Source organism: Diceros bicornis, chromosome 17, assembly GCF_020826845.1.
Source record: "Diceros bicornis minor isolate mBicDic1 chromosome 17, mDicBic1.mat.cur, whole genome shotgun sequence".
Classification (NCBI taxonomy): Eukaryota; Metazoa; Chordata; class Mammalia; order Perissodactyla; family Rhinocerotidae; genus Diceros; species Diceros bicornis.
The window spans coordinates 17,666,481-17,735,462 of NC_080756.1; the positions used below are offsets into that span (position 1 = coordinate 17,666,481).

A 68,982-nucleotide genomic window follows, 5' to 3' on the forward strand; every position below is an offset into this window, starting at 1 on the left:
AGGAGACCTGGACTAGGGATGCCAGGTGGGCTCATGTGGACCACAGGCAGCAGGTGATGGGCATCATTTAGACCTACTGAATCCTCAAACCCTCATTCCTGCCTAGGAAGAAGAATTATCAACTTCTGATAACTCTGAAGTATATATAAGGAATGCGAGTGTGGAATGGGTTAACATTTACCCCTGAAAGTTCTACAGTGGGGTAGGAATAAAAGGCCAGTCATGACTTGCTCTGAGGCTCTGGGTAAGAAAAAAAAAGAAAAACAAAGAGAAGAATAGAAAAATAAAATTCCTTTCTGTCCATATGAGAAAAAGAAACATTTGAGATGCACAAACATTTATAATCTGTGAAAAAAAAAAAAGAATTTATTCCAGAAACAGAGCATAACCATCTGTGAAGAATGTTTTAGAAGAGATACATGCAATAAATGGGAGTTTAGATTAGAATCTAATCATTAGGTAATATTTAACATCCCTTTCACTGAGATCCTGTGGAAAATAAAAGCTCTGTACAATACACCAGATAAAGACTATTTTAAACTATATTTGTGATTCTGATTGTGAAGAGAAGGAGAGGAAGTGATTAAAAAAATCACTAATAGGCACAATAACCTATAGGGCAGGAACGGCTCAAACATCTGTGGGGGGATTTCATCAGTGAGATCTGTGGGTTGAGAAGGAAAACGTTCAGGGGAACATTCCTGCTGACGTGAGCCTCTGTACATTCTCTCAAAAACCCAGCACCATGGACAACACCCTGACTGCTTGGAAACCTAATAACATAGACACTTCTTACTTTCTCTCTCTGTCTGGCAAATGACCATTTTGTCTTCCTCCTAAAGTGTGATTCCAGGAGCAGCAGAACCAGGTCCTGGACACCAAGTGGACCCTGCTCCAGGAGCGGGGCACCAAGACCGTGAGGCAGAACCTGGAGCCTTTGTTCGAGCAATACATCAACAGCCTCAGGAGGCGGCTGGAATCTCTCCCCTTCTTTAGTGGCTGCCTGGACTCAGAGCCCAGACGCAAGCAGAGCACGATAGAGGACTTCAAGAACAGGTGACGTAGAGGAGGGAAATGGGCTCCGTGTTCTGAAGCCCACACTTCAAGTCCATTGAGTGACCAGACCCAGTTGTGAGCATGATTAATTAGGAAAAAATATCCAGTGGAAATGAAAATTATAAATTATTTGCTAAGAAAAATCTGAATGAACAAAATGAGCAATGGACTTCATTACCAAGTTCTCAATAGTCTCACCAGAAAATTCACTACCTCAGTGGACCATACTTATAATATTGTGCAAACTTAGTTGTGGTCATCCAAGACACAACTGACTATGGTCCAGTTTTGACGTTGGAGACAACACTCAAAGCAAACCAATGATCCGTTTTTCCAATGTCCCCTGGTCTTGTGTGCACTGTAGGGTGCTCCACCAGTCACACTCACAGCCGCATGCGGGTGTTAACACAAAAGACACAGAACTGTGATAACTAGCTCCAGAATTGAAAAGGTTGCCAGATAGTCAAACAGCTAGACAGGAAGATTCAGGGCTCCCTCTCCATCAATTCTATACTCTAGGACTCTTCCTCATTAGGAAGAAGAATCAGGCTTAGTCTCCTCTGAAGGTCCAGATTGCAAGTTCATTCTGCCTGTTCCCCCTCTAGTGCGCCAACCCGCAGGCCGCCATTGCTGATGCTGAGCAGTGAGGAGAGATGGCCCTCAAGGATGCTAAGAATAAGCTGGCTGATCTGGAGGACGCCCTGCAGAAGACCAAGCAGGACATGGCCTGGCTGCTGAGGGAGTACCAGGAGCTGATGAATGTCAAGCTGGTCCTGGAGGTTGAGATTGCCACCTACAGGAAGCTGCTGGAAGGCGAGGAGTGCAGGTGGGTAACTCACATAACCTCCTCAATCATCTGGGTCCATTTCCACGAGGTCTAAGCAGTGAGCACAAGTTTAAGGCATTCTAGTCGTGGCCATAATTGCTACTCTCAGGGGACCATTAAAAGGCAGTTTCTCCAGGGACTATGCTCAACACCGAGGCTTCCCACACTGGTCCAATAGGGGGTCTCTGGGATCTCATGGTCTCTGTGTTTCCTTCTTGCTAGGCTGAGTGGGGAAGGCGTTGGACAAGTCAACATCTGTAAGTATCTTTGCTTGCCTCCCTCTCTTGCCCTGGTACTCTTCTGACTGGACTCAGGCTGGCAGAATGAGCTCACTGAGTCTTGTGTGTCCTTGTCCCCTCCCCTCCACAGCCGTGGTGCAGTCCACCATCTCCAGCGGCTATGGCGGTGCCAGTGGTGTTGGCGGTGGCTTAGGCCTGGGTGGAGGCAGTGGCTACTCCTATGGCAGCGGTCACAGCATTGGAGGTGGCTTCAGTTCCAGCAGTGGCAGAGGCATTGGGGGTGGCTTGATTTCCACTGGGGGCGGCAGTTCCACCATCAAATACACCACCACCTCATCCTCCAGCAAGAAGAGCTACAAGCACTGAAGACTGCTCTTGTCCCCTCTTCGTCTCCGGCCCCCTCTCCAGCTGCATTGTCCTCTCCTCCAGTTGCTCCTTCTCTCCTGCTTCTGACTTCTCTTGGCCTCTGAGTTAGAGCTGAAGTTGCCTAGTCCTCATTTCCTTTGTCTACACCTGCTGCACCCGAGCTTCCATTACTCACCATCAGCATGTCAACAATCAGTGTTATGCAGACAAGTAGACGTTCTTTTGATGTTTCCATCTTATTATCAGTTACATCAGTCTGCCATAATTCTGGGAAGAAAATGACCTATGCTCGTCTTGAAAACTGAAATTCAATCAGGATCATGCTACAGAATGGGAAAAATGCCCTTTGATTTCTAGCTGTCCTGCCCATTATAGCTACACCTAAGAGTTCCCCATAGGACAGATGGGTTGTTATCTTCCCATGCAGTGTCCCTAAGTGGTATCGACACAACCCTCTCATCTAGAGTTATATCCCTGCAAGGTTTTTCTCTGCTCTCTTTGCTTTCTTTTGTTGTGTCGAATAAAGCAGATTTCTAATATAAGGATTCTGTGTTAGATTACATTGCTGGTCATGTATTGGTTCTGAAATTTCTCATCCCACACACTGATCCTCATCTTTGGGAACCATCTCCTAGTCCCACTGCCAGCTTACTCTGCTTCATACCCAACTCTGCCCATCAACATTATGTGATACTGAGTTATCCTGAGGGTGGATGACTACCAACAACTACTCACCCTCTGCCACTCAGGGCTCTTTCTCAAAATGGAGTCTTTTAAAAAGCATTAGGAAAGAGAAGTCAGGGTTCCGGAAGCTGGATCAATATAGTCTGATAACTGAAGGGTTTTGTTTCTGCAGCTCCATCATTTGGTAGCTTGGTCCCCACCCTGACCTCTGAGACTCCCTCAGAGACACCCCCACCACCCCCTCCCGCCACAGGGGAAGCACAGCACCAATCCAGCAGAACAGAGGCCAGCTGGTAGGAAGGTGAAATGCTTGATTCCTCTCTATGATAACAAGGACTTGTGCCACAAAGTTGTTGCTTTGATGCAACATCTGAGATATATCAGTCAAACCAATTGGTACAGAAAAGGATTATCCCCAGATCTTCATGTATGGATTTAAAGCCACATAGTGCTAAATGAGTTGGAATGGATTTCCTTTGCACCCAAAGATACTTGGGTTCCACCAAAGAACATCTCTTGATAAATGCTGGTTAAAATTCATAGAACTGTACACCTAAAAACAGTGGGTTTGACTGTCTGTAAATTATATCTCCACAACCTTGGAAGAAAATGACACTGTCAAAAAAGTCAATAAAATGAATTGATAAAACCTCCCTACAGTGTTGGTTAGAGACTTTGTTTTGAAGTGTTGTTGACAAAAAGAATGAGATTGAAAGATGGTCTGTCTTGACAGACGACAGCCAGATTAGCTTGGAGGAGATTCTCGCTGGGAACATTCTCCTTTTGTGATAGTATATCCAAACACCATTTTCAGTGTAAACTTTCATGCAAATTTTGCTAAGCAAAAATAGACATTGAAAGTTCATTCAAATCTTCCCAGATATCAGTGTCAGGACTGTAATTTTGACTTTTAGACAAAAATGGACCTTCTACCTCTTAGGCCATGTTTACACAAGCTTATTCTACTATTTGGCTAATCAGACATTCCATACCAGGTCTTATCTGTACGCAAAAGAATAAAAAGCAAAAAGAAATTCCACAAGAACAATAACCAACTCAGTTATAATAATATTTTGCTAATTTGAAGCCATAGCAGAGACCCTTTGCCCTGGGTCATAAATTAAGTTGCACACTCGCCTTATTCCATGGTGGTCCGCAGGTGGGCAAGGGTCTTGCTGCTGAGCAGGTCACTAGACAGCAGCTTTGGAGCTGGGGGAGACTTGTGAGGTTTAGTGAGCTCCCTACCTTCTATTATGCAGCTCTAGGGTTTGAGGTCAAGGGCATAGTGGAAGCAAAGCTTAGGACCTGCCATGCTGTACAAAACCCAAAAGCTGATAGGGAAACTTCCAAGGAACCAGGCTCAAACTCTGGTTCTCCCTCCCCACGTGAAAAGCTCCATGACAGCAGGTTACCTACAGGCTTCCCTCTCCATCCTGGAGTGGAGGCCAGATGAGTAACCAGTTCTGTAGAGGTCAACTACGTGCCGGCAGGCTTGATACTCAGGGCAGGCATTACTATCCCCATCACCTATGAATAAGGCCATCCAGACAAAATAGAAGACACTCAGCTAAATTTGAATTTCACATAAACAATAAAAAATTTATTATTAAGTATGTCCCAAATATTGCATGGAATATACTTATACTAAGAAATTATTTGGTTTTTATCTGAAATTCAAATTGAACTGCGCATCTTGTATTTTTATTTGTTAAATCTGGCAACCTTACCTATGAAGTAGATCTGACCTCCCAGTGAACTACAGACAAGGGCACTGGTGGTTGGCCTGCTAGTCCAGATCTCCATTGTAAAGGGGCAGACAATAGGCAAGGGCAAACTTAAGACCCTCTCCTCCCAACCACCCCCTCTCTTCATCCTCAGGTCTCAGCTCCAGGCTGCACCAACCCACCTGCCCCCACACAAATCAGCTCAAACAGCCTTGGGCTCCCCTGGGTTTCTCACAAATTTCTCAGGATTGATCCTGGGGGAGGGAGAGAACAGGACCAGCTGGTTGGCCGTCTTAGCTGGAATTTGAGCCATGGATTGTTTTTAAAGGATGCTGTGTTTATTTATTAAAAGACGTTGACATAGAAAAAAGGATGAAAACAATTAAGTCAAAATATTAATAGTGACTGAGTCTGAGGAGTGGAAAGGTGGCTAATTGTTATGTTCTTTTTTGTTCTTTTCTGCTACATGAAGATGAACATCCTCACCTCCCCTCATTGAAATACCACATTTAGTACATGCTGAATTTAGACATTTTCTCTTCTGTTCCAGTGATCTCAGTGTTTCTGAGACAGCAATTCCTCCTCATTGTTTGTTGTCAATGTTTTCTGGTTCTTCTTGTGCATTTTGCCTTCCTGTTGTTGTTGCTGCTATTAGGGACCCCTAGATAGCTTAGAATTTCTGTGTTGTGAATTAGAACCCCACCTTTTCTGTCATCTTTCCTAATTACTAAAAGGCAGTGTATGAGAATTGTTGATTTCTGCACCCAACCACCTCACTAAACTTTATGCCAGTTATAGTGATTAAGAGATAAGTAAGAGGCAGAGCCAGGATCCAAGGACCGATCTGCCTCCTTTCAGGATCTGTGCTCTTCCCCAGTGCTCGGGAGCTGTGGTCTTGGCCACGGACTCTGGCTCCATCAATTCCCCCTCTGGCCATGGCAAAAGGCGCAGGGGGAAGGAGGAGGGACTGGCCTGGCCTGCCCCCACCACTCCATCCATTCCCTGCTTTAATTGCCCTCTGGCGGAGATGCCACTGCCCTGGGGTGCTAAGAGCAGACACATGAGTGGGCTCCTCACCTAAATGGGACATCTGCTGGATGATGACATCAGCTAGTGACATACTCACATAATGAGGGCAAACACAAAACAGTGTTGCCTTTAACCTTGAGAATCCCAGCCCACACTGGGAGAAAGAGGAGTGACTGCTTTTGCCCAAGCTGGCACAGCCTACACTCTCTCCTCCCCCAGCTCTGGACCCGATCCAAGCTTTATTGTGTCTTTCATCTTCCTGAGAGCCCTCACTAGTCTCTGGACCTTGTTCTCCCTACTCTGACTTCCTGTTTATTCCTTGGTGATGAGGGAGTGATGAGTGGAACGCGACTGCCTTTAGCCTGTATTACCCTCACCTCAAAAAATGTCTTCCTACCCTCATTGTCTGCTCATATATGCCCTACGTCACTCAGCAGCCCAGCAAAGTCACTCAGCAATGCAATTTAAGATGACCCGTGGCATAGCTGGGTTGTGGACCCTGCAGATAATGTAAAGGAAGTTAGGTGCACTATTAAGTACATGTTGGATTCAACTGAATTATGTGCCTACCCTTGAAAAAAATCCCTCTCACCTGGCAGAGCCAGAACTACCATATAAACACAAACACACACACCCCACATAAATTAAGAGGCAAGGGCAGTGTGCACAAAGTATGAAGGTACCTAAGCAACGGCAGGTCCAACTCCAGAAAGGCTAAGCAGGTGTCGGTTCCTTCCAGTGGAAATTTTTAATGACGTAGGGAAACCATATTTTAGAACTAAATCCATAGAATACCATGATGCCTAAACAACTTCATTAGGATGGGGAGTATAGGTGCTTATCTCACAGAGACATTACATACTCAAGAAAAACAAACAAACAAAAAGAACACCATTTATTGCAGAATCACATCCTCTAAATCATTCCAGAAAGAATACAGAAATCTCACAGCTTCTCTGGAGAGAGGATTTCCCCGTTTACCATAAGACCATAGAAGCCTCTTGATATTGAATTGAATTCTTCTTGCTGGGTTGAAGTGTATTCCCTGGTCCCTATAACAACAAGAACAAGGGAACGGACTGGTTTCCTACCATCACGCCTTTCCCCTCACCTCCGATTTCCCTCCCCCGTCATCTTCATTAGTCTCTGGGCTCACTCCAAGTTGGCCAACTGTTGCTTAATAAACCAGTGCTCCGGGCTAATGAAAAGCACTTTGAAGCTTTCCTTTAAAGGGAATGAGTGTCTCTTATTGGCCTGATGGGAGTGTATCCAGAATATCCACCAGAAGGAATCAGGCAGAGGGCACTGGGGCATCTCCCTGTGGGGTCATATGCCATTTTAGCCCTTTTCCAGAAAGGGAGTGTCCTGGCCGCTCAGGTGTAACCTGCGTCACAGACATGGCACTGATCTGTTCAGCGGAAACTATTTCATCCCACCAGATTCCAGAAATATCCCTGGTTTTGCACCCTAGAGGCCCTCCTGTGAAGCTGCATATTAATCAATGGCACTTTGAGCACACGCAAAGAGAGCTGGCTAATTGAAATAGTCCTCCGTTGAGTGGCTGCCTCAAAGAGACAAATTCTTTTGTAATAATGAGTCATGGGCCCTACTCTTTCATCCCTCATGTCTGGGCTTTTGAATGTTTACCCCTCTTAAAGCAGAGCACAGAGAGGTACCCATTCTCCAGTTACCTTGAGTCAAACACTCCCATATTAATGGCTCTCGGTTTCCCAACTTCATTGTCATTATCACCATCCTCATCATCAGCGTGTGCTCAATCAGTGCCCTCAGGTCAGCTGGGCATCAGGCAGCCCAGCATGATGCCCAACATGAGGCAGAAACTCCCAGACCAAGGCTAGATGCCCCATGGTCCAGCCTCAGAGGATGGTGGAAAACAGCCCCACATCCAGAAGCTCCTGCCGGTGGAAACATCTAGGTAAATGATGCATCACTGAGATGACTCAGACAGGAACGCAGCTTCGCAGACAAGGAGGCTGTGCGTTCAGCAGATAAACACAATCTCATCTTGAGTATCTGTGGATGGATTCTCTCTGTGAGAAATATTAAACCTGGCCAGCTCCCCAGCCTCTCCTCCCATGCTCAGGAGGCTCGTCCACTTGTATGTGCCCGAAATGTGGCCCTTGGAGCCAACAGGGAGGGCAAGGCTCACCTGAAGCCCTCCAGGTCCATCCTGGGGTCAATCTGCCACTCACTGTTTGAATTTCAGATTTTTAAATTCTGTTATATGCCATTGTATATGACTTGTATTGTTTCATATGTGTCGGTTTTGTGTCCCTCACAGCCCAGCAGGTCCCTGGGGATGGGAATCATGCAGAACAATGACTTTATATCTGGTGCACCAGGATCACTGTGACATAGGCACAAACACTGTGCTAGGGGACAGGAGACTATGGGCCTAGCTCCTGCTTCACTCTCAACTTCTCGAGGGACTCTGTGCCTCACACTTCTCCTCCATAAATTAGGAAACCTCTGTAATGTGCACTTCGTGAACTCTTCTGGAGCTGAGGTGAGCAGCAAGGGCCTGGGGTCCAGACCCCAGGGTCACAGCCTGGCCTCCGAGGAGGAGCACCCCTGCCAGGTGTCTCAGAGCTCCCCGGGCACATCCTGTGCCTACTCGCATCCATACGGTGACACCCTATCATAATGGTCCATTACCTTGAAGCAGTGTTGGTGATGGGGCCTCCTGCACTGCCATATCCTGGTGCCTAGCACTTCATAGGTCCCAATGAATGTTGGCTGAAAGAATAAGTGAACAAATGCACCTTGTCTGAAGGCTCAGGTCAGCAGTGCCTCTCAGATGCAACTGGGAGTGAGAGAATGACTAGAAAGCAAGAAGGAGGAAAGAGTTTCCGTGAGGTCCAAGTTCCTGAGATCCTGAGGCAGTGCCAAGCCCAGCATGGCAGTGAGGCTACTGCTTCTGGCTGTTACCTCCCAGCTGGTGACACACATCCCACTCTCAACAGCAACCCCAAGCCCAGTACCGAGCCAATGAGATGGTGTATACAGCCTCCCAGTATCACACAGCCCACCCAGCCTGTGCCCAGAGGCTGTGGCTACATGCTGTGTCTGCCTCGCCAGGGTTTCTAGGCATTATGCTCCTCTGTGCACAGGGGTCCTCTGGGTCCCCACCTGCCAGGAAGAGCTGCGGAGACACCCCATTTCCCCCCACTTTTCTCTCCCAGCAGTGTCCCTGTTTGGCAGTTCCTCCTCAGCACCAACCAGAGAGACTCAGTGAAGCACCCCAATCCTGGGAACAAATGAGGCCATTAAAATGCTCCGAGGTGACTGGTCAGGGCACACCTGGAGTCCTTTCTTGTCTAAATCCCTTCAGATGCTGTCCCTGGGGGTGCACTGCGAGGGCCCTTGAGATGCTGGCATTGACCGCCCCCTCCCTCCAGGAGGGCCCGGCTGTGCTTCCCAGGCCCAGGGGCCTTTTCTTACTAGGCTGTATGAAGTGACAGAGGATTGAGGCAGATGCAGGCATCAGAAGGAGTCGGGAAGCCCGGCTCGGCGACCACGTGGCTGCCTGGTTTGAGTTCTTGCTCTTGGTATCGTCCTCTCCAGGGCTCCTTCACACTCTGCTCCTTTGCTCCACTTTTCTGCCCTGACGCACCCACTCGGCACCACATTCTCGTGTACAGACTGCGGTTTTGTGACTCTTCTTAAGACGTGCATGTCCCTGTGTCCGTGCCTAGCATGTGCACATCTGTCGGGTGTGTCTGCAGGACTTGATTGTGGGAGGGAGGGGCTGCTCCATCCGGCTTCTCTCAAGCACAAGTTTGAATGAAAAGAGCACCCTATTTTGTTGCTAAAATTGACTGAAGGGGACTTGAGGGCTGCCTGCCCACCTGCCCATCAACTCTGGGCCCGAGGGAGATGCCGGCCATGTCGGCAGCAGTGGGGGCAGATCAGGTGAGGTCCAGCCACGTGCAAGTAGATGTCCCAAGTCCTGAATCTTGGTGGTTTCTTGAAAACCTTTGGAGAGCAGTTATTGGCACTGAATGCAGGAGCAAAGTGGGCCGTAAGGTGGAGGATCTGACCCCCATGGAGGCGGGCTGGGTGGTGCCTATTAGAGATGCCAAATGTGGAGGACGTCAGCTGCCCGGCATGAACAGTTAAGGTTGAAAAGTGCTTCCGGCTGGGATGTCTCAGGTTCCACCACAACAGAATTATCCTCTCTACCCTTAGCCCCTAGGAGTTGTAAACTGGGAGACCCAGGTTGTGACTGCAACTCTAATGGCCTCAGCTCACCTTTCTCTTTCAGTGTAAGCTCCAGGGGGAAGGGGTTTTGTCGGCTTTGTCCCCTGCTATACCTCCTGTGCCTAGAGCAGTGACCACCTGGCACACAGTAGGGCTAATAAGTAGATACTAACTAAAGGCAGGACTCCTTGAGATAGTAGGAGAGGTCTGTCCGGGAGGGATCTAGTGTGGTGAGGGATTGAGGGTGGGTGGCTGGGGCCCGGATCCTCTGACACTGTGCCCAGGGCCCCTGGCTCTATGTACCGGGCCAGCCTGCTCTAAGGGATTACCTAACCCACTCTGTCCCCGTCCAGCCTGCTCCATCCAGCCTGCCCTCCTTTGGCCTTGGCCTGGTTGGAAGCCATAGCTCCTTGGTGGGCCCGCCACTCCCTCGGCCTTGGGAGGAATACCTCCATGCCTTCCTCTCCTCCTCCACTGACCTCCACAGCACTGGCTGCCACCCCGGCCCAGCCAAGGGCCTCAGTGTCCCTCCAAGCATGAGAGACACCACCCTGAGTAGGACAGGCAGAGAACAGGGAAATTGAAGAGTTTGGCACTCCCAGCCTTGGTCACCAGAGCACATTCCATAGCTCTTGAATCCACCACTCCCAAAACCTCAAGAAAATTCCTCCAGACAGACCCAATAACCCCAAGCTAGAGAGACTCGGGAGATTTGAGAACAGAAAGGAAGACATAGCTCTTCTTTAAATTATACAGCCTACGTCGGGTGAACTTCTGCCACAATTCCATGGAGGGTGTTAGGAGGCAAGTTGGGGGGAAGAAGAAACATCCCTAGAGGTAAAGTAACCTCTCTTAGTAAACACTCAGAGGTAAAGTAACACCCAGAGCACCAGAAAATCAAAGCAGATGGAAAAATACACTGATGTGCAAGCCAGGCACGTGCGTTCTCCGGCAACAGGTGTAAAGGGGTCAGTGCCTGGATGCAGTTTATCTGGGAAGGCTTCTTGGGGGAGAGTTCTACGCAGAATTATAAAGGAGGTTAAAATTAAAATGGAAGGGGCCGGCCCAGTGGCTTAGCAGTTAAGTGCGCGCGCTCTGCTGCTGGCGGGCCGGGTTCGGATCCCAGGCACGCACCGACGCGCTACTTCTCTGGCCATGCCGAGGCTGCGTCCCATGTACGGCGACTAGAAGGATGTGCATCTATGACATACAACTATCTACTGGGGCTTTGGGGAAAAAAAATTAATAAATTAAAAAATTAAAAAAAAAATTAAAACAGAAGACCTTCCTTGGCAGAAAGGGAAGAAGAGTTTAAGTGTTGAGGTTTTAAAGGAGGTGTTGACACAGGCTGTCAGGGAGCCCAGGGTGTCCTAGGCATGCCTGTAGACATCCTTCACCAAGGTAAAGGTCACAGTGAAGGTCAAAGTTCACAAAAGAGGAAGCGATGACAGAAAAGAGGTAAAAGACATCTATTTCCACTTATCTCACCAAAGTCAGCAAGGAAGACAGTCTAGCTTCAGAAACAAGAGTCCAGGTGGAAAATTAGAGAGAGGAGGGAGAGAAGGAAGGAAGTGGGTAGCCCCAGACAAGAGGTAGAGGGCTGAGAGAAACAAGAATGGGGATGGGATGAGATGGCAATGCCTGGGACTAGGGCACCCAGGAGAGGGAATGGAAAGGACGGACTGACCCAGGAGGGAGGAGACTGGAGTTTCCACATGCAGCCTGATGGGAGAAAGCTCCAGTGGCCCCCATTCCCACGGGCGTGCCCACTCAGGCGCTCCCCAGGCCCTGACCCTCCACCAGCAAGTCAGCATGGCTCAGGAAACAAGTGTCCCTTCTTCTGGGAGAAAGATTATCATGCAGCGAGTACAGAAAACAAAGACAATCATTCTTCCCACCCCAAATGCATGCCCCACCCCAGCTAGGCCATTGGCAACCAGGTGAGAGAGCTCCTGTGCTCCTCTTGGCCTGTGTCAACAAAAGCCGTGATTCATGGGTTCCCTGTGGAAACTGAGACTCTCAAACAATCTCTGGATGAGGAGAGGCCCACCCGCTGGCCTCAGCGCCAAGGAGGAAATAGCTTTGAGAACAGAGAACCACAGCTCCAAGTGCCAGTCCAGGCAGGCGAGTGTCTGCCAACCCACTGGTTACCCGTGTGACTGTGTGGAGATACCACAGAACTGGCTCTGCTTCTCACTAGCCAGTTATGTGGATCTGCTTAATGTCCCTTTCGGGGACTCCGTTTCCTCATCCACAAAATGGAGACGAGTACATTTCAGCTCCTCTCTCACTCCGCCATCCTTCAAAACCACTGCAAGGAGCAAGAAGTCAGCAAGATAAAAGAAGATCTAAGAATTTCTCTGTCTGGCTTCCCGCATGGTAGAGGCGGGAGATGAGATGCAGAAAAAGGAGACGAGGAGGCTTGTAGACTCCTTGTCAGTTGTAGACTGATGGGGGATATAGAGCACAGTCAACAAGACTAACAGGGAAAAGAAGAAAAAGTCCTCTACTCTGTGCAACCACTGGAGTTCTTTTGATGAAGGAGTAAACGGTGGGGATCCCTGGCCCTCAGCAGGAGGGGTGGCCAGTCTGGGAGACTTCTGGGCTACGGCAGCCTCCAACAGGGTGGTGAGGTAGTGCTTTATTGTATACCACCTTTCCATAAGTTACGTAACAGGCTTTAGTCCTGTCTTCCCAAGAGGACCATGAGCCCATTATTAAAGAAAAAGAACATGTATTGTGCTTCTTTCAAATCCTCACGGGACTTGTCACAGGGTGGACACACCACTGGCCCCTCATTCATACTCGCTTGATGGTATCAGGAGAGAGGACGCAACAAACATTTACTCGGCACTTGCGTGTCCTGGGCATTGCGAAAGTCGTTTTCCCACATGAATACTCATCAGCAACCCCACTTTAGAGACACCTAAATTGAGGCTCAGAGAAGTTTCAAGATTGGCCCCAGGTGTCACACGGCAGGGCTGGGATCCAGACGCAAATCTTCCCACTCGCACAGCTTCTCTCCACAGACAGAGGGCCTGTCATGAGAGTCACATGAGATTGGAGGAGACAGGACATACGTGCACACGCACCCACATGCACACACGCTCCTGCTCCAGAAAATCGTGTGTGACCTACAGCGTGGAGACGGAAGCTTAAGAGTCAAATAAAGGGGCAACAAAAAGTGGCTGGATTCCTAAGGGAGATGAGTGTAGAGCAGGATTTTCAAGATCTGGAGGGACAGCTTGCAGGGCAGAGCGGCTGGGCAATCACTGCTGAGAACGTGCTCAGGAGTAGGAAGCTCACCTAAGGAGCAGGAAGGACCAGGAAACAGTGAATCGTAGTCACTTGTGTTGACACAAGATGTTTGCACAGGAGGGAATCGGTCCCAGGCCTAAGAAAGCGGTGTAGAAATGAGGCAGTGTTTTTGGATTCCATTATAAGATGCATGATTAGGACATGACTGAAAGCAATTTACGTGCTTCTCATTCGTCTGATGATCAAGTTGCGACTAGAAATGTGTTTCCACGTTGCGGGGGTGGGGGGCACGGGAGGGGATACCAGGGAACCAACCAGCGGCTTTTACACCATTTCCAGAGGGGAGGTGAGTGTGACCTCAGGGTTGGCGAATGCCTGGTGGATGCCATCAGAGGCCTCCATTAGCAATGCCCGCCCCTCCCCGAGGCCCATAAAAGCCAAGGGGCCTGGGGCTCCCCAGACCTGTCTTCTCTATCCCCCTTCACACGCACCCACCTCAGGAGCTCTTCTCGCCAGCCTGTCTCAGCCGCCATGTCCAGGCAGTCCACCATCACTTTCCAGACTGGCGGTCGCAGGGGCTTCAGCACGGCCTCAGCCACCACCGCAGCCACCGGACACTCCCGCTTCAGCTCCGTCTCTGTGACCCGCTCCACAGGAGGCAGTGGAGGGCTGGGAAGGATCAGTGGTGCTGGGGCCGGTTTTGGAAGCCGCAGCCTCTACAACCTGGGGGGGACCAAGCGGGTCTCCATCAGTGGGTGTGGCAGCAACTTCCGAAGCGGCTTTGGTGGCAGGGCTAGCAGCGGGTTTGGAGTCAGCAGTGGTTTTGGCTACGGGGGTGGGCTCAGAGGGGGTTATGGGGGCTCTGGCTTCCCGGTCTGCCCCTCTGGGGGCATCCAGGAGGTCACCATCAACCAGACTCTCCTGACTCCCCTCAACCTGCAAGTCGACCCCACCATCCAGCGGGTGCGGAAAGAGGAGCGGGAGCAGATCAAGACGCTCAACAACAAGTTCGCCTCCTTCATTGACAAGGTGAGCCGGGAGCTGCATCTCTTCCATTGGGTTGGGGTGGCATGAGCTCTGGGAGAGGCCCCGGCCCAGAGGGGGAGCCGTAATGCAGCAGCATCCCTGTGCGAAAGCGCATCCACTCAACAAGTACCTCCCAGGCGGCTGAGATATTTTCCAGCTTATTCCACAGGACCTTGTGGAAATTTCCCCTCACCCTCCTTGGGAGCCATGGGGGCTGGTTCAGTCAACACTGAGGGAAGAGTTAAGTTGTTCTCCACAGGAGTTTCCACTGAGCAAACTAAGCTAACCCAGAGCAAACATTGTTGAGACACTCAACCCAACAGTAGAGGCTCCCCAGAGAGGCCTCCAAGCCCCACCACTCTAGCTCTACAGAAGCCCCAGAGAATTCTGCGGTAGCTTCAAAGGCTTTCTCATTTTGAGTTAGAGATGTCAATTCTATAGCTGACAGATGGGTGTCAGGTGAAAAGTACATTTTTCTTCTCTCCCTTACTAATTGGAGTGTCTGGCTCTGTCTCCCCAGTTTCTCAAGATTTCATTCTCTTCTTCCCCCCTCCAGGTGCGCTTCCTGGAGCAGCAGAACAAGGTCCTGGAGACGAAATGGAACCTCCTACAGGAGCAGGGCTCCAAGACAGTGAGGCAGAACCTGGAGCCCTTATTTGACGCCTACACCAATGACCTCCGCTGGCAGCTGGACAGCGCCACCTCCGAGAGGGGGAGGCTGGACGCTGAGCTGAGGACCATGCAGGACGTCGTGGAAGATTTCAAAGTCAGGTGAGTGGGAGATGGGCAAACACATAGTCAAGTCACACAGGGTCATTCCCGGGCTCCTTTTCACAAGGACCAGAGAGGTGCAAAGGAGCAAATGCAGAGTCATTGGGAGGTTCGGAACCTGCAGTAATTATCCCATAAGACAAAGACAGCGTGGTGTGGGTAACAAAGGGACCCTCAGCTCATGCCTCACCATTAACAAGAAGCCTGTTCTTATCTGTCTACATAACTGAAAAGGGATGTCTGTATCATCTAACAAAACATTGCTACTCTGGGAGGTATAATATTATTTCACAGTCAGCACGTTCTTTAACTCCTCTGGACATGGGCTGTGTCACTGAGACGGCTTGCATTTCCAGGACACACACTAGAGTATAAACATGGCAGTCTGACCCTCTTTGAGGAGGCAAGTTGTAACTGTACATCATCCGGGCTGCAGAGATGAGATACCCAGTGGAAACCCCTTAGCTGGCTGACCCTTGGTTTCTGCATTTGAGCAACACCTAGTTGCAAAAAGCGCACTGCTCAATGGCCACACTGAGGTTCAGTGAAAACATATGAAAATCTACTGGGAACAGGGTCCTGAACAGATAGTTTACCCCACAGTTCCAGCAGGCACTTGAGGCAGTAAAATTTTTTAAAGATTGGAATTGTGCATCTCTGAGAAGATGGAGTTGCGTAAGTATTTCTATTCCCGTAAGTTCAACGCTTACCTTCCAGTCTTACAAAAGAAAGAAGAAAAAAACTTTTGGCAGAAGAAATGATCCCACTTTTATAGAGGGAGAAATAGAGGTTAAGTGAATCACCCAAAGACACACGCAGGTCAGGGAAGAGCTGGAAAGAGTCTGAGGTCTCTTAACTCTTGCTGTAGTCCAGTCCAGTCCTCCTCAGCCTGGGAAGAGTTCAGTTGAACGCTTGTTCAACAGCCCGCCCCCCTCCTCTGTGCTTACAGGTATGAGGATGAAATTAACAAGCGCACGGCTGCTGAGAATGAGTTTGTGGCCCTGAAGAAGGTGGGTGGAAACGTCTTTCAAAGGAGAAGGTTCCAAACTGAATCTTGGAGTGTGGGGTGACCCTGGGGCCACCCAAGAAATGTGACGTCAACCTTGAAAATATCTGGAGAGCTGAAACCTGCCAAAATGCTTGCTCTGTGTTTATGGCCCCACGGACCCTGCTTGGGTTTCTGTTAGTCCAGGGAACTCAAGCCCCAGTCCCCAGCAATCGTCCACTCCCAGCTCCAAACCCCGGATACAGAGTTTGCTGAAATTCAACCTAGAAGGGCCAGGGAGGAGTCTTCCCAGCTCCTTTTGGACTCGCTGCTTGGGGTCAGGGTCTCAGAGGAGCATTCTGTGCTGTCATTCCAGGACGTGGACGCCACCCACATGAACAAGGTGGAGCTGGAGGCCAAGGTCAACTCTCTGACCGACGAGATCAACTTCTTCCAGACGCTCTTTGAGACAGTAAGAGCCTGCAAATGTCCCTCCTAGGTCTGGAGCCTGGAAAGGAAAGGATGCTGCAGAAGGTGCCATCCTTGCAGTGTCTCACTCAGCATCATGTCCCAAATACTCCCAGCTGGGGCTTGGGGGGTCGAGGGGACCTGGAAGAACTGCTTGAAATCTTGCCACACTAAACCTATCCCAGCTCTGAGGCTTCTCCTCCAGCCCATGGCCTAGCAAGGAGGTGATTCCCAAATTCCACGTCCCTGGGTAACATTCCCAAGGAATCAAGACCCACTTCTCCCTTGCCCCTCCCAGAAAAGTTCAAAAAGGCAAGCAGCTCCTCAGCTCGTTGGTCAGGGTGCTTCATGCCCTCTGAAGATGCCTCATTCTGGGCACTGCCACTCTGAAGGCAGAGACCTGGGTTTGTGGAAAGGGAGAGAGAGGGAGGGAGTGATGGAGTCATGCCATGCAGCGACACACGCCCATCACACTGATCTATGGCCCAGAAATTTCTCAGGGATTGGCATGAGACCCCCTAAATGCCTGGAAGTGCCCAGGGAAGAGTTGGAAGAATCCTTGCCAGGGATGCCAAAGGGATTCCTGACCTAGATGCGTAGTCAACCGCGTGATTTCAAGATCCCTTTTTTTATGCCTCGGTGACGCTGAGTTTACTGGTTCTGCAGGAGATGTCCCAGATACAGACCCGCATCTCAGACACGTCTGTTATCCTCTCCATGGACAACAACCGCAGCCTGGACCTGGACAGCATCATCGCCGAGGTCAAGGCCCAGTATGAGGAGATCGCAAACCGCAGCCGGGCAGAGGCCGAGTCCTGGTACCAGACCAAGGTGAGTGTGGGCACTTCCCTGACAGGTTCCAGGGTTAGTGCTCTCTGAAGCCCCAAATCACCATTTAACTATTAGCTACAAGCCTCAGGAAACATGCGAGTATTTCCACTTCCTGTGACTTGGCAGAAGCATCTTTGGTGCTATGAAAACTTAGCTTGAAATGCGTGTGGAAATCCAACCATACACACTAATAGGCGGTCAAGCGATGTAGGGTGCTCAGGACAGCCACAGTGCCCATGGCATTTACGATCTTGTTGGGGGTTGGGTGAGACTCCAAAACAACCAAGAAACAGTCACGAAGCTGCTTCTAAATGGCTTATCTATTCAATACATCTTTACGGAGCTCCTGCTGTATGCCAAGCAGGGTTACAGAGTTGTAAATAGATAACTGCAAACAGAGAACCCAAGGTCTGGGAGGCCATGAAGTAAATGAATCATCATGGAAGGGAAAAAGACAACATTACTAAAAAGCTTCCAAGAAGAGGTGGGTTTTCGGTCCATTTTGGAAGCAGCAGGGGACAAAAGATTGCCAAGGAGGGGGGAGGTGTTTAAGGCAGAGCAGGCAGCCCTCTGGGGCTGGAAGGCAGAAATGAGCACTTTGCCAAGCAAGAAGTTTGTGTCAGGAAGAGGGAGGTTGGGATGACCATAGAGAGCACCTGTCCAAATGTGCAGATGGCCAGAAGGTTTTGTTCTGGAGCGGTGTGGTAGACTGGATAGTGCAACCCATGAGATCAGCTCCCTGCCAAATCCAGACCCCTTTTGGGGCAGCTGCTCCCCTTCAAGCCGGCTCCTAGCCCTTGCCCTGCTCCGTGCGCTGCCTTAGTCCCCACCACTGCAACGTGGTAGAAAGCAGGAAGGTGTCAGGTGCCGGGGGTGCACGATGCAGAGGCAGCCCCTTGACGGTGAGTGGAGGTGGGAGCCCTCAACCCCCAGGTGGAGTGACTAAAATTTATAGTGAATGATTCCTTTTGTTTCCTCTAACTGTGTGTATCTAGAAACAGAAGACCTGAGCTATTCTGCACTTTCAAAACCGGACAGATCCTCATTCATGCAGGGGCTCTGCTTCTGTTGGGAAAGGTGTGGGTTTACTCCAGTCTGCTGGAGGAGACAGGGCGCATTTATTTCTCCTAAATGAGTGTGTCCTGGGTATGTGCCATTAGACGAAGAGCTACCTGAGGCGGAGGATTCTGTTACAAAATCTTCAGAGCTGTGCCCTCTTCAGCCTCGGCTCCATCCAGCACCGTTTTCCTTCATCTCCTCTCCATTTCCCCGGCCCTGGGGTCTGCAGGGCTACCAAAGTTCACGGTCACAATTGGTCTGGAGGTATGCCTGGTGACCAGGAACTCCTCAGGGACAGTGAGGAGTCACCTCTCACTCCTAGAACTCACCATGTCCTTCCTGCCCCAGGGCCTTCGCACAGGCTGTTTCCTCTGTCTGGAATGTTCTCCCCACAAGCCAGTCACTGAGGTCGCTCCTTCCCACCCTTCAGAGCACAGCTCAAGCATCTCCATCTCTGGAAGGACCTCCCTGACCCTCCCCCTCCCTCCATATCTAGGTCAGATTCCCTTATTACACTCTCCTGGGACCCTGTTCATTTCCTAAGAGGCGCTATCTCGGTTTGGAACTACAAATTCGATAATATGCTGATTTGATTAATGTCTATCTCCTTCCAATAAACTGTAAACAGGAGTCTGATTACGCTCTTTGTGATTGTCCCAGAGCTTAGTACATGCCTGGCAAGTAGATGTACTCAAGAACTGTCTCCGAATAAATGAGCAAGGGAATGTGTGAATGATCAGTGAGTGGAGGGGCCTGCTGTGGCACCAAGGGCCAGGCTGTGTGCACAGGGAATGCCCAGGCCAGGCATCTGATGAGGGACTGGGTCTCCTCTGGTTCTCTCAGTACGAGGAGCTGCAGGTCACGGCGGGCAGACATGACGATGATCTCCGAAACACAAAACAAGAGATCTCCAAGATGAACCGGGTGATCCAGAGGCTGAGAGTCGAGATCGACAGCGTCAAGAAGCAGGTAAAGCTCTGGCAGGGCCAAGAGCTCCTCACACACTCATGTCTTCCGGGTCATTCTGCCATGCTTACGGGACCCAAGAAGCACCACACCTCCAAGGGCTGCCCGGAGGCTCAGGGCTTCCTCCTTCCCTTACAGGGCTCCAGCCTGCAGACGGCCATCGCCGACGCAGAGCAGCGCGGGGAACTGGCCCTCAAGGATGCACGGGCCAAGCTGGCTGAGCTGGAGGACGCCCTGCAGCAGGCCAGGCAGGACATGGCCCGGCTGCTGAGGGAGTACCAGGAGCTGATGAACGTCAAGCTGGCCCTGGACGTGGAGATCGCCACCTACAGGAAGCTGCTGGAGGGCGAGGAGTGCAGGTGAGGGCAGAGGCACTGACTCCATCGCAGCTGCCTGGGCACACCTAGGGGTTCAGGTTGCTGCATCCACCTCCTCGCCTGGAAAAGGGAGCAAGATGCAGGTGGAATTGGGCTATGACAAAGAATACAGGTGCAATTTCTTTCCAGGCTAATAAATCATTATCAGATTCCCAAATTTGAGGTACAACTACTTTTAGCACCCCATGGAAGTCTAGGACCTGATCAGGTCTAAGTAATCAAATTCTATCAAACGAGATATTTGGTTACGTGGCGGGGCTGGAAATGTGGTATGAAAGGCTCTGGGTTGAAAATAAACAGTCCTAGACTAACCAGCTATGTCACCTTAGGAAAGTGAACATCTCCTCTCTGGCCCAAATAGGCATGAGCATAGTTTCTCTCTCACACGTTTTTAAGAGGGTTAAAATAAGGGAATACACACAAAGCTCTTAAAATAATGCAGGGTACCCAAGTGCTCATCAAATGTTAGCTATCATTCAGTTTAGTGGCCAAAGACATGGGCTTTGGACCCAAAAGAATCTGGTTTCAAAGCCAGCTATGTTATCATGGGCAAGTTAATTAACCTCTCTGAGATTCAATTTACCCCAAAACTGAGATAATAATACCTACCTAATGGGGTTGGTGAGAGAATTAAGTGGCATAACGCAGGGAACAGGTCCTCAATAAATGTTAGCTCTTATTATGTTCTAGGTATGTGTCTATGAATGAATGCCATCTCTGTCCTCAAGATGCTAAAACAGAATTACTCTAGTTGCTACCTCACGAATAGACTGATTATTGGTATTGTTATACTTGTCACTCAGACTGCTCTCCACACCTGTAATAACTCAGCACTGCCCAGTGCATGACAACATGTCCATTGTTGAGAGAGACCTCTTCTTGTTCTAGGACAAGCCCTGCCTTTCTAACTGACACCAGTGTATGATTAGCTTTAATTTTCTCAAGCTGTCCACCTAGTTTAAACCAAAAATATGTTTCTGAGCTTACAGGTTTTACTCCTGTGAACCTCAAACTCCACATTACTTCGGTCATTAGATTATTATTTTTAATACTACTAGTATTTAAATGATTTCAACCTCCACTACTTCTGCAATAAAAATAATACAAGGTTTTTAAATGAATTTAAAACAGTTACAAAAATGTCATTTCAAATGCCTGCAAGCTGCTAGACACAACAGTAACCTTCCTTCTCCCCCCTTCTCCCAATCAGGCTGAGTGGAGAAGGTGTTTCTCCAGTTAACATCTGTGAGTATGACATCCCCTCGTGCCATTTGGATTGTATGTGGTTGGGGGGATGAGGAGGCGGTGGGCAAGCCAGAGGGTGGACGGCACGCATGGGGCATTGGAGGGGATCCCACCGGTAGGGTTCATTTTGAGAAGGGTTGAGGTTTTGAATTCATTAAAAAGAGAGCCATATTAAGAGAGTGTCTTTAATGTCACAATTCTGACCTCTTCGCAAGAGAGAGAGAGCACCACAGAGGGGTCATGGGAGGTTTGCTGTAATCCTTCTGCCCGGGGTTTAGAAGACCTACGGGCCACACCTCCCACCTCCCAGGATTCCACACCTTTCTTGCTGGGGCTGCAAGTCCGGTTCAGAGATGAGCGTTCAGTGTTGACAGAATTTATGAACACTCCTGGTCTGATGTCAGTGTTTGGAGGGAGCCTTCACAACAACGTCAGTGTTGTGTTGGCAACACAAGCGCATTGCCAACGGGCCAGCCCCGTCCTAGGACAGTCTGGGGAGAAGCCCACTGCTTGGTTAACTCCCAGAGTACAACTGCGGAAAGTCACCAAGGGCTTCCAAGGCAGCGAGGACGCCATAGGCATGGCAGTTGGGGGCAGCTACTTGGAAACAGGCAAGGCGTTAGCAAGACAGCACAGCCCCGTGCCGGTAAGGGCAGAAGTCATCACTCAGAGCTCAGTGTTGGCATTGTGAGGCCAACAGAAATAGCTTTACAACTTACGCCCTACCAGTGAGTTTGGTTTTCTTGATGCAGGATTCATAATAGCGATTGATATATTAACCAATGATTCCAGAAGGCAGAGGCCTCTGAACCACCCAGGTGTCCTCCTTCCCTGATGCCCCTGTCTAGTGGCTCCAGAGACCCTCAAAGCTAATTTTGGGAATGGATGGCATAACCTCCAAAGTTTCCTCTCTCTTGAAAGCACCTGAAAGTCTATACTCGTTTCCCAGGGCTGCTGCAACAAAGAGCCACACACACACACACACAAAAATGGGTGGTTCAACACAACAGAAACGTATTGTCTCACAGTTCTGGAGGATAGAAATCCAAAATCCAGGTGTCAGCAGGGCCATGCTCCCTCTGAAACCTGTATGGGAGAATCCTTACTTGCCTCTTCCTGGCTTCTGGTGGCAGCCGCCAGTCCTCAAGCTCCCTTGCCTTCCATCACTGCAGTCTCTGCTCTGTGATCACACAGTCATTTCCCTGTGCATCTGTCTTCACACGGATGTCTGCCCTATTCCTATAAGGCACTTGTCACACAGGATTAGGACTCACCCTAATGATTTTATCTTAACTTGATTGCATCTGCAAGATCCTATTTCCAAATAAGGTCGCACTCACAGGTGTTGGGGGTTAGGACTTCAACGTACTTTTTGGAGGACACAAGTCATCTCATAACAGCGGCCATTTTTCATTTCAATCTTCCTTCTGAGAAGCCCATCTATGGTACTAGATGTTTAAGGTGATGGGTGGCTATAAAAGTTAGGAAACGAGCAGGTTAGAAGGAGAAAAGGGGCTGAGCTAGCTGGCTAATGGGTCAGCTGTCACTTGGTCTGTCAAGAATATTCCAGCCTCCCTCTGGGATTCAGAGTGTGGAGGCTGGGGGACACCAAAGGAAGTGCATAGGTGCCCCCTTCAAGCTTCCAGAAGGAAGAGAGACACCAGAGCCAGGCCACAGAGGGAGATGAGATGGGGACAGAGCAGCAGGGGAGAGGGTGACAGGATCAAAGGGGAAGGCAGGTGGACTGGAATAGCTTCCCAGAGGGGAGAAATCCCCAGTAAGTTCTGGAAGGAAAGCAGAGGCACCCAGTAGCAGGAGGAGGCAGGAAGCCGTTCCAGGCTGGGAGAATGCCCAGCGCTGCAGCGCAGGGAAGACCAGGCTGGGACATAGTGACCTCACTATGTGGGCGGGGAAATTGCAGAGGCAAACAGCTGCCTGACCAGACCAGCCCGTCCCCACCCCACGGACATCGGGGCACAGGCCCTGACACCCCAGGTGTCTTCTCTCCTGCCCTAGATTCTGACCATGTCTCCTCTCTTCTGGCAGCTGTGGTCACCTCCACCGTTTCCAGTGGCTACGGCGGTGGCAGCGGCATTGGAGGTGGAAGCCTGGGTCTCGGTGGGGGCAGCGGCTACTCCTTCACCACCAGCGGTGGGCACAGCCTGGGGACGGGCCTGAGGGGCTCCGGCTTCAGTGCTGCTAGCAATCGGGGCCTTGGGGGCAGTGGTTCCAGCGTCAAGTTTGTCTCCACCACGTCCTCCAGCAGGAAGAGCTACAAGCGCTGAGTACAGCCACCTGCTCCCTCACCCCTGCCCTGAAGCCAGCTCTGCCCGCTGACCTGGCCTGTCTGCATTGCCCCTGGACACCTGGGTCCATCTCCTTCTTCTCCCTCCACAAGGCCCACCCGTGCTGCTGTGAAGCCTGGCATCCTAGCTAAACCCCATTCCCTGGCCTAAACCAGCCTCTACTCTCCTGACAGCTCCCGATACCCTCTCTGTGCCAAAGCCCACACTATCTCAAGATTCACATTCAGCCCGTCTTGTGGAGACTCTCCCCTCAGCTCCTCCTTCCTCCTCCCTCCCTCCAGATGCAGAGATGGGTAGTCTGTGTCTCCCAGGCCATCTCAAGGCCAGGTTGTCAGCCCGTCTGTCTCACGGTGCTTATAAGCTGTCTGCTGGGAGTGAGGCTCCTCTTTCCCCTCCCTGGAATGTGTCTATTAAACGCATGTGTAATGTGTTTGGTGTCCAGCCCTCTGTTTGGAATGGTGATGGAGCACAGAGCAATTCTCCTCCAGGCCTCCTCCCAGCCCAGGGCCCCACACAAGGAGAGCTCAGAGCACATCAGACCTCTCCCCATCCCGTCCCTCAGAGCTAAGAAGACTGGATTGGGAGATGAGACAGACGGGAGGGCAGATCGCCAGCCATACTCCCCCCCAGAGATTCTGCCCACTTCCCCCTACCTCTCTTTAGGATGCCTTCTTTGAGAAGCCCAAGCCCCTGGGCAGAAGCTCTGCCCCCCCGCGCCCCCTACTCCCCCACTCTGTATGTCATGCAGGGTGATGCCGTCCCCTCCCAAAATCAGACCATGTTCCCAGGACACTGACTCAGGGTGGGCGGCCCAGCCCTCCACCAGCAAAGGGGCCGATTGTTCCCTGACAGCTTCAAACTTGCAGACCTGAGCGGAGAAATAACAGGCCAGGAGAGGAGTTAAAAGTCAGCCCTGGGGGCAATGCTTTCACCAAGCAGAGGAGCCATTTAGGCCCGTAATTGCAGGCAGCAGAGAGACACCCAGGAAGTTCCCACATTCCTGGACACCTCCTGTCAGGCCTGAGCCCCCGAGCGTCTCCCATGTGGGCTTGAAGGGAGTGGGTTCAGTTCTCAGGACCACGTTCAGAACTGGTGGGAGCCATGAACCGGGGATCTGAACCACAATTGTCCAAGGTGAAGGAGCAGGAAGTTAAGTGGCAGGGAAGGGACAGGCCATGAACCAGGACAAGAGAAGATGAGGGTAAAGCCAGGAGCTAAAACTTGGAAGGGTTGGGAGGGAGAGGATGGCAAGAAGGAGAGAGATGACACTGAGGACAACTATTAAATGTCCCTGGTCCCCAGGGACGAGAGGAATAGAGGGGACAGGAATTTGGAGTGACATCTTGGGTCTGCCACCCTTGGACAAGCCTCTTGTCCTCCATCATTTGAGGGGCAGAGATCTGAAGGGGTGACCTGCGGTCAGACCATGGGGCTCCACCATCAGCCCGGCACTTACTGCAAGGGACCTCCTCCAGGTTTTATCTACCCTGTGCCTCGACAGCTTCTTGTGCAAAACAAGAATAATAATAATAACCACCCTTGGTGCTGCACACAGATTAAATGAGAAGACAGGTATAAAGCAGTTGCCTGTAGTAGTTGCTCAGTAAATGTTGGCAATTGTCATTACACATGTCATCGCCCCAACACATGAAGATATTATGAGAATCAACTGATATAATGCCTGCAACTGACCTGCCACATGGTCTGGCACAGACTGGACCTCAATAAAGAGGGTTTCTTTTCTTTGTTAGTGGCCATGCCAGGAAGAGCATAATCAAGTGCTTGGGTTCAGAGCCCAAGATCTGGGAATCAAGAAGAGAGGAGCAGATGGGAAGCAGTGGGAGTGTCTGCAGTGTGAGGCTGAGAACCTAGGTGGGCGGGGGGCTCGGGACCCAGGCCTGCCCCGGGCCCGAATCCCCAGGCCCGGTCCTGCCCTGGGTAGGGTGTTCCCCATCATGATTAGTGGGGCAGAAAGATGGGCCGTGGCCAGACATGCCATTGGGATGAACTCAACAGAGTGGCCTTTGATCTTCTCCGGACAAGCCCAGTTCTTGAAAGGGATAAAAGTCCAGGAGAGTTTGGGAGAGCTAGACTGCAAAGGCTCCTCATCCCTTTGACATCTTCGCTCCTCTGAGTCTCTGGCACCAGCTCCTACCATGACCCAACGGTCCTCTGTCACCATCAAGTCAGGGGGCACTCGAAACTTCAGTGCTTCCTCAGCAAGCCTCCTCCCGGGTTGCCGTCCCAGCTTTAGCTCTTTCTCCGTGTCCCAGGGCGGGAAGAGCTTCGGGGGCGGCTTTGGAGGCGGCTTCGGCACCAGGAGCCTCCACAGCCTTGGGGGTAGCAAGAGAATCTCCGTCAGTGGGAGCTACCGCTCCAGCCGGGCCGGCTTTGGAGGTGCTGGCTATGGGCTAGGGGGTATGGGGTACAGAGTGGGGGGAGCCTGCAGTGCGTTCGGATTTGGAGGTGGGATGATGTCTGGTGCTGGGGGCATCCAGGAGGTCACCGTCAACCAGAGCCTCCTGACTCCCCTCCACTTGGAGATCGACCCCTCCCTCCAGCGGGTACGGAAGGAGGAGCGGGAGCAGATCAAGACCCTCAACAACAAGTTCGCCTCCTTCATCGACAAGGTGAGAGGCAAGTGGGGTCCCCACCAGGAGAGCAGCTGGTGCCCAGGGGGATCTCTGCTTTCTGTGCTTTTCTGAGGTCAACTGTGACTTGCCCAGGACCTGCGATGCTGGGGACGTGGAAGACTGCTAATGGGGGGGGGGGGGGCGGGTTCCCACCTTGCTGAAGTGGGAGCAGAAAAATGTCCATCTCCAGCTGTCTGACCCATTGCAAGGACATTGCTATTTTGATGGATACTGATTGTGCACTGGGCTTAAAATTAGACAGTGAAAGGGATCAGTGTGGAGGGAAGGGGATAAAGGAATGAGAGGTCACAAGTTCAGTTAATAGGAATAGGCTGGGGTCACTTTTTCCCTACCCAGTTAATAGGGGCAAGTCTTCCCGTGGCAACTTCCCTAGTGAGTTGGGTGTCTGGGAAGCTGGGTGGTTGGCAAGGGGTGGGCTCAAAGTGATTCACACTTTTCTTTTATTGAGAGGAAAGCTGTGACTTCAGCCCTGAGTCCCCCAAGCTGTGTGGCTTGGAGTCCTAGGGATTTCCCCAGTTCTGGAGAAAGAAGATTCTATTTTGTACCACCACCGGTGCACACCTGAGCTGGTTGATTTTGGCTGGGAAGAACCAATTCAAGGATCTGGACCACTCAGCCTCCATACCTGGGATCTGGAGGAAAGATGCTACCCTAAGAGGCCACCAGCCAGGGTTCCATCTTTGGTTCTACCGCTAGGAGAATCCCTAACTGCTCAGGCCTCGGTTGGGTTGGACAGATGGACTCTAGGGTCCCTTTGCAGGTCTGACAGGCTACAAAATGCCTCATCACATGGACCCAACTCCTTGAATCTGTAAACCTAACCAAAGACTGCCGAGGCAGTGGTTCTTCAACTTTATCCCCCATGTCACCCCACTTGGTTTGGTGTTTGCACTAACAGATGTGAGATTTCCAGGAGCCTGGCTCTGAGGAGAAGGACATGGGCCCTGCTTTTCCTTGGTTCATCTGGAGGGGATGTGGAGAATGAGGGGATGTGTCTAAAGAGGGACTTGGAGCCAGGACTGCCTTCCTCTGACAACCGAAGAGAAGCTGGGGTGGGGGGTGTTTGTTAAAACCCTCTGTAGGCACTCTGCCATCCCCAAAGTCCTGGAGGCTCTGTTCCTTCATTCTCTGTTCTCTGAGGCTGTGTCATCCAGCTACTCCCAATGGCAGGACTTTGTTAGGGAGAAAGGTTTTGCATATTCCCAAGGCTGCTTCCCAGACTGAGGGGCAGATGAGTGCAATTCAAGGAAAGTAGCACATGACCACAAGGGACCTGAGAGAGCAGAGAAAAGAAGGGGCTTGCCCAAGACCACACAGCTAGTGAGGGACATGGCTGGGATTGTGCCCAGGTCCCCTCAGTGTGAATCCAGAGTGACCTATCAGGCATTCCTGGAGTGTGTGGGCAACTGAGTCCGGATTCTAGATCTAGAGAAATCATGTTGGAAAGAAAATACCCTTTTAATGGGAATCAAAATCTCACTTGGTAATGTGATAGCAGAATGTTCTTTTCTTCAGCTACCACGCATCAGCATAGTTAGGTGTATACGGATGGTTTCCAGCCTCTGTGTCCCTCCTTGCTTCTCCCACCTCCAGATCAAGCCATCGCCTATCTCCCAAGCCCATTGCACCAATATTTGCTTGGCTCTCTACATTCTAGGCTCCCTCCAGGCCGAGGAGGAGGAGCCTGCCAGCTGGACTCTGAGGCCTTGCAGTGCCCCCTGCACTACTGGGTGGTCCTATAGCCCAGAGCCCTCCGGGAGGCTGCTGCACAGAAGCCCTCACGGTCTCTCACCTCTGGCTGGGGCAGGTGCGGTTCCTGGAGCAGCAGAACAAGGTCCTGGAGACCAAATGGAGCCTCCTGCAGGAGCATAAAACCACCAGGGCCAACATCGAGCCCATGTTCGAGGCCTACATCAGCAACCTGAAGCGGCAGCTGGAAGGGCTGGGCGGAGAGCGGGGGAGGCTGGAGACGGAGCTGAAGAGCATGCAGGACGTGGTGGAGGACTTCAAGAACAAGTGAGTGGACACCCAGCCAGCTCCCTGGAGGGCCTGCCCTGAGGCTCCTGGAGAGGCTTTGCTCTCCGGAAGTGCCCGGTCCAGTGAGGCAATAGGCACACACTTAGGGCACAGAAGTGGAATCAGAAAAAGCACTGGGACCCTGCGGTCAAGAATGTGGAGGCTTTGGGGTGGGGCTGCGTTCTAGGTGCTGATAACCCCCGTGGGCACAAAGAGCACGTCATACACAACGACCTGGTAAACTCTGCAGGGTGGGGCTGCATTCTAGGTGCTGATAACCCCCGTGGGCACAAAGAGCACGTTATACACGACGACCTGGTAAACTCTGCAGATGAGGAAAGTAAGGTCTGAGACAGGAACCCACTCATCCAAGGTTACACAGCGGCAATAAGTGAGTTAGGATAGAATCTCACTCTCACATTTGTTCAGCTCAGTCTCATTGCTGATCTACACAATGTTCACGTACCCACCCCGACCTTGGCCAAGGGGCTGGGGAACAGACGAAAAAGAGACATATTTGCTGCCTTCTCCCTCGAACCACACACACAACACACACACCACTAATCATACGATTATGCTTGTGCCTATAGACATGAGTAACTTCTTATTTTTATTGTTCTAATTTATTTCTCATTGTCTTGGTCCAAACAAAATAAGCGACTTGATAAGGAGTGTTGGTTACTGTGTATATAATATAGTGAGAGTTCAGGTCTTAGAGCTGCACTAACAGGTAGTCTCTAGCCACATACGGCTATTTAAATTTAAACTGATTAAAATTAAATGAGATTTAAAATTCAGCTCCTCAGTCACACTAGCCACCTTTCAAGTGCTCAGTCGCCACGTGTGGCTAATGGATCCCCTAGTGGATGCAGAAATAGAGCATTTCCATCATCACAGAAAGTTCTAGACTAGAGTCAGTGGCTTTAGAATCCTGGCTCAACCACTTACTAGCTGAATGACCTAAAGAAAACTAACCTCTTTAAGCCCCAGTCCTTTGTCTGTTAGAGGGGATGTGAATAGTAACCACCTCATAGAGGGGTTAGGAATGTTAAACCAAAACTTGCATATAAAATACTTGGTAGGGTGTCCAGCACTGGGCAAGCAGTAAATTATTAATGTGTCAGCTATTTTTATTTTATTGATAATTAGGTATATGTGTGTAGTGATGCAGACACAGACAGAAGAAGCAAGCGCAGATGGGTAATTTATAATATACATGCAAACGTGGAGTAACAGAGTTTCAGTCCAAGAAGGCTTCCTGGAAGAGGTGATGAAAGCTCAAAGTTGAGAAAGAAAGAGGCACAGGGAGGACTACGGGGAGTCTGTTGCAGAGTGTGCTCCTGGTGAACGGACAGTGATGTTCCTGTGGCAGGCGTGTAAGAGGCCTGTGCATGTGATGCTCACCCTCTGGCAGAGGGACCGTGAGCTGGGGACACAGGAGATGACGACAGTTGCACGGGATCAGGTGAAGAAAAGATGGTAAGATTTAATAGAAAGGCAACATGAAGAAACAGTAAGGAAAACCACATCAGTTTTCCCAGAGAACATGGGAGAACTTCCCAGGGCTGAAGATGCAGTGGCAGGAAAGAGACTTTCTCAGATCCTACTGGACAATAGAGCAATGTGAAGGCAGGAGGGATTCTGGCTGTGCACATCATGTGGGGCAGTACATGGTGGTTTTAAAAGAACAATGACAGGCCATTTCACAGGTGGAGAAGAGCATTTGAGGTTAAGGGACCGCCCGGGTCACCCAGCTGGTAGGTGCAAAGCCTGAACCACAGCTGTCCCGAGCAGCTGAGGGGTGGGGATGCGTGGACACGCAGGAGGGTTGGGTGGGAAACGGGTCACCTGGAGCAGAAGTGAAACTTCCTTCCCAGGATCGGTGAGCAGGGGCACCTCCATGTGCTGCTGGGAGAGCGAGGGGCGTGGGGTTTCTAAGGACCTTCGCACTCTAAGGAGCACAGCTGTGAGAAAAGCAGCCTCAGAAAGAATGAGGGGTGGATCTGCGCCATTGTTGTTTGGGGTTTGGTACTTGTCTGATTGATTTGGGATTGGGGGGCGGGCACAGGTATAACAGGAGAGCTGTTTTCCAAGTCTGCTCTGGAGACCCACCATTGCCTGCCCACCTACAGCCCCCGCTGTCTGATCTGACTCCCAGAACCCTGTTCCTCACACCAGTCCCCTTCTTGATCCCTCTCGCAGGTACGAAGAAGAAATCAACAGGCGCACGGCAGCTGAGAACGAGTTTGTGGTGCTCAAGAAGGTGAGGGGACGGGGCAAGGATGCTCCCTCCTGACTCCTAGGCCCAGGTAGCCCCTTCCGGGAGCGAGAGATGCCACTTCAGCCAGTGGCCTTGCATACAGGCTTTATTTAATTTCTGCAACCAACCTTGGAGGCAAGTTTTACCTTAGAAGTGAGAAAACTCAGGCTCAGGGAGGTTAAGCAAGTTGCCCGAGGTTACCCAGATAATCAGGAGGGAGTCAGGATCCACGACCCTGAGGTCTGAGCTGGAAATCACAACACCAGCCCCCACGCCACGTGGAGTCCAGCACGGCGAGAGGGAAGCAAAACAGGCCTCTTGTGGAGCTTGTCTCAGGAGGACAGAGGAGGGCAGGACAGAAATCAGCTCCATAGGCTGTGGACCTTCCTGTTTAGTGGGGGCCGGCCAAGGGACAGGGAGAATCAACCCTGGAGCTAAGCTGGAGGAGGAAGGATGGAGCAGCGCTGCGTGACGGGGAGGTGGGGCAGAGTGTGAGGAGGAGGGGAGTCCACAGCTGGGAGAGGCCAGAGGCAGCGGAGGCCCAAGCGCCCAGGCTGGGGTTGTCCTCATCACGTGGAGAGGACAGAGGAGATCTTTCCACCTGGCACCAGCTGGTGAGCAGGTGGTGTTCCCTGAGAGCCCTAGTCCTCACACATGTGGACCCCCTGCGAGTGCCACCCCAGAGCCTAGAACAGAGAAATGCTCTCATCCCCGAAAGCTTAAGTTCCCGCACCTCCCACAAACAGAGGGGCTGGTTAACCGGGAAGAAGGGGACTCAGTGACAGCTTGTTCTGTGCCCAGGACGTGGATGCCGCCTACATGAACAAGGTGGAGCTGGAGGCCAAGGTGGACGCCCTAATGGACGAGATCAACTTCCTGAGAACTTTCTATGAAGCGGTAAGCAGTGCCAAGTGCTCCCCCTCAGGAGGGCTGCAGGCAGGGGGCCTCGGCTGGGCACAGAGGCTGTGGCTCCTTCCCTGGTCTCCCCTCTGCTCCTTGCCCCATCCCTGAGTTGGAATTCATGGAGCAGTTGCTGCTTCCCCTGCCAAAGGGCAAAATGAGGGTCCCTAGGGCAGCTGGTGGGTCAGGCAAGGGGAGAAACTCAACCTTGACCACCTGGACCAGGCATGCTCTGTTGGCCAGACAGAAGAACTGCCTGAATTATGAATTATAATTGTTGAATTATGCATCGTTTCCATAGAACTATCTGAGCAACCTGGCTCACCCAGCCCAGCTCAAATTTACCTGCCACTCTCCCTGGAGCAGCTGCAGGATGATGCAATTATGCAAATCGAGGCAATTAGCGAGCCCTCAGGTCCTTGTAGAAGCACACAACACAAATGCCCGGCTCTCCGAAGACACGCTTTGTTGTGTGCCTTTGTACACCAGACACTGCTCTCCGTGCTGCAGGAGCAGCGCTGAGCGAATGCAGTCAAGCCCCTAAGGTCTTGGAGCTTCCATGACAGTGGGGGATACAGCCCACATAGAGAGATTCAAATAACTACATCATTTCAGGCGCAGTAGGGGTGATGGAGAAAAACTACAACGGGGGCCAGATGGTGGGTTAGATGTGAAGAGGAACCTGAAGGAAGTGAGGATCCAGGAATCCAGGAGGAGGCCGAGGTGGCTGGAGTAGAGTGAGTGGTGGAGATGGGATCAGATGTTGAGACTGGGGCCTAGGATGCACTGTGCATCTCCAGGTGGGCCTGGTAAGGACGGGTGATATGCCCAGGGCGTTACATATGTTTGGCACCCAACAGAAATTGGTGGTGTTCCGGGAGCAGGAGGATGGGCTTTGTGTCTTCAAACAGGTTCAATGACCATCCCGCAGCCCACCTGGGGGGGAAGGCATTGTTTCCTCTGCTTATTCACTTCAATGGTGACAACCAGTGCAGTGCTGGCTCCTAATTCCGAACAGCAAATCTATGGGCTGAGACCCCCAAGCTAGGTCAACTACCAGGAAAAACTATTTGGGGAAAAACAAATTGCAATACAACAACAACAAAATAATTTCCGGAAGCAGGAAATGCATGAACCAATTGCAAATAAAGAAAGGAAAATGATATTTTTACTTAGATGTGTGCTTTGGACCAGTGATTCTCAAATTTTACGGCTCATCAGAATCTTCTAGAGGTCTTGTTAGAACACCAGTTCTGATTTAGTAAGTCTGGGTGGGGCCCAAAACGTTGCATTTCAATCAAGTTCCCGGGTGATGCTGATGCTGCTGGTCTGAGCATCACATTTTGGGAACCATCGTCTTAGGTGATTCTGAAGAGAGATCATTAACAAATTAATGGTGGGTTTTCCGTCTCCACAACCATCTTATAGCGACATGAATTTATTTGATCCTCACAGAAAGCGTATGACTTTAGCGCTATGACTAGCCCCCCGAGACTCAGCAATGCTGTCGAACCTGCTTGGCAGATCCAAGACTTGAATTTTTCAGTCTGGTGCCCTTTCTGCTGTTTCCAGCTAATTTCCATTTCCCACGCCAGAGGAGCGGGGCGGAGCGCAGTTGGGAAACAGGACTGGGACGCAGCAGAGCTTTCTGGCTCCTTCTGACTTACTTTTCTTTCATAAGATGACTTCTCTATTTGGTGTGAAAGTCTGTGTTTTCTCAGAACACGAGACATCACGGCTCTGACAGGTCACGGCGGGTGCATTCCCTCCACCATGGGAGTGAGCTCTGGAGAATTCTGGTAGAGTCACCTGTGCTGCTGCTCCCTCCGTGCAGATGAGGTGACGATAAAGAACGGGCGTAAACTCAGTGACCTCTCTGACATCCTTCCCAGCCCTTTCAGACCTAAGCAGGATGCTCCACCCCAGCAGTGCAAGTGAGGCCCTCCACGCCAGGGTCCGTTCCGGAGGCCTGGTGACAGTCTCCTAACACGCATGCACACACACATGTACACACATGCACACACACACACCCTACTTCAGCTCTCCCTCTGGGCCCCACCACAGGAGCTGGCTCAGCTTCAGGCCCAGATCTCCGAGACCTCCGTGGTCCTCTCCATGGACAACAACCGCAAGCTGGACCTGGACAGCATCATCGCCGAGGTCAAGGCCCAGTACGAGGACATCGCCAACCGCAGCCGGGCCGAGGCCGAGTCCTGGTACCAGATCAAGGTGGGGTGTCATGGTCAAGTTCATGAAACAATCGTAGAGAACTGGAATTTCAAAGGCAAAGTAGATAAGAGCCTTGTCCTCTCAGACGTCCCAGTCTGATGGGTTCTAAGGGATCTGAGTTCAGCTTCGGGCTCACCCTGTTCTGAGCTCTCTTTGGGGAATAACCAGACGAAGGCGGGAGGTGGCCAATCCTTCTGCCATTGGAGAGGACGGACACAACTCCAATGTCCTGTAGAGGAGAGACGAGGGACAGCTGGACAGTCCCAGCCATCAGTGCCAGCAGGAGCGAGAGAGAGAGAACGTGGGAACAAGAGGAAGGGTTAGCCTCCTGGATCCAGAGAAGACAGGTGGAACCGGCTGGGGGCTGGGGGCAAAGGCTCCACATGGGGTACACGGTGAGATTTTCCAGGTTAGAGCAGATACTCTGAGCTGCGGAGTCACTGGGGATATGAGATGTGGTGCCACGGAAAACAAATACGAAAGAGCTTTAAAACCAGAGAGTGACAGGCACCCCGGCTGACTAACGCTGAGTTTGTGACGGTGAGCTTCCTGGTCTCGAGGATGAGAGAACAAAGACCAGATCCAGGAAGAAGAGTCTCGGCTGTGGGTGGAGCCTGAGGATAGGGAGACAGAGAGGCGGAGCCAAGAGACAAGGAGGAGGGATTTGATGCACAGTAGTGCGGCCAACGGAAGGGCTCCTCAAGCAGCGCTATGGAAAGCTGTCGGGCCCCCGGAAGCCGCCACCTTCTCTTCTCTGGCCTGACCATGCCTGCCTCCCGCTCCTCCTTCCCCCCAGTACGAGGAGCTGCAGCGGTCTGCTGGCCGGCACGGGGACGATCTCCGCACCACCAAGATGGAGATCTCCGAGCTGAACCGGATGATGCAGAGGCTGCGCTCTGAGATCGACAACCTGAAGAAGCAGGTAGGGCTGAGCTCCCGGTGCCTCCCATCCACACCCCCGCCCCCGGCAGACCTGGCCTGGGCCTAACTCAGCCCGTGCAGAGAGAGGCCTCTTCAGGTGAGTGACCATCCCGGAGTGTAAACGCGCCGTCTCCCACCTCACCAAGGCGGTGCGGACCTTCTTCCTGAGACCCATCCGGCGTCAGTTCCTCTAGAAAAGGTTCTGGCCTTGGGAGGCGTACATGGCACAACTATGAACGGCTTTGCTTACCCACTATCCAGAGAAGTTCAGCATTGAAAAAGACCCCCAAAATCCTTTTCCCCCACCTGGCTACATCTCAGATTATCCAAGGGGAACAGAGATTAATTTTATTTTATTTTTGTGTGTGGGAGGGGAAGATTAGCCCTGAGCTAACATCCAATGCCAATCCTCTTTTTGCTGAGGAAGATTGGCCCTGGGCTAACTTCCATGCCCATCTTTCTCTACTTGATATGGGACGCTGCCACAGCAGGGCTTGACTAGTGGTGCATCAGTGGGCGCTGGGGATCCGGGCCTGTGAATCCCGAGCCCCCGAAGCGGAGCGCGCGCACTTAACCGCTGTGCCATCTGGACGGCCCCGAGATTAATCTTATTTTTGAAGATGATGAAGCTCCAACCTCCTTTGCATGAGATCCATTTCAGGAAATTCTTCCACATTTTTAACCTGAAGCCCACATCTTACTGCCTTCCCTGTGGACGATTTCACAAACTCCCGTGTCCTCCCGGCAGTGTGCCACGCTCCAGGCCGCCATCACGGATGCTGAGCAGCGTGGGGAGCTGGCCCTCAAGGACGCCAAGCACAAACTGACCGAGCTGGAGGACGCCCTGCAGAAGGCCAAGCAGGACATGGCGCGGCAGCTGCGCGAGTACCAGGAGCTCATGAACGTCAAGCTGGCCCTGGACATCGAGATCGCCACCTACCGCAAGCTGCTGGAGGGCGAGGAGTGCCGGTGAGTACCTTCTCTTCCTAGCATGGCTCAGACGGTCGCCTCCAGAGCACTACAGCAATGCCACAGAGGCGGAGCCCCACAGTGTCAGGCCCCAGATGGAAACTCCAAGGGCAGAAACCAACCGTGTTAAAACGCAGCTGCTCCCTAGAGGCATCCAGCGGTCGCAGACACTCCCATAGCTCCTGTTGGACCCAGGGCAGGGGGCAGGAGGAGAGGTGTCAGGGAGAGGCAGCCCATGACTACCTGGAAGATCATAAGCAAGGCCTTTCTGCCCAGACCCTATGACAAAGGAGGCCACACTCGTGATGAGCCTTAGTGGCTCCTGTTTACCCAGAGATGCCTATCATCTGATTATCCCTGTCCACCTAGTGAGCACGGTCCCTCTCCCCATTTCTCTATATATCTTGACCTGATCTCTCTGCTAGATGTCCCCTCGCGGATTCACATTAGCTTCCTAAAGCTAACGAGATGAATGAAAACCTTGTTAAGCACAGAGCCCGCACACAGGAAGTACTCTGTGCTGGTAACTTCAAATACTTCTCAGCAAATGAAATGTCTCTTTCTCTCCCCACCTGCCACAGACTCACTGGAGAAGGTGTCGGACCCGTGAACATCTGTGAGTAAATGTCTTGGGATGATAGAAAAGCAGGAGACAAAGTGGAAGCTAATAGCATTACTAACAAGGATGATAATGAACAAACCGGGCAGGGAGGTCATTAGGACCTTCTTAGGTCCCCACAGGACCGCTCTCTTCCTTGGCCCTTCTTCCCAGTGGGGTCAAGAGAGATGAGTGGTGATCCCTCACTCCCAGGGCCGGTCCCAGTGGGGTCACATGACCACAGAAATGACTCCACCCTGGCCCCAGAGGACCCCAGTTCAGGCACAGGACTACCAGCAGAGCAGTGGGTCCCCAGCCTGAATGCCTGATTTCTCAGCTAGTTCTGGCAGGAATTTAAACTCACATAACTAACAGGAGGCTATTAAACAGTTTAAATGTGAAGACTCGTATATAGAATTGTTGCAAATTAGTTGAACAAGTAGAGCAGCAACTGACCTGGCTTGGCCTCAGCTCACAGGAGGGAGGCGGGGAGGGATCATCTCACAGAATGACCCAGCACAACTCAGGTGGCGTCTGCGGGGCCCTGAGTCCTGGGCACGGGAAGTAGAGTCCCCTTGGGCCCCATGTGGGTCAGATCCCATTAGCGAGGCTGGAAAACCAGGGTAGAGGGGAGCTTGAAACCAATTAATAAAACGAACAGGAATGCCTCCCCTGGAGAAATGGACACTGAGAGGGGAGGTCAAAGGGGCATCTCCAAACGTTTGACAGGCTGTGGAGAGCTGCATCCTGAGGTCGTGAGCTCCCTGTCACTGAAAGTATTTGAGCAGAAGCTAAGTGATTGCCTCTCAGTGATGCAGTAGAGGCGATTCCAGTCCTGGGGGAGGATCATCTGGACGGCCTTTGTGTCTCTACCAGTATGAGAGTCTATGATCCCCACAGAGATATGAGGCCTCATGTTCCATCCAATATGAGAGCCCCTGGTATAGATGTGGAATGAACACAGCAGAAGGGCCTAAAGCCTTGGTTTCTGGTAGGTGTGACCCAGGACATGTCACTTGCTGTCTTTGCATGTCCATTTTTCCCCTATAAAATGGGGGCAGTCGTAGTTATGATGTCCTCTTGGGCCTGTTGAGATCCACGTGGTCCCAGCTGTGAAAGTGCTTTGAAAGTTGTGATGTCCTGTGTGCACGATGCTCACGCTGAGGCAATGTGTGATGGGGATGGCGAGTCCCTGCCACCCTCTCTGACTCTGGCCCCCGGGGACTGAGGAGATTCCTGTTCCCTGGGGAAGCACCATGGGAGGGAGCAGCCCGGGCAGGAGATCTGGGGAGGGTGGGTCTTGGGAAACTGGAGGAGCCTGCAGTGTGCCCTGTGCCTTCTCTCCACAGCTGTGGTCTCCTCCTCCGGGGGCTCAGGCTACAGTGGGGGTGGCTACAGCAGTGGCTTCAGCTATGGCGGCAGCAGTGGGGGCTTCAGCTCCACCAGCGGCCGCAGCGTGGGCGGCACCTCCAGCGTGCGCATCATCTCCAAGACTTCATCCACCAAGAAGAGTTACAGGAGCTAAAGGGCCCCGCCTGCCTCCGCTGCCTCCCCGCAAGCCCCAATTCCCAGCCCTAAGGCCTGCCGCTTTGCTGACAGCCCATGCACAAATCAGTAGCAGGAGGCACGGGAGCGGGTAGGTGGCCTGTGAGTTCTAAGGTCACCTTGTCCATCCATCTGCCTCCAGACAGGTCCCCACAAAGGTACCCCCACTCGTTCCTCATCCCAGGCTCTCCAGGGTCCACAGGCATCCATTCCAACTAATGCTGACTCAGCTGCTCTGTGCCAAGGCGTGGGTAGGACTGTGCCCTTCCAGAGCAAGGGTCTTCCTCCTCCTGTCCGACTCCGATCCACTGCAACCACAGTGCTTCACAGGGGGCGCTTAGAATTGACCTGGTGCCCCTAAAGAAGTTGATGCAGTCTAGGCCACAGTCCCCACGTGTGTGGTTTCCCACTGCAGACAGAACACTTTCCTGCAGGCCCCTCAGGCCAGGGAATCTTGCAAGCCCTGCCCACATATTGCCTCCTCACCAACTTCCTTGTGCCCGCCCAGGCCCCCAGCCGCTTCCCCTGACAACTCCCACCAGCAGAATATTTGAATGAGAAATCAGCACCCTTCAAAATATTACCAACTCGATTGTTCAAACTAGAAGGGAATAATTTTACCAAGAACCCAAAAGTTCTCCACGGCCTGGGGCTATATTAGATGATAGTTCATAGCCAAATTCCTTCCAAATCTGCCTCTTTTAAGCCAATATTAGAATTACCATCCCAAACTGAAATCCTGATGAGGAGGAGAGGGAGGCAGGCCCACGTGAGGGTGTGGGGAAGGCAGCTCAGCACCAGACGCCTGCAATAGACGCACCAGGAAAAGAACCCCAATTAGCCTGTGTTAGGACTGCCCTGGGAGAGTCCTCCTGCAAAATAACCCTCTAGGCTCAGGACTTGCTCTCTTTCCTCTGTGCCAGCCACATCTCCCTTCTGGAAAGTTTTCTTTCCTCTCAACCTTCTCGTCCACCCTCCCTCCTTCTTCTCTTCATCCTCCACCACCCTGTCTCCTCTCTTAATCCCTCTCCTCACCTTTATCTCTCCCTTTTCTTCCTCTCCCACTCATCCGTTTGGCAATATTATTTCCTGCTCTCTCTCCTGACTTTTCTTTCTCCATCTCCCTGTCTCTAAAATGTCTACAATGTGGATTTGCCCGTCCCCAGCCCTAGCCAGAACCGAAACTCTTGAATGCAGTCCACCAGATTCCCTGCCCCACGGGGAAGGCTCAAGAGAGCCAACTCGGAAGAGGGGTGCTGTCCATTCCTCACGCTGAGGGGGTGCGTTACTCAGCCCCTTGAAGGAAGCAGAGGTGGGAGGGTGTTGGACTAGAGAGTGGGTTAGGCGGGAGATCTTTTGGAGGCTGGCCTTCACAGGGTGGTTTCCCTACTTAGTTTGAAGGATTGTAAACCCTCAAAACACCTGCCAGGCATTCAAGACCAAAATGCATTCCCAAGGCAAGTAGAGACTGGCTGCTGTGCTGCAGACAGGAAGTTCACTGCTCCAGAAAAATGTCACTCCCCCTCTGATCCTTTCAAACCCTTCTGAACTGCCCGCTCCCTGTGCCTGCCTGTTTCCTGACATAGCTTCAATAAAATGTCACCGAGCTCTCTAGGTCTTGACTGAGTCTGTGTCCCGTTTCACACTCAGAGGGCAACCTTGGAACTGGTGTTCTCTGGAGCAAGTGCCTTCTGCCCACTGAACCGTCCTACCCTCTGCTCCCGAGCGCTGGTCTTGGGCTGCGGGGAGCCCGACACAGTCACCGAGACTGTTACCAGCCTGGATGTGGCAGAGGAGGCTCTCCTGTGTCCACACTGCTCCTGTGAACCGTGCCTCACGGTTCTGCCCGATGTCTCATTTGTTCCCTCTGGCAGAGTCTGCTCTCTGGTCTGGCTTCTTCAGGTCACCGTCACCATTAACACATCTCCTGGGCCCACCTCTGTGACGCTTACTCCAGAGCAGAGTAAGAATCCCCTTCCCCTGACACCTTCCAGCAGGACCCCACCCCATCCCACCTCTGCCTCCCCCACTGCCCATGGTCTCATGTTACACCCCTTACCTCCCCAAGCCCCGATCTTCCGTCCCAGCACTCTAGGACCCAAAGTCAAGACTGTGTAAAAGGGGACAATATGAAATGTCACAAGTAGACTGAGAATTTCCAAGCACAAGAAACTTTTGAGTTCCAGGCTCCTAATCTACAGTGGGGAAGCCAAGAAACAGAGTTGACATAATGCATTTGGTAGCAGACCCCCAAATCCTAATCCAGCTTCTCTCCACCAGAGCAGCAGAGCTCGGTGGCATCAGAAAGAATGAGATTGGATCCCAGCCTATCACGGACAAGCTGTGTGGCTTGGGGAGTTACAGCCACTCGCTTATCTGTAAAATAGAAACTACATCATGGTGTCGTCATAAGAATTAAATGAGATAATGGGTGGAGAGCTCACGGTGGTCCCAGCACATAGTAAGCAGCCAGTAAATGTTACTATTATTATTGTTGACTTGATTTTGACCTGGAACAAAGTCACAGTATGAAAGGGAAAGACCAGGCAGCCACAGCAGTGGTTACACTGATGAGATTGATGGAAACGGGGCGGGAGGAGAAGGGGATGGTTTCAAGCATCTCCAAAGAGATACGACCTGGGTGCTGGGGAGAAAGCCTGTATCCTGCACCTACCTGAACAATTCCAGAGGGCAGTGATGGTCCCCAGAGATGTCCTCGGGCGAAAGCAGGCTCTGTCAACCTCAGGGAGGCTCGGGATGAGTGGCAAGAAAGGAGAACAGCGACATGGAACCCCGACCTGATGGCTGACATCCATGCATGTTTTGGGGTCCCCAAGAATCTTGGGGAGAGTATCCCTTCCTCCCCCCTCCTCAAGCACAGGGCATCTCCTCTTGAGTCCCCTGCAGCCTTTTTTGGACTAAATGGGCCCTGGAGACAAGAGGCTATGTCTGGAGCCTTCTATCTCAGGAGCCCTAGAGGGACAGGGGGTGGCCGAGCCAGAGCCGGGATGCTGCCTGGCCTGAGGAGGGACAGGTTCCAGCCTGCTTCAGGAGGCCTCTCCCACCCCAAAAGCCTTCCTGCCCAGGAGCTGCTAGGATCACCCAGGAGCCCATGGAGGGCCCTTGGGTCTGGAGCATCTGCAGAAAAATACAAAACAGCTTTGGGGAAATACACAGAGCATCTTCAAGCATATCTAATTTGGACTCTAGTCCCAGAGCAGTGGGGTATATAATTCATGTCCCCCCCAACACACCCCATGAAATGGCATAAAGTCCCAGCTCTCCCTTTCCTTGAGGCTGAGCCACTGAGTATGGCCAAACATCTGCCTAGTTGGCCCCTGTCATCACTCCCATAAACAAGGAAGGAGGACAAATGGGACTTTTATAGGGCCCACCAGCACTGGCCATTGGCTCCTTCTCTTTGCTCTTTGCTACCCTAATTATCCACCTTGGTACTTAGCAGCTGCCAATATCCCAAGCTCGTAAACGTGACTTAATGGTGATTTGGGGGTTGACCTAGCTCAGCCCTCCATCCCCCTACCAGATATAAGGGTGTAAGCCAAGCTGCCTCGATAACTCAGCCTCCCGTGCTCCCCACCAGGCCCAGTCTCTCTGCCTCTCTCCGGCCATGTCGTGCCGCTCCTTCCAGCAGGCTTCCAGATGTGGCAGTCGGAGCTTCAGCTCCAGCTCGGCCATCCTCCCGCGGGTGGTCACCCACTACCCAGCGAGCAAGGGGCCATGCCGGCCCGGGGGCAGTGCGGGCTTCCGTGCCCTGGGCTGCCTCGGCTCTCGGAGCCTATGCAATGTGGGCTTTGGGAGGCCTCGGGTCGCCTCCACGTGCGGCCTGCCTGGCTTCGGGTACCGACTGGGGGCCGCCTGTGGGCCTTCTGCCTGCATCGCCCCTGTCACCATCAATGAGAGCCTGTTGGTCCCGCTGGAGCTGGAGATTGACCCGACCGTTCAGAGGGTGAAGAGGGATGAGAAGGAGCAGATCAAGTGCCTCAACAACCGGTTTGCATCCTTCATCAACAAGGTAATAGGGAGGGCCCAGTGGGCCAGGGTCGGGGGATGCAGAGAACACCTTGTGTCTGGTCCAGGGGAGCAGGAAGAGACTGCCAAGAGAGAAGCCACATTGATCCATCGGCCTCTCCCAAACTCCGCGACCACTATCGTTGAAAGCTGGTTAGATCAGGCTCAGCATTAAACATTTCTGCTTGCTAGTTCTTTGTTTAATATGTCGTCTCTCTCTGGATGTTTTCTGATAAAATCCCCAAGGTCGCCTGAGGTCAGACTACAAGAAGAACTTCTGAAGCAATGATAGATACTGAAAGGAACAACAGAAGCCCTTCCTGATGAGGCTTCAACAAAAAAGCCATCTTCTGAGGGCCTGAGCTGAGGCGAGACCCTTGGGCCCAGGGGCGAGGATGGGCACTGTGACCCCAAAATTTGCCCTCAGCTTAGGCCTGGGATGAGGAGAAAGTGGAGCAGTCAGAGCTAAGGACACAAAGCGGCCATGAGCAAAGTCTTAGATGTGTCAGCCCCAGAGCCACGGCTCTGAGAGGCTTCAGGGAAGGGTGATATGCAGGCTGTGGAAGGCGCTGAACTGGCCTGTCACCCTCAGCTGCCCCTGGGCCTGTCCCCACACCCCAGGGAGGCTCTTGGGGTCCGGATACATGCCACGGGCTGAGCCGGTATTTCTGGTGACCCCAAGGTCTAAGGCAAAGCGTCCTGGGCTGGAAGTCAGGAGACCTGGGCCCTGGTGCTGGCTCCACCCCAACTGTGCAAACCACTCACCCCCCTCCCTCGGCGACCCTGCTGCCCGTGGGAAAGGGGTGATGCTGGTGGGAGAATTAAAGGATGTCATATATGCAAAAGTGCTCCAAAAAGGAATTTCTTTTGGTAAATGTGAACTGTTACACTTCTAGTCTTATTTTGAAAGCTCATTAAGTACTGGTTGTAAACTCATTCTAACGACGTGGGCCTGACCATCAGCCACGTCACACCACCTTCAGTGAGGCTGGGGGCCTCCTGGGGATGCAGCCGTTGACCGGAAGTAGGGCAACATTACTTCCTCCGCAATTTTCTTGAGACAGTGTGCAATATGGGAAATCCCAGGGCGAGGACTGGAGACCCTGTTCCCTCTGCCAGTGACCAGCTGGAGGACCATGGTCAACTCGCCTAGCTTCTCCTAATCTGGGTTCCCAGGCCACGCAAATGGAGAAGGTGGGCCAGCAGCTGTCCACATTACTGTGACAGGGATGCTTTTTGAAGGCAGCCTTGCAGGATTCGGTGGAGGAGATGAAAAGAGCTCAGAGGGTGGGGACAGAGCCTTTGATCTGCCCTTCTTCTCCCCTGAGTACCCCTGGGCCTGACTCCCCAGTATAACATCTCCAGCTTACGCTAGTATGAAGATTTACAAAGTGCTTCCTGCACACCATCCCAAGGAGGAGCGTTAGGAAGCAAAGTGAGGCTCAAAAGGATGGGCTGGCTCAGCTATGGTTACAAGGCTGGTGGGAGGCAGGCAGGCAGGGCTGGAAGGCGGACCTGCCCAGGCTCTTGGGACAGCACACTCTTTCCACTCTAACATGTGGACCCCCTGGGTGGAAGGTGGGGTCCTATAAGCTCTCCCAGGCAGGGGAGACACAGAGACATATCCTCAGGTGCCAGTCTACGCAGAGACCCTAATCTTTGCAACCTTTAGCACCTGGCGGCAGTATATTGCCAGACACAGCACCAACTGATTCCACTGCCCCCACCACCACTTAGTCTCTCCCAGCCATGGTCCCCAGGGTCCCTGCTGCCCTGTGACATCCCGTTCTCGGCTGCAGGTCCGGTTCCTGGAGCAGAAGAACAAGCTGCTGGAGACCAAGTGGAATTTCCTGCAGCGGCAGAGGTGCTGCCAGAGCAACATCGAGCCCATCTTCGAGGCCTACATCTGCACCCTCCGGAGGCAGCTGGACTGTGTGGCCGGGGACCGGGCCAGGCTGGAGTCAGAGCTCTGCAGCCTCCAGGACGCACTGGGGGGCTACAAGCAGAAGTGAGTCTCTTGGTTCTCATCTCACCAGGGACCTAGAGCAAGCTATGCAAACCATCTGGGCCTCAGTTTCCCTGTCTATAAAATGGAAAGCCTGAAACTTAGTTTCTTAGGTGGTAAAACAATTAGGTGGGATAATACAGGCAGAGCATCTGGCACGTCTGGCACGCAGGAGAAGCTCTAAAATTGTCATTTGTCTTCATCTCTCCTCCCACAACCTGGCCTAAGTAGGGCCCTCGTCCTCTCTTTCAGTGCAAAACAAGATCTTTCTACAGCATTTCCGGCGTTCTAGGGCTCTGACCCAACCACCTGTTCTGTCTTCTCTCCATCCATCCCTCTGCAGACCCTGCACTACTTCTACTCCCCAAACAGACCCCCAAACCCTCTTCCCTCCAAGCTTTTGCTCACACTGTCCCTTCTTCCCCACGAGCCCGTCTCAGTATCTCTTTCCACATCCAGGCGAATATATCCCGCCTTTTCTCTCAGCCCTGACTTCTGGCTTCCGCCATCCCTCCCGTCACGGCAGAAAGTCATCTTCCCTCCCCTCACCATCAGGCGCTCTGTCTCCCAGCCCCTTCCGGGTTCTTTGTGGTTCAGGTTCTGTAGCTGCTAGACTTGCACTCACTGAGGGCTCCAGGGCCTGACTCATAGGGGAGAAGGTGGTTGATAAGCAAATATTAATGAAGAGCTTGCAGGCTGGTAGATCCAGTGCTTGCAAGAGGCTGAGGCCCAGACAAATTGCCTCATGGTCCTGGGTGTGTCTCTCCAACCCAGGGTCCCATGGAGCGGATGTTGGTGGGGGAGGGTTGAGAGAGACACATTTCCATGACAAGACCCAGTGTGAATATGCTGAGAGCAACGGTTCATAAGGGATGTGGGCCAGTGGAGGGGAGTGGGGGTGGGGTGAGGGTGGGGGGAGGGGGAGGGGGTCACTCACGCTGCACCTGTCAACCATGTGCCTACTCAGTGCCAGACGCCCGGCTGGGCTGGCTCCTTCCCTCCAGATGCCTCCATGCCTGCACACCAACAGCCACAACGTGGTGCAGGGCAGAAGGGGAAAGGAATTCCATGAGAGTGAGCAAGCAGAAGGGGCCCAGGAAGGCTTCCTGGGGGAGGTGTCATTTGCTCAGGGCTTTGAAAGATATGTTTCATTCCAGTTGCTTCTCATAAAAGAGGAGTCCAGGGGGCCAGCCAGGTGGCATAGTGGTTAAGTTCACGTGCTCCGCTTTGGTGGCCTGGGGTTCATAGGTTCAGATCCCGGGCACAGACCTATGCACCACTCATCAAGCCACGCTGTGACTACATCCCATATACAAAATAGAGGAGGACTGGCAGGGATATTAGCTCAGGGCTAATCTTCCTCAAGCCAAAAATAGGAAGATTGGCAACAAATGTTAGCTCAGGGCCAATGTTCCTCACCAAAAAAAAAAAGAGGAGTCCAGGGTAGACCCTGGAAAAGGGGAAGGGACAGGAACAGGTGACAAGGAAGGCTAGCGTGTGCCAAGTGAGAGGGGACCACCAAGGCCGACTGTGACAGGCAAGATGCGGCAAGGCCGTGGGAGGGGTGGAGGCCAGCTGTCTCAGCAGGAGACGGACACAAGATGATCAGGAGACGTGGTTTGCAGCTCCAGATGAGGACTTGGATTTTAAAAGTGGGGCAATAGGAAAAGGAGGAGATCAAACAGTATCTTAACAATAATAGCCGATGACTACATATCACTCCCCATGCCAGGGCCTGGCCGGGCTTTGCAGATGCTAACTCATGTGATATGTAACTCACAACAGCTCTGTGAGGCAGGGCCAGTGTGACCCTCATTCTGCAGATTATGAAGCTGAGGCACAGAGAGGCCAAGTCACCTACCCAAAGTCACGCGACTAGCCCGTGACAGAGCCGGGATTCAAACCCAGGTGTGGGCTCCAGCGTCAGTGCCCACGCTGCGGCAGAGTTCTGGAAAAGGAAGGCTGGGCATCCGGAAGCACAGTGAAGCCTTTAATGGATCAGTGGCGCTCATCAAACTGAATCATTCTACTGGACTGAACGCCCTGACCCTGATTCCATTGCCTCGGGGGGCAGCGAGTGGGCGAGGAGCTCCCTGGGAGCCTCGAGGAGATAGTCAGGCTGTCGCTGTGGGTCTGTTAAAGCAGGTAATTGCTACCTCTGCAAGTGAGCTGCAGGTGGAGGCCGGCTCAAAGCTCTCCTGGTGAGGAGGGGCACAGGCTCAGCTGGGATTTCAGTGATGACAGACAACTCTCGGGACAACTCAGAAAAGATAGCTGAGCCAGCGACAGACAGACAGCTTTTCACTGCCTTCCCAGAGGAAAGGACCAGACGAAGTGGGCTTCCTTAGCAGCAAGACAGAATGAAGGCATCCTTCAGAAGGACATCCCCCAGGATGATTCATCACAGGAACAGGCTACTGGGGAGCGGGGAGTCATGGCTAATGAGAGGCTATGATAATGATTATGTGTCTTGAATGGCTGGAGGAGCTAGAGAGTCCAGGGACCTGGCTGGACCTGGGGGCCCCTTAGGGCATTCAGTCAGGGAGAGGCAGATTAGCCCCCAAAGGCCCCTTCCAGCCCCACAAGCCCGCTGAAACATTTGTTTGCTGCCCTTTCCACCAGATACGAAGAGGAGCTCTCCCTGCGGCCCTGCGCTGAGAATGAGCTTGTTGCCTTGAAGAAGGTGAGGGAGGACTGCACGGGGAGGGGTAGGGGAGGGAGGACGGCACGGGGAGGGGAAGGTGAGGGAGGCTGGCATGGGGAGGGCGAAGCCCCCTGAGCTGCCCCCAGCTGGCCTCCGGACACTCAGGCCCTGGACTGTGTCCAAATGTGCCTGCAGCACCCCGTCCCACAAAATGGTCTCTCCGCTTCAGACCCAGGCGCTGCCCCAGTGACCCTGGGAAAGAGGAAGGCCAGCCTCCCCCTACCCCTGACAAAAGGGCAATGACTGACCTGGCCTCCACCTCCCAACTCATGTGGGCCAAACCTGGTTAAGGGTCATGTCTACACCTGCCCAGGAGCTGGAGACACGGCTAATGCCAAATCAAAAACAAAACAAAAACTCTGACTCAAACCCCAAAAGGTGAAACAATGTGACGATTCCTCAGACAGATAGCGAGGTATCTGGGGCGCGAGCTCCACACAGGGAGCTCTGAGGAGCTGCATTCAAGGCTGCTTCAAACCCCACTCCCTTCAGATCCTTCCCAGCAGGATGCAGGCCAGGCATGGTGTCCTCGGGCTGGGGACACTCCCTCCACCCTCAGCTTTGTCACTCCTTCACTTCCACGTGGGCCTGAGTGAGGAGAGGTGGGTCCCACACCAGCCACCGGCCACCAGCCTGCCCAGGAGGTGGCCCAGCAGGGAGCGGATGGCCCGTGCACATCCCCCGCCCCAGGTTATGGCAGTCACTGCTCTGGCCACAGGACGTGGACACGGCCTTCCTGACGAAGGCTGACCTGGAGACCAACGTGGAGGCTCTGGTCCAGGAGATCGACTTCCTGAAAAGCCTGTATGAGGAGGTACATGCAGCCAGGCCGCCCACAGGTGGTCGGTCGGGGGCCAGTCCTGTGGGGTGATGGGTGGGGAAGCTCCTGCCCAGTGGGCACGTTTCAGGGCAAGCTGACTTAAAAGTGAGCCCGTGAAGAAATCAACGTGGGACAGCAGTTCTTGGGCAGGGAGACTCACCGAGGTCGGACCGCCCAGACCTTTGCTCTGGGGTCTCTGTGTGACTAGAGGGTGGGGACATGAAGCAGGTTGGTGATGGAAGGCCGGGGACAGCTATGTAAATCCGGTGCAAAGCTGCTATGGGAGGGTCAGAGCCGGCTCTCCCCTGTCCTCCCCTCTTTATCCTCAGAGAGCTCACCCGTTCTCGCCTGCCCCCCCCCCGCCCCCCCAGGAGATCTGCCTGCTCCAGTCTCAGATCTCGGAGACCTCGGTCGTTGTGAAGATGGACAACAGCCGGGAGCTGGACGTGGACGGCATCATCGCCGAGATCAAGGCCCAGTATGATGAAATCGCCAGCCGAAGCAAAGCAGAAGCAGAGGCCTGGTACCAGTGCCGGGTGAGGCCCGGGCGGGGCCGGGAGACCCCAGAGCCACTGTGCCCCAGGAAGTGGGTGAGGAGATAATGAGAGAGCTCTGCCATGCCACAGCAACAGGGAACCTCATGAACCCAAGCCCCTGTTGTCTCTGCCAGGCCCCAGGCCAGGTCCCTGCGGAGCATGTGGAAGGGGACCCCACAGACAGCCCAGGAGTGTCATCAGGATGCCAGGTGCCCGAACTTCATTCACCACAGACTCCCCGGAAGTGGTCCTCTAAGCAGCACTCAAGGAACACTAATTGGCAATGCTGGCAAAGAGGGCTCTGGCTTTGAGGCGTGGGAGGAGGCTAATGGCACAGAGTGGTTGTTAATGGTGGAGCAGAAACGGTGATTAAGGTGGCCCCAGACTTCGGTAATTAAGCGCTTACTGGGAGAGCAGTGGGTGCCCCCAGGGCAATTCGATTTTACAACATTATCATCCCAGCCTCACCTGCCCTGTCTGTGAAAGGCACCATGCATTCACTCATTCACGCATTCATTCATTCATTCATTCAACAACTGTTTATTGAGCACCCATCATGTGCCAAGCACCATTCTAGATGCTGAAGATCCAGCAGAGAACAGAGCAGACAACAATCCCAGCCCTCGTATCACTTTCATTCTAGAGCAGGGGCAGAGGAGGGACAGACAACAGACAAGACAAGTGAGTCCACGTATGCTGGGTGACGCGTGCTATGGAGAAAATGAATCGGGGTGAAGCACAGGGACAGTGCGGGACTACGGTTTTAAATAGGATAGCAGGGAAGGATGTGGCACCAGGAGGACACTGAGTCAGACCAGCCCGTCCTCAAAGAGGTTACCATCCAGGGGGAGAGAAACATGTAACCAACCAAAGAGAAACAAAATAGCGTGAGGCGCTGGCTGAGGTGGAGCACAGGCTCAGGGAGCACGGTGTCTGGAAAGGCAGAGACACTGGCATTGGATCTGGATCTCGAAGGCCAAGTAAGATTTCAATAGGCAGAGCACGGGGGAAGGGGCAGCAGGGGCCAGGAGGCAGAAGCATGGAGGTGAGGTGCCCAGTGTGAAGCACTATGAAGGAGCCCGGGCTGGAGGAGTGGCATCGGGTCAGATAACATCAGATCTGCAAAGCTGTGCTGAGTACTTTGGACTTTTTCTGAAAGTAATGGGTCCCACTGCCCAGGGAGCGCCCCAAGCGATGCTCTGCCCGTTTTCTGGAGACCCATGGTGAGCAAAGGCATCAGACCCTGGCCGGGAGTCAGCTCCCAGTGACTCAATCTGTGGTCCATCGGCGGCCGAGTTTCCCCACGGCTGGCCCCTCCTCTGGTTGCTGTCCTGAGCTACCCATCAGTCAGGTGGGCTCAGGGAAAACAACCTCAGAATCCATCCTCCTAAGTCAGAACCAGCAAGACAACTCTATTATTTAAGGATTGTATTTAGCTGTGAGGAGCATGACCAAAAGAAAAAATAATAGTTAAAACATATTCAGTTTTTACTTTTTTCTCAAATAACTTGAAGTATAGAAATAGAGTGTCCACGGATAACACTGGGGGTTCTGTGTCACCATCAGGGGCACAAGCTTCTTCTAGCTTTCTATTCTGCAATCCTTAACAGATTGCTTTAATCCTGATGGTTGCCTCATGTCCCACAGTGGCTGCCATACCACCAATCTCATATGCTTGGGAAGAAGAATAGAAGGCAAAAGAAACATGCCAACTGAGTTATCCTGCACTTTAAAGAGGTGTCCTGGAAGCCCTACCCAGCAACAGCCACAGATCTCATTGATGAGAAGGCTGAAAAATGTTCTCTTATCTGGGCTCATTGCCACCCCAAACAAAAGCCGAGTTCTGTTTGAAGAAGAGGACAGTGAACATTGATTAGGCAACTACAGGCTTTCCCACAATAACCAGATAACAAAGAGCCAAAGAGAGTGATTTGTGCTTATCTCTTGTTTTGCATTTTCCCTGCAAAATGCTCCCATCCATAATGTGCAGGAAATCTAAAGTGGGCTGATTGTTTTAAATCTATAAATGTAATCTATAACGCTATTCAGAAATTGGATTCAGAGTGCAAAGCTTTTATAAAAAAGTGTTAAACCAACATAGGAAGTAACATCACATTTTGTTTTCAATTGTTTTGAAGGAGAATATACAAATGTACTCACTGTGGTGGACAGACGCAGTCTGTCTGTCCTTGGTCTGTTAGGCATCCCAGGCTGAGCACAGACACCCCTTCTGAGGTCCAGAGGGACATCTAAGGGAGGGAGCCCTCGGGAGACCTTCAGGCTCTGGGGCAGAGAGAAAAGGACGAGATACAGGACAGCTAAACAGAGAGGAGGGGAGCTTGGAGCTCAGAGGAGAATTTAACAAGCCTGAAGGTTCGGGTCTGGGAGGTGAAAAGGGCATAAGGAGGCACCCATAAAAGGACTCCAAAATGGACCAGAAATGGAAAGGGGGTGGGGACAGAACAAGTGTAAGAATCCAGAGAGCACGTGAGCTGGGAAGTCCCCGGATGAGGGGGGAGGGACAGTGTGGAAGGGAGGTAGCAGGTGCCACAGCGTGGACACCGGGGTTCTGATCTCTCTGTCGGTCCCGCAGTATGAGGAGCTGAGACTGACAGCTGGGAACCACTGTGACAATCTCCGGAACCGCAAGAACGAGATCCTGGAAATGAACAAGCTGATGCAGCGGCTGCAGCAGGAAACTGAGAATGTCAAAACCCAGGTGAGGCCAGGGAGACCTGGCTCCACTGTCCGGTCATGGGGCGGCCACCCTCCACGGGAGCGCTATTGAAGAGGGAATAAACTTGAGCTGCCTCGCTTAAGAGGGAGCAAGCCCTGTCTGCAAACGAGCTGACCAACAGCAGGAGGGGCCACCTCGGGAAATGAGGAGGCCGCAACAGAGGCTGGGCGACCTACTGTCAGAGATGACACAGCAAGAATGCTTCACTAGATGGGAGCATAGAAAAGATGGTCTCCATGGTCCCTTCCAACCTGAAGACTCTGTAATTCTGTGATCCTGAAATACAGGGTGACTCTGAGGAGTCCACAAAATCAGACCCACTCTCTTCTCCTAGGCTAGTGAAGACCAGCCAGACACTTACAATCTATTAGGCCCAAAGAAATTGCTCAGCAAATCTAAAACGAAACTCTCAGATCTCCTTGAGGTGTTGTGGACAGGAGAACTGTCCCGATTCTCTGGAGGAACCAGATGTCACAATCTTAGGATGAAACCTCTGTTAGATTTGATCTGGCATCTAACCATGACTGTAGGAAAAGCCCACCCTTCCTCCTGTGTCTCTCCTTTACTCTGACACTGCTACCACACCCACAACTCTTCTGACACCAGATGGGTGAGATTTTCCCACATCGACCAATTCTGCCACACCAGCTGGGTGTCCTACAATTTAACTCAATTCTGACATTTATCTACCTGGAGATACTGTCAGATGCCACAGGATATTGGCTCAGTCCCACAAGACTGCCCCCATTTCAGATGCCAATTCCAAGTCCAGGCTGTCACCTGTGCTTCTGACTGATGGGCTATAAATCAGAAGTTCCCACAAGCCCCTTCTCAGGTTTGATTAATTTGCTAGGGTGGCTCACAGAACTCAGGAAAATAGTTTACTATTTACCAGTTTATTATAAAAAGATATGATAAATCATACAGATGAACATCCAGATGGAAGAGATGCACAGGGCAAGGTACGTGGGAAGGGGTGCAGAGCTTCCACGCCCTCTCCAGGGCACCACTCTCCCAGCACCCCCACCTGTTCACCAACCTGGAAGCTCTCTGAACCCCGTATTATTGGAATTTTCTGGAGGCATCCTCACATAGGCATGATCAATTAATAACTCCATTTCCAGCCCTTCTCTCCCCTCTCTGAAAATTCCAAGTTTCCAATCATGGCTTGGTCTTTCTGGTGACCAGCCCCCATCCAGGAGCCCATCCAGAGTCACCTCATTAGAACAAAAGACACTGACTGCTGTCATCCAGAAAATTCCAAGGGATTTAGGAGCCCTGGGTCAGGGACGGGATCAAAGACCAAGTATTAGTACAAGAGATGCTCCTAGTGTATTTATCACTTAGGAAATTATACGGGTTTTAGGAGCCCTGTGCCAGGAACCAGGGGCAGAGACCAATATATATATTTTCTATTATCTTACAAAGACCACGTTCTCTCTGTTCTTCTGAGAGTCAGCCTAGGGCTCCAGGGGCCCCCAATAATGTTTTTCTGTGCCCTCTCCCACAGCGCTGCAAGCTGGAGGCCGCCGTGGCCGAGGCCGAGCAGCAGGGCGAGGCGGCCCTCAACGACGCCCGCTGCAAGCTGGCCGGGCTGGAGGAGGCCCTGCAGAAGGCCAAGCAGGACATGGCCCTGCTGCTGAGGGAGTACCAGGAGGTGCTGAACTCCAAGCTGGGCCTGGACATCGAGATCGCCACCTACAGGCGCCTGCTGGAGGGCGAGGAGCACAGGTGAGTCAAGCAAGGCCCAGGTGTGGATATTCACCTGCCCTCTGACTGCTGCTGCTGTTGCCCATCTCGCAGTCGCAGAAAATCTAAAACAGCGTGCAGTCTGCAGGCCCTTCTCGCTAACGCGGTCCGTGGTGCGGGCGAGGGCGGGTACCGCACATGTGGCAGCCTTGTTCTCTTAGATGCAGTCACCTTGTGTCTTCTTTCTCCTCTCATCCCCAGGCTGTGCGAAGGCATTGGGCCCGTGAATATCTGTGAGTAGATGAGCCCTCCCCAAGGGCTCTGGGGGCTTGGGGGCTGATCAACCCAACACAAACCACACCACCCCTGCCCAGACCTCAGCATGCCTCCCCCACCCCAGGGAGGAATTGCCCCCGGGAGCTCTGGTTGGATGGAGGAGCTCTCCCCAGGATGTCCAAGTCTTTGGGAGTCAGAATTAGGAGTAGATATGCAGCAAGGTCCCAGTGCTCAGGGCCCAGAAGCTGCAAGGAAGCATCCTGACAAGGGGATGCTTTTCTGGAGAAAGAGGATTTGCAGCAGGCTCAGACAAGTAGAAACTGAGAAAGGGTGAAGCAGATAGCAGGCCTGGCATTGCTGAGGCTCTGAGGAAAGAGGAGAGACATTAGGAAACTTCTAAGCACTTTATGTGGCTGGCTGGGAGACATGGAAGCTGGTAGCTAGGATGGAGAGTGTCCTTAGAGGTGAGTGGTGGCAGGTGGAGGTCGTGTCCTGGCTGAGACATTTCAGGGCGAGGCCCTTAGAGCCACACAGTGCAGAGCCCTGAGCATCTTTCCTGTTCCCACAGCCGTGAGCAGCCCCAAAGGCGCCGTCCTGTACGAGCCATGTGTGGTCAGCACACCCTTGCTGAGGACCGAGTTCTGCACAGGGGGCACCAGTGTCCTTAAGAGCAGTGGGGGCTGCAGCATTGTGGGCGCCGGGGAATTCTACATCCCCTGCGAGCCCCAGGGGCTCCTGGGCTGTGGGGGCGGGCGGAACTCCAGCGTGAAGCTAGGGGCTGGGGGCAGCTCCTCCTGCCACAAGTGTTAGCACAGCCCCCGAGGCTGGAAGCCCAGGGACAGGGCGCCAGCCCCCAGCCTGGATGGGTTCCCCCCGTCAGGGCTGAAGACAAGGATATTCCAAACGCCCACCTTCCTGTACTGACCCCAGGTGTCCCTGGGGTTCTCACTGGGAGCTGCCCCTCGGGCCCATCCATATCTTCAAGAGTCACCTTTCACTTGGCTGTGTGCAGACCCTGAGCTGGGCCTTGGGGCTGGGGGTGGGAGGATACAAAGAAGAATGCATCGCCCACGTCCCCTGCACTGCTGACAGTCAGGTTCTAGTGTGGCCAAGAGAAAGGTGATAGCCCCCAACCACTTCTCTTCTGGATGAGAAGGGCAAGTGGGCCCATCACATTTCTGCTTGGTGGATTATCCCATGGAAGTTTCCCCACAAAGCCAGCCTGTCCTGGACCCCTGGGGTTTCCACTTTCCTTACCTCTGGCTCTCACGCCCCTAAGAAAAGTGAACTTCTTTTAACACCCACCTAAAACACGCCCTGTTGGAAATATCAAGAGGAGACATTCCAAAATCCCATTCTGAATTCCAAAGCCGAAAGTTGGGGTTTCAGGATCACTCAGGACTTGTCAATGTTCCTCCCAGTTGACACACAGCATCAAGAGGGGGTGTTTGGTGGTAGATTCACCTGCTTAAGTGTGTTGAACTTACACTATGAAAATACATCTTTCTCCTGAGCTCACATTGGCAGCTGGTAGTGGGGAAATGGGTAGAACGGAGGCAGAGGACGTGGACTGTTTACTGGACAGAGGGACACTCAGGACTGACAGTACGTGCTCAGTGGGATCAAGCCCCCACCGCCCCGTCTGTACACAGCCTCCCGATCCTGCTCCCTCTCCCTTTAGTTCCTCTGGCTTTGGGTCTGTTGTGAACGTGTTTTCCTGGCTACAGTGATGTAGGGCTGCCCCAGCGGACTTGGAGGCTCTGGCTCAGGGGCTGTGAGGGAGGAGGAGGTGCTGGGCTGACCCCACCTCCCCAGAGGCCCCGCCCCTAGCGCTGCAGCCCACAGAAGCCCCGCTCACCCAAGGTCCACCATCTCTGCCATGAGCCTCTGGGCTTGTCCGTTCCCAATAAAGTGACTGTTGACAGGCTACAGGAGTCAGGATTATTCACCCTGCTCTGTGGGGTGCGATAAGGCTGGGGGGCACCGATGAGCAGCCTTTGGGCGCTGGCGGCTGGGGGCTTGAGAGTGGAAATGAAGGTTATTACATAAATGGGAAAACTACATATGAATGACTTGCAAGTGGCCTGTGGAATAAATAAATTTGGTTCCATACAAATCACACTTAACCTGCACATCACAACCTAGTAGTTTCCTAATCACTTGCCGTATTAAAAACCATGGGCCTATTGCACACAGGCCTCCTCACCACATGCTCCCCTGCATCTGTCCTAGAGAAAGTCCGTGGGCCCCCATCATGTCTATACTCAGCAGCCTCCAAGCCCTGGGCTCTGCCCCCCCATCCTGGACCGTTCTCAGTGTAGAACAGGTGCCGCCTGGGGAAAGCAGTGAAGATGGGCACAGCCCAGCCAGCAACGAGAACCCTGTAGTCTCCTCTCCCTCTTAGGGAGCCCCAAGACCTGGAGATGAGACTTGGTAGCAGCAGCTCCAGGCTCTGCGGGGCCCCAATCCTCTCCCTGTTGCCTCACTGATCTCCCGTGACAATCCCCCCTCCACAGACTCCACCTTGGGGCTCCCCTCTCCTGAGCACTGGGGCGCGGCTCCTCTTCTCCCACAGCCCCACACGGAGCATCTATTCTGTGCCAAGCCCTGCATTAGAAGCTAGTGATACAGAAGTGAGTAAGACACCCTCTTATCCCTGGAGGGCTCTCGGCCTCACAGAGGAGTCATAAATAATGAGAACCAGAGAGTATGGGAACAAGAAAAAGCCGCTAATGATTATGCCCAGAAAGGGAGTCAGAGAGAGGTTCTCAGAGAAGATTGTAAGGGAGGAGTCTGATGGAAGTCTAGGGTTGCAGATTTGTGGGCAGCATATTCAGAAGAACCCACCCATTCACTTTTTCATTCACTCAATACATATTTATCAAGTACCTGCCATGGGGCAGGCCACCCAGGGGCTGGCGACACAGTGACGGACAAGACAACCCCTTCAGGGTGACTTACCCAGTAGACACAGTACCTGGAGCTCCTGGTAGGGCCTGTGAAAAGGTGCAGCCACTTTGGAAGTCTGGCAGTTCCTCAAAATACCGAACATAGAGTTACCATAAGACCTAACCATTCCACTCCTGGGTCTACACCCAAGAGAAATGAAAACTCATGACCACACAAAAACTTGTGCATGCATGCTCATTGCAGCACTATTCACAGTAGCCAAAAGGTGAAAACAACCCAAATGTCCATCGATGCATGACTGGATAATCAAAATGCAGTATATTCACACAACGGAACATGGTACTGCCATAGAAAGGAAGGGAGCACTGCCACACACTACAACGTGGATGAACCTTGAGAACATTATGGCAAGTAAAAGAAGCCAGACATAAAAACCCATATTCTATGATTCCCTTCATAGAAAGTCCAGAACAGGGAAATCTATGGGACAGAAAGCAGATCAGTGGTTGCTTAGGGCTGGAGGGGAAGCCAGGGTGGGGGAGAGGAATGGGGTGATAGCTAAAGGTATCTTTTTGAGGGGATGAAAATGTTCTAAAATTGGCTGTGGTGATGGTTGCACATATCTGGGAATGTACTAAAACCACTGAATTGTACATTTTAAATGAGTGAATTATATAGTATGTGAATTATATCTCAATAAAGCTGTTTAAAAAAAATGGGGCCCTGGCTCCAGTCCACACCTCATGGGGCTGATAGCCTTGCAGGGAATACAGACCTGGAACAGGAAATTACAGACACCGGGACTGTTGTGAAGGGGAACATAACCGAGGGTCCCACCCTAGTCACAGGCCTTGGGAAGGTGCCCAGGAGGAGGGGCAGGCCAGCTGCGTCGTGAAGGACAGCAGGACTTAGGGGAAGGAAGCAGGTGGGGTCCAGGCTGAGGGATCAGTCGCTGTGAGCCAGCGCACCCAGGGCAGGCCTGGGGGGCATCTGTGATTCCAGGTCTGCATGTCCACACACGGGGCAGGAAGCGGTGGAACAATGAGGCCTCACAGCCTCATTCCCACTTGAAGCCCTGTCACTCTGGCCCTGGCCCTGGAGCCAGCTAAACTCCCTGCTGATTAATAACTCAGAGTTCTGACAGCTACTGGGATGCTCTGGCCCCGAGTCAGCAAAAACAGAGAGATTCCATAGACCGCCCACCTCCCCCCCACAGATGACGACCTGAGCCCAGGAACCGCCCACTGGATAAAGGAGGAGGGGGAGGGAAGATTCCCCCACCCTCACTGGGAGCTGGGCTCCAGCCTGGCCACCAGCCCTTCAGAACTTCACTTTCCGGGCGTGTCCGGGCCCGGGGAGGGGGCAGCTGTCTGGAACAGTCCACTAGGCATGACTCATCCCAACAATGCGGGCGCCCCAGCTCCATCCTGGACATGAGCTTGGGGGCCGGGGCACGCCCTCTCCAGGGCTTCCATCTGGGGATGCCCCTCAGTGCTGGGCAACAGTGCCCTCATTCTCCCTCCCTCCCCAGGGAGGAGGTGACTTGACGCTGGCGGGACAAAAGCGCCTCCTGGTGGTGGCCTGGTTCACACTCTGCTCACCAAACACCTCCTGAGCTCCTCCTGGGGCCAGCCCCACGCCCCGCGCCTGGTGCTGGGGTCCCGGGAGGGTCAGGCCCGGGCCCCTGCCCTTGGGGAGGAAGGGAGACCGTCTGCCTGAAGCCAGAGCCTCACTGCCTTCCATTTCCTCGGGAATCCAAATCCTGCCCCGTCTAGAACGCCCCCGCGAGGACAGATGGGGAACAGCAGGGAGTCCGGGGGAGGGCGGGAGGACCAGAACCGAGCGCCACGTGGTTCTTCCGTGTCCCACTGCCCTCTCCCTCAGGTCTGCTCTGCCTCTGCCCCCAGAGGCCCTTGTCTCGCCAAGATCCCTTCCTCATCCCAGTCCCATCAGTGACCCCCGGCGCATCCACCACCGCCACTCGCCCCTGGGGGCTTGGATTGGGGGAAATGGCTTCAGAAACAGCACTGTGGGCAGAGGAGGGGGAACTTAGCATCACTGAGTCTGACAGAGGAGGGGGCTGCGCCCCAGCAACGTCCCAGCGCCCAAACGCCACACCAGGCCACATCGGCACCAGTAAAAGTGTGTTGAAGCAAACTGACCTTACGTGTTAGGAGCAACATTTTCACCCTGGACAGGTGACGGCTGTGTGGGCAATGTGAGGAATTTAGATTAAACCTGAAAAAAATCATCCTGCCTGGAAGGGTGCGGCTGGGCCCAAACAAGACGGTGCTTTATCTCTCCTGGGAGGTGCTTAGACGCCTTCCTAGCATCACTAACTGGAGAGGGCAGAGGATGGAGGGCCTACGCAGGGGTGGACTCAGCGTCTCGCCACCGGCCCCCTCTTTCTGCCAGGGGAGTCCTGAGCTTCCCTTCCCACAGGGACAGGTCTCAGCATGAACACCTCCCCGTGAGCACCTCTCTCAGCACAAACTTGTCCCCGAGCAAGGCGGAAACACTCTGAAGAAGGCACCTTTTAGCAAAGCCTTCTCTCAGCACCTGGGATTTCTCATCACCCTCTTTCCCTCCCACGTGTGCGCGCGTGCACGCACACACACACTCACAGCCACAGCTTTGTGCCCAGGGTTCCCAGACCCTGCTCAGCCACCCAGCACAGGCACCCGCCCCACCCCCTCTCCCCCCACCCCTCGTCAGCAATTTTCCCTCCTCCCCACTCCGCAGATAGCATCCCCATGAGCCAGCAACCTCCTGCAGTGGGTGCAGCCAGCAGTTCTAGGGCTGACATCCAGGCCCCTGACAACAGGAAAAAGAAACTGTCAGGACAGCAAAACCTCCACCCAGCATTTCCAAGGCAACTCCTCCCCCCTCCCTACCCGCCACCCCAAAAAAGTGATGAAGGGTTGTCTTATGCATCATGTGGCGAAATAATGCCTCAGAACTGTAAACTGCTGATGGTGGCAGCTCGTCCCAGAGGTTTTGCTTGACTGGTCCCCATTACCCCCACCCCACCCAGCCTGGTCAGTGTTGGAGGAAGCTGAGACACGGGACAGCCCTGGGAATGGCTGATGGGTAAGGGACGCCACAACTGCTGGCTCAGGAGGGAGCTGGGGTGCCTGGTGGGAACAGAGCCAACTGCTTAGATGTGAAGGGAAGATTGTGCAAAAGAGAGGGGAAGGGGCAGAGAGAAAGAGGGAGGGAGGGATGAAGGAGAGCAAAGGAAGAAATGGATGACAATAAGCACCAGGCCCACGCAGTGTACACCCCAAGCATTTTCACAGTTATTCCTCGCTGTACAGACGTGTGTCACTTAATGACAGGACACATTCTGAGAAATGCATCGCTAGGCGATTTCATTTTTGTGCAAACATCATAGAGCATACTTACACAACCCTGGATGGTGTAGCCTACTACCTAGGCTATACGGTACTAATCCTGTGGGACCACCGTTGTATATGCGGTCCCTCAGCACATTGACCGAAACGTCGTGATGCAGCGCATGGCTGTACCACGAAGTAGATATCATTCCATTTTACAGATGAGGAAGCTGAGGCTTACAGAAGTTAAACAACTCCCCCAGGTCACTGTGTACTGTGAATGGGAGTGTTTGCAGACTAACGTTGTTTAGAGTGGCTGTTGCATGATGATAATGAAAAGCAGACTGACTTTTAGTTGGTTGTATTATTGATTTTAAATTCTCTCAGACAAGCCTCCTTATCACCTACACCCAGAGCAGAACCCTGCCACCACCCTGCCGTAGGTGTACCACCGTCCAAGGTCACACTGCCGGCAGGTGGCAAAACTGGGATTGAACCCAGTCCACGTGACTCCAAGGGCTGTCCTTGGCCTGGCACACTCGACTTGCTGGTGTCCCCTATGCCGTCCCTCCTGCTCCCCTCCCCCTTCACCTCCACAGGGGCCCCCGGCCCCCTTCCTAGTCTCGTGGATCCCCTTGCCTGGCCTCCGGAGAGATGGATGCCCTTTCCTCCAGCAGCCAGACTCGCACCCCAAGAGGAGGGAGCTGAAGGGCAAATGGGGTTCGTCCCCTGTGAGCACTTGAGTCTCTGCACCACAGACATCCTCAGGACCATTCCTCTCCATTTTGGAGACTGGAATCTCCTCTTCCTGAAAGATCTGTAAAACCTAAGGCCCGAATTCCTCTTCCTTTTCCTCCCTGCTCCTTTCTCCCATTTTCCCTCCTGCTGTTAATCTTTGCTGTGTATTCATTCATTCAATAAAACTGCATAGTCCACCTACCACTTGGCCCCACTCTACTAAGCATTGGGAACACTGGAAGAACAAAACACGCAACCGTGCCTGCCTCCTGGAGCTTCCGTCCCAGCCAGGAGGACAGACGGTAAACAAGCACACCCAGGCAGGAGAGGCCCTCCTAAGGAGAGGAGGAAGTGGGGGGGGGGGCTACACGGGGGAGGGACTTTAAATAGGGGGTGACCTATGAACAAAGACCTGGAAGACATGAGAGACCCAACCATGTAGTTATTTGAGAAAAAAGAGTTCCCAGCAGAGAAAACAGCAGGAGCAAAAGCGTCTGAGGCAGGAGTTCTCTTGCCTGTTTGATGGATAGCCAGGAGGCCAGGGCAGCTAGGACAGGGTGGCAGTGGGATGGATAGAGGTGAAGAGGGAGGGCAGACTGTGTCGAGTCCTGTGTGGCATTTACTCTGAATGGGATGGGAAACTACTGGAAGAGTTTGGGCATATAAATGACATGATCTAACGTTTTTAGAGGATCCTTCTGACTGTGGTGTTAAGAAAAGACTGAAGGGGCAGAGGAGGAAGCAGGGAAACTGGCTGGGAAGACACTTCAATAGACCCTGTGAGAAGTGATGGGCTTGGGCCAACATGGTAGCAGCAGAGAAGTAGTAGGAGTCCAGATACCTTTTGAAGGTAGGATTTGCCAGTGGAGTGAATGTGGGATATGGACAAACAGAGGAATAAAGGATGATTCCCAGATTTTTGGCCTGAGCTACTGCAGGGGTAGTGGCAAGTGGAACATATTTAGTAGGAACGATTAGGAGAACAGTTTTGGATCTATTAAGGTTGAGATGCCTATTTGATATACAAATAGAGATGCTGATCAAAATATACATGTGGAGTGCAGAAGGAATATCCAGGATAGAAATATGCCTTGGCAGTCATCAGTGGCTAGATAGTATTTAAAGTCATGAGGTTGTACGACGTCACCAAGGGAATGAGTGTAGATAAAGATGTGAACAGGCTGAGCCCAAGGATGCTGCAGCGTGGAGAGGTTGGGGATATGAGGAGGCTAAGAAGACCGAAAAGAAGCAGCCAATAATATGGCAAGAAAATCAGGAGAGCGTGTCTAGAAACCAAAAGAAGAAAGTGTTCCAAGGAAAAGGAAATGATCAACTATGTCAAATAGTGCTGATAAGTTAAATGAGGGCTGAGAACAGACCACTGAATGTAGCCACATGGAGGTCATTGGTAATCTTCACAAGAAGTCTTCTCTTAATATTATTTTTCTACTTCTTCTCCCTTTAGACATACACCTGATAGCTGGGTCTATGAAAAATAGTAGTAAACCAGGAACAGAGGGAAATTTCCTCAACTTGATAAATAATATCTACCAAAAAGCCTACAACTAACATCATATTTAATGGTGAGAAACCTGAAGCTTTCTCAATAAATCAGGAATAAGCAAAGACGTCCTTTCTCACCACTGCTTTTTAACATCCTACTGGAAGTTCTGGCCAACGCAATAAGACAAGAAAAGGAAATAAAAGTTATAGAGATTGGGAACGAAGAAAATAGTGAAGACTTGAGCTGGATAGCTCTGGTCAAAAGCACACATCCCCTTCCAAGTAGAATCCCAAGCATCCAGTCAAATGTAAGTTCCCCAGACACAGGACAGGTCGGGCAAGCTGTGTCACACACTAGAATAGAAAAGGTGAACGGCAGTCTGTCTCTGGTCCTGAAATACCTGCAATATTGATAACAATGATAACAGTATCCAATTGCTTAGAACTTTTCATTTTCTATCCCAATGCTTGTTGCTTTTTGTCTCTCATCTTAACCAAAGATTCATCAACAATTCAAGGAACCTGCATAGACAGGACTATACATCAACCCTAATGTGTATTTAGGGGACTCAAAATCACGTGGCTAACTTTCCACACAGATACATGACCAAATTATTGGCATACTTTGGCCTCAAATTATGCCACAAAAGTGTTAACTAGCGGAAGTCCTTAAGATTAATCTTATCCCACCACCATGAGGATAGAGACTGTCTTTTTATCTCTGTACGTTCAGCACCAAGCATGCTACCTGGGACAGAGTAGGCACTTGATAATTGGTGAATAAATGAATGAATCTCCTTTGAGTGTCTCAAATCAGACATGTGTCTGCACTAACCCAAATGAGCTTTACTGAATGTAAACAGCCAAACCAGATCATGGAGGATAGATAAAACACTGCAAAAGCTTTTGGGACTCTTTAGTCCATCTTCAGAGACACATTACACTGTATTCTCATCATATTATTTCTTACTCGGAGCTGTGCAGGCCCAGTCCCTCTGCTGCACACTCTTTTTCTATTTAGGGGGTTCTATCTGCAGACGTATCCCTTGGAAGCCTCTTGCGAGAGCTGTTACCACCCTAACTTTCTGGTGGTTAGCCACACTTGCAGTGAAAAAATCTATTGGATTTATGGCCAAAGCAAATTAATGTCCCCATAATGGCAATTGTGGTGGACTTGCGGGAAAAAAATAGGACCATAATATTTATGAGTTTATGTGTTTTTAATGTTTATAGCTTTGATGTTACAGCCCTGATCCTGAGGAGCATAGGTGTGTCTGAGATTAGCTCATTGTCGAGGTTATAGGCATGAAGAGTTTCTGCTAACTCCCCAAGCTCATAAATGCTGCCAAATAGCATTTTTTGTTTTTATGGGGCCCATCCTCAGATGCCCACACACATAAAAGGGGTGAGAGGGATCCACTAGCCTCAGAGGACTTCCAGCTCCAGCTCGCCTGTCTGCGATCACTCCTTTGCTCTCATCCAGGAAGCCATCATGTCTTGCCGCTCCTACCGTGTCAGCTCTGGTCACCGTGTGGGCAACTTCAGCTCTTGCTCAGCAGGGATCCCCCGAAACCTGAACCGCTTCCGGGCCAGCTCTGTCTCCTGCAGGAGCGGGCCCAGCTTCCGGGGCATTGGTGGCTTTGGTAGTCGGAGCGTCATCACCTTTGGATCATGCTCACCCCGGATAGCGGCTGTAGGCCCTCGTCCCATCCGCTGTGGAGTTGGCTTTGGTGCTGGCAGTGGGATGGCCTTTGGCTTTGGTGATGGCATTGGTGCTGGTCTGGGGTTTGGGGCCGGCAGTTGCCTTGGCTATGGCTTCGGCGGCCCTGGCTTTGGCTACAGAGTTGGAGGAATTGGAGTCCCAGCAGCTCCATCTATCACACCCGTGACTGTTAACCAGAGCCTGCTGACCCCCCTCAACCTGGAGATTGACCCCAATGCCCAGAGGGTGAAGAGGGATGAGAAGGAGCAAATCAAGACCCTCAACAACAAATTTGCCTCCTTCATCGACAAGGTACCTCTGACAGCTCAATCTCTGGATCTGGGGTGATGAGAGCTAAAATGCATGGGGGTGTTCTTTCCTTTAAGAAGAACTGGCTCAGGCCTAGGGCATTGACCTTGACCCCAGATCCTTCAGGTGTCAACCAAGGGCACTACGGTATGATTTCTGGGTCACTCTGCTGCAGAGCAAGGACAAGCCTGAGGAAAGGCTGTGCGGTGGGATAGACTAAGACAGTGGCTGTGTCTTCTGGGAGAAAGAGGAACATCCTGCCAAGTCTGAGGGCATCTGGACAATCTAAGACCTGCGGCCTAGTCACTTAGAAATATCTCCCAAACAGGCTAGAAACATTAGGACATCGGCCAGGTGTTGTCTGGGATATGTTTGAAAGGTTTTATCCTTTGAGATCTTCATGCTTTTCTCGAGGTTTTCATAGTTTCTGAGGTTGGATGGCCACATCTGTTCAGGCTTTGGAAAGTGGTGAATGGAGCTGAGTGATTTTTGTACAAAACAAGCAAAGAATTCATACCTCCCAAAGATGCAGCCAAGTTGCCTAGATTGAGGGAAAGAGTTGGGAACCGCCACAGGTAGTCACTGATCTTAGGCTGATGAGAGGAACGGTGATGTGGAACAGACATCCCACAAACCATGTCTCCATGACACAGGGATGTGCTGATTGTGTCTGAGAATAGAAACTAACCTCTATTGAGCTTCAGTTTCCTCGTCTCTAAAATGAGGGTTGGAGCAAATGATCTGTAAGTTCCCCTGCAGGTCTACAAGTCTCAAGTTATAGAATATCTGGGACGGGGGGTGTGACTTATGAGCTGAGAATTCCCACCTCCTAATGCCACATCCCACACCATATGGACTTTACTCTGTTCCTCATTCCTGCCGGGGATAGTTGACATCAGTTTTTGCATATAGGCAAACCCCAGCTCGGGCAGAATTAATCTCTCCAACTTCCCGGTGAACTGGCTTACACCTTTCTCAGAAGGTGGAAGGGGAAATGGTATGGAAGTGCTTTGGTTCAAAAGTCGTTTTTTGTAGCTAAGCCTGGCTGGGTGTGAGGAGGAGTCGCAGACCTGTTCTTCCAGCTTCTACTGGAGAGAACATGCCAACACATGGCTGAGAGTCCTCTCTAGCCAACTCAAGTACAGGTCAAGATGTAGACGATCCTATCAAGCAGTTCAATTGCCATTTCTTTGCCCCTGTGGATTTAGGTGCGGTTCCTGGAACAGCAGAATAAGCTCCTAGAGACCAAGTGGAGCTTCCTCCAGGAGCAGAAAGGTGCCAGAAGCAACCTGGAGCCCCTCTTTGAGAACTACATCACCAACCTGCAGAGGCAGCTGGATATAGCGAACAGTGAACGGGCCCGGTTCGAGGCTGAGAGGAACCAACTGCAGGATGTCCTTGAGGGTTTCAAGAAGAAGTGAGTGGCATCAGGCTGCACTGACCAAGGACGGGCATGGGCTGGTCCCCAAAGCAGCAGCCAAGCTCAGATGAGAGCTGCTGGAAGGATCAGGGTTGAATGCTGGTTTCAGTACCCAGCCTGGAGACAGGGGTGGAGGCAGTGATGTGTAAAGGAGGAGAAGGAGGGCCTCTGGGGGTCCCGAGGAAAAAAGAGACTTGGAATTGGGCATCATTTGTCCCTAATCCTGCGTATGGGAATGGGTGAGGGGACCTCAGAAAAAGGAACCCTTTGATTTTGAGAACACTGCCCAGGTTCAACCATAAGCTGAGTCCCTCTTCCTCTATGGTCAAGTGCAGTGACCCTAGTCTTCTCCAGCAGAGAAGCATAGCAATGGTCCAGATTTACAGACCCCACATCCAGTTGGAGAAAGTAAAAGGGATCTGGAGAAACTGAGAGCCACTGGCTGATGAAGATCTTAAAAATGGGACAGAGTGGATGATAGCATGTAGGTGGCAACAGGGAGCCATGCTCCTGGATGGAGCAGAGGTCGGAAGAGGTTCACTGGGAATTTGGGAGTAATTGGCTCCCAGCTTAGAGCGAGAACTCACCCTCTTCATCCTTATCATCCAGGTATGAAGAGGAGGTAGTATTCCGGGCCAACGCTGAGAATGAGTTCGTGGCTCTGAAGAAGGTAAGGGAGAGCAACAGAGCCAGGCAAACTTCTCCTCCAGGCAGGCAAATGTTCTCAAGACACCCCAGGAAATGGCCCGGGAAGCCCTGTGAGTCTGGGATTACTGACACAGAGTGGCACCCCTAAGATCACAACAGGTTCCCTTCGAAGCTCTGATTTGGCCTCAGATTATTTAGGATCAGGTCTTTGTGAAGCAGAGGTCTGCAGACATGACATTTTAAGAGTCTTGGATTATCCAGATTCTCTTTGGCTCTAAATAAGCATCGGGGAATGTCCAGCCGCCCCTGGAGGAGTTTTCATGTTGTAGGGGGAAAAGAACAAGAGTCACTAAGCTACATTTCCACCCACAGCCTTTACTACCCATCCCAAAGCCTGGCCTGGCCCCGTGGGGAATGGCCTGATCTTCCCACCCACCTCCAGACCCTGCCATCGTGAGCAGGTTAAGTGATGCACGGGTAATGAGCACTTCATCCTTCTCTCTTCTGTGCAGGATGTGGATGCAGCTTTCTTAAATAAGGCTGAACTAGAGGCCAACGTGGACACCCTAACACAGGAAATTGACTTCCTGAAAACCCTCTACGCGGCGGTAAGTGTTCATCCTCTCTGAGCCATCCAAGGAGACCAGTGCTTGGCCTGGACTCCCTGGGGGCTTCATCTGGACTGGCCTATTTGGTATCACACATCTTTCCTCCCACTCAAATCTATATCCTCTATATGTCGATGTATCTACAAGTGGAGAAGGTAAGGTAAGCAGGCTTCTCAGCAGCCCGACTCAGGTCCATGAATAAAACTCCTTGGTCTATGATTGGGCTCCTTGTTGGCCAATCCAAAGACAGGGGTTTTGGAATGTCACTTCCTATCTACTAATCAGAAGACTCTGGAAAACTGATTTGCTAGGAGATGTAAGAAAAATTGTGTTTGACCTAATTAGCCAAATGAACTAACTATCTTTTGCTTCATAAGTGGTCCATTTGGTCTGATACAGACCCAGCCAGAGCTGAATGTCTGGCTCTGAGTAGAAAGACTAAAGAAAGTTTCTCTGGAGCCCTCACCTTGTAGGCCAGTGCCAAGCCCCCCAGTTCTATTAAAGACTTGGGACACTGGAATTCCTAGGCCACCGTGTCCTAAAGTATTGTCAGCTCTCAATGATCCATGACCAGCACAGCCACTTTGTGCCTAATCCGAAGAGGAGTTTAAGCCCTAGCATGGCTCTCATCCCCTCCACCAAGGCCCCAGGCCCCCATGGCTTTAATAGTCACCTAAGCAAGTTCGGGTGTTAAAGGGATGTCTCTGAGTGTATAAGAAGAGTTTATAGGCAAATGGATACGGTTCTCGGTCATCTCTTTCTTTGCCCTCGGTTTGGATGGTCTGCTTTATTGGTTTGCTCTGAACAAATGAGCAATGCTCTCTGGTCCTGACACCACATCCTGGGAACCGTGCACAGAGTGCCGGCCACTGATGGGACTCTGAGCCCCCTCTCTTGCTGATCCTCCGACACAGGAAATCCAGTTGCTGCAATCACACATCTCAGAGACATCGGTCATCGTGAAGATGGACAACAGCCGAGACCTGGACCTTGATGGGATCATCGCCGAAGTCAGGGCCCAGTATGAAGAAGTCGCCAAGCGAAGTCGGGCTGATGCTGAGGCTTGGTACCAGACCAAGGTGGGCAAGGGGGCTGAGGAAGGGGTGTAGGCAGCCCTCGGTAAGACTCAGGGCTAGGTAGGACCGAGTGGGCCCAGCGGAGGTCTGAGGCCCCCAACTCAGTTGGGGCTGTGGTCTTGACCCAACTTTTGAACCCTTGGAACATCCCCTCTCTCCCCTAGTATGAGGAGATGCGGGTGACAGCTGGCCAGCACTGTGACAACCTGCGCAACACACGGGAGGAGATCAATGAGCTGACCCGCCTGATCCAGAGGCTGAAGGCAGAGATCGAGCACGCCAAGGCTCAGGTGGGCAAGGAGAGGAGAGAAAGCCCCAGATGGAGGAGAGGCAGGGCCCCAAGCTTTGGGGAGCCCCAAGTGTGAAGAAGTGGGGGAGACTACCAAGACCCAGAATCAGAAGAATGGAGGGATTAGTCCAGGAAGACATCCTGGAGGAGGAAAATGTGAAAGAGAAGGAGAGTCTCCCATATAGAAAGAAAGGCTGGGGCCAACTTAGAGGGGGAGGTGAGGCAGACAGAATAGCTTTACTCTCTGGACCCATGGATCTTCGAGCAGCAGAAATCAGGAAGTGCAAAATCAGTGGGGATGGAAACTGAAGAAAAGCAATGCTGCACCCCCTGGTGACATCAAACTACAGGATTACCATCCCTGGGAAAGCAGCTACCCTGGGCTCCATCCCTGGCTTGGCACCAGGCTGTGTTCCCACCAACAGGGGGCAGTGTTTCTAGCCCCACCTGGGGTTCCCCTAGTCCCTGCCAGAGCCCACCTGCAAACTGCCCCCTCTCCCCTGCAGCGGGCCAGGCTGGAGGCCGCGGTGGCTGAGGCAGAGCAGCAGGGCGAGGCTGCCCTCAACGACGCCAAATGCAAGCTGGCGGATCTGGAGGCCGCCCTGCAGCAGGCCAAGCAAGACATGGCGCGGCAGCTGCGCGAGTACCAGGAGCTCATGAACGCCAAGCTGGGCCTGGACATCGAGATCGCCACCTACAGGCGCCTGCTGGAGGGCGAGGAGATCCGGTGAGTGCCCTCAGTGCAGCAGGAGGGAGTGAGGTCAGACTCAGGCATCTAGAAAGACTCAGTGTGGGGAGGGGCCCAGGTGACAAATTTCTCTAGAGGCAACAGTACCTCTTCTGCAAACATTAGTCGGGTTGTCCTTGGCAGGGGATTAGAAGAATGCTCTAGATCTGTGCCTCCTAAATGCAAGTTTGTAGACAGGCTGCCCTAGAATCATAACGAGCTTTGCTTGATTGGTTAGCTTATTAAAAATAATAATAATAACACATTTCCTAAAATATTTTGATTCAATATTTTTGGGGTAGGGTCTAGGAACATGCAGTTTTTCAAAGCTCCCCAGATGTTTGTATGGCCAGGGGTGAGAACCACTGGTCCACACTGTCCACGCAGCCAAGAAAGCCCTTCTGGGAGCAAGTAGGTTTCCAGAGAAGAACCCTGCTTGTGAATTGACTTGTTTCTTTCTCTCTCCAGGATCTGCGAAGGTGTCGGACCAGTAAACATATGTAAGAAACTTAAGTCCTTTCCTCTTTACATTTCTCTCCTGGGGCCCTTCCAATTTCCTTTAAACTCAGGCCCACATTGGGGTCAGGAGCCCACGGCTGGGCTGGCCGTGACAGTCAGGGGAGCAGGGACTACCCGGCCCTTGGACAGGGAGCATCCCTTTAGCTAAGGTCTGAGATCTCCACAGAGCCTCCTTCCCCAGGGCTAAGTAATGGCAAGGGTTTGCAGGGCCTACTAGGTGGAAGAGGGTTCCAGAAGAGAGGCAGCCTTTTCTCTTTGAGTGGCCTTGTCCTTCAAGGGCAAAGGCCAGGCAAGGAATGGAAAGGCCTTTGGCATGGAGTTCCCCCACCAGTACCCTGTGAGATGGCAGAGGATGAGACAACCCTGAGCAGCAGTCCCCCTGCTGCTGCTGCTACCACACAAAGCACAGGTTGTGCCCAAAGCTTGCTGCGCTGGGCACTGTGGGGTGGGGACAAAGAAGGCGAGCCCCGGCCCCTGCTCTCTAGAATTATAATCTTCTTGAGAAGACGAGTCCTATCCACTGTCAGCCTAGTCCTCAAAGCCCTGGGTGTGTGGGGAGGAATAGGCACTGGTGTCCCCCTTTTGCACACTCAGAGAAAATACGTGAACTGCCAGAAGTCACAAAGCTAGTCAGTGGCACAGCCAGAAGTCAAACCTAGATTTCTGACACCAAAGCACAAATATACACAGGTGTGTGGTGGAACTGAGGGCTAAGCTGAGTGGGTGAGATGGTCAGAGCTACACGTGCTCCGATGACAGTGCCGCAGAGATGGGGAGGCAGCAGGGAGTGGCTTTCTGCAGGAGGTCAAGCTCGAGTGGAGGTCACAGGTGGCAGGAAGGCTTCTGGGAAGAAGAGAGGGAAGAAGAGGAGTT

At 52.3% G+C, this 68,982-nt stretch overlaps 4 protein-coding genes and 1 pseudogene across 4 annotated transcripts in view; all 5 read left to right on the forward strand.

The window, feature by feature from the left end:
- Positions 1-2,487, forward strand: part of LOC131416569 (keratin, type II cytoskeletal 6A-like) — a 3,117-nt pseudogene extending 630 nt beyond the window's left edge.
- An 11,441-nt stretch (positions 2,488-13,928) lies between these two features.
- Positions 13,929-23,416, forward strand: LOC131416570 (keratin, type II cytoskeletal 75). Its single transcript, XM_058559239.1, has 9 exons — positions 13,929-14,432; positions 14,986-15,200; positions 16,150-16,210; positions 16,562-16,657; positions 17,320-17,484; positions 19,387-19,512; positions 19,648-19,868; positions 21,097-21,131; positions 23,178-23,416. The coding sequence occupies exons 1-9, from the start codon at positions 13,935-13,937 to the stop codon at positions 23,414-23,416; spliced, it is 1,656 nt and encodes a 551-aa protein (XP_058415222.1). The 5' UTR covers positions 13,929-13,934.
- A 2,177-nt stretch (positions 23,417-25,593) lies between these two features.
- LOC131416058 (keratin, type II cytoskeletal 5-like) lies at positions 25,594-39,143 on the forward strand. The gene is made up of 9 exons (XM_058558179.1): positions 25,594-26,067; positions 27,899-28,107; positions 30,310-30,370; positions 31,169-31,264; positions 33,332-33,496; positions 34,293-34,418; positions 35,166-35,386; positions 35,968-36,002; positions 37,334-39,143. Exons 1-9 carry the CDS (start codon positions 25,594-25,596, stop codon positions 37,507-37,509), a joined length of 1,563 nt encoding a protein of 520 aa, XP_058414162.1. The 3' UTR covers positions 37,510-39,143.
- Positions 39,144-41,054: 1,911 nt separating this feature from the next.
- Positions 41,055-54,247, forward strand: KRT82 (keratin 82). Its single transcript, XM_058558181.1, has 9 exons — positions 41,055-41,562; positions 43,358-43,566; positions 46,186-46,246; positions 46,986-47,081; positions 47,459-47,623; positions 50,217-50,342; positions 51,871-52,091; positions 52,311-52,342; positions 52,894-54,247. The coding sequence occupies exons 1-9, from the start codon at positions 41,158-41,160 to the stop codon at positions 53,133-53,135; spliced, it is 1,557 nt and encodes a 518-aa protein (XP_058414164.1). The 5' UTR covers positions 41,055-41,157; the 3' UTR covers positions 53,136-54,247.
- Positions 54,248-62,303: 8,056 nt separating this feature from the next.
- Positions 62,304-68,982, forward strand: part of KRT84 (keratin 84) — a 7,553-nt gene continuing 874 nt past the window's right edge. Inside the window, exons 1-8 of the mRNA XM_058558178.1 lie at positions 62,304-62,825; positions 64,031-64,239; positions 64,852-64,912; positions 65,403-65,498; positions 66,413-66,577; positions 66,739-66,864; positions 67,370-67,590; positions 68,059-68,090. Coding sequence (XP_058414161.1) covers positions 62,304-62,825; positions 64,031-64,239; positions 64,852-64,912; positions 65,403-65,498; positions 66,413-66,577; positions 66,739-66,864; positions 67,370-67,590; positions 68,059-68,090 — 1,432 coding nt within the window. The remainder of the gene's footprint in view (positions 62,826-64,030; positions 64,240-64,851; positions 64,913-65,402; positions 65,499-66,412; positions 66,578-66,738; positions 66,865-67,369; positions 67,591-68,058; positions 68,091-68,982) is intronic.

Excerpts from the sequence above, each read along its gene's own strand:
- LOC131416570 (XM_058559239.1), top strand. The coding sequence starts at position 13,935 with ATGTCCAGGCAGTCCACCATCACTTTCCAGACTGGCGGTCGCAGGGGC. Across the intron at positions 14,433-14,985 it reads TCGCCTCCTTCATTGACAAG|GTGCGCTTCCTGGAGCAGCA; the intron begins GTGAGCCGGGAG and ends TCCCCCCTCCAG. Across the intron at positions 16,211-16,561 it reads AGTTTGTGGCCCTGAAGAAG|GACGTGGACGCCACCCACAT; the intron begins GTGGGTGGAAAC and ends CTGTCATTCCAG.
- LOC131416058 (XM_058558179.1), top strand. The coding sequence starts at position 25,594 with ATGACCCAACGGTCCTCTGTCACCATCAAGTCAGGGGGCACTCGAAAC. Across the intron at positions 33,497-34,292 it reads AGTCCTGGTACCAGATCAAG|TACGAGGAGCTGCAGCGGTC; the intron begins GTGGGGTGTCAT and ends CCTTCCCCCCAG. Across the intron at positions 34,419-35,165 it reads TCGACAACCTGAAGAAGCAG|TGTGCCACGCTCCAGGCCGC; the intron begins GTAGGGCTGAGC and ends TCCTCCCGGCAG.
- KRT82 (XM_058558181.1), top strand. The coding sequence starts at position 41,158 with ATGTCGTGCCGCTCCTTCCAGCAGGCTTCCAGATGTGGCAGTCGGAGC. Across the intron at positions 46,247-46,985 it reads AGCTTGTTGCCTTGAAGAAG|GACGTGGACACGGCCTTCCT; the intron begins GTGAGGGAGGAC and ends CTCTGGCCACAG. Across the intron at positions 47,082-47,458 it reads TGAAAAGCCTGTATGAGGAG|GAGATCTGCCTGCTCCAGTC; the intron begins GTACATGCAGCC and ends CCGCCCCCCCAG.